We start from the raw sequence: 72,089 nt of genomic DNA on the forward strand, positions 1-72,089 counted from the left end.
ACTTGAATTATCTCTAGTCTCTAAGAAGGTCGTTCCTCTATACAAATACACTTGCGTCCCCTATAGTCAAAATAAACTAGGGCTCCCTGAGAGTTTGTTCCCTCTAAGAAGATTATAGTGAACTTGGCATTTTTCAAAGGGTTTTGGGAGGTACTTCCTCCTACCATTATTCCTCCGCCGGAGAAACCTCCTGGCTGTTGACTACCCATCATGAAGAAGGACTTATCTGATGAAGTGTCAGTATCACTACCTTCCTCAATGATTGGTGCTAATGGATCTAGCCTTGCCTGAGTTACACTCTCCTCAGTGGACACTAAGCTACCCTGATCACCTGTCACTTTTTGGTCTCTAGGAATGTGTCTTCTTGATCTTAAATTCATCAACTTAACAATGCAATTTATCACAAATCCAACCACTCACCTAGCAAGGAATCAGTTTCCACACAACTTCTTTCCTTGCCGGTATAACTGGAGGGTTAACCTCAACCACTACTACACTCTATACACTTTGTACGTTCTTGATTAGGTATGCTAATCTGGAACTGTACTTTACCCGAGAGTTTTTCAGTCTAGAGGTAAAGTCTTAATTCCGTCTTTGCTTCGTCAAAAGGTCAAACAAGGTCCAATTTCACTTTTGAAAGAAGTTTTGGAACTCTTAATTCAATTGGAACATCACTCTATGTCCGCAGTCAGATTTTGACTTCAATAAGACCCTGTAGACATCCTACGTGTAGCATGTCTACCTGCTCTATTTTGGCTAAAATATGCACTATAGATTCCCCTTGATGTGCTGAGTCCACAGCTGTTCTCAATTTTTGATTTGGACACCTATAAGCTGGTCTACTGATCAAAAATCTGTTTCAGCAGCCTGATGTTGATCTGATATCTCGCCAGTCAAATCAACTCCAATTTGGACCAAAATTGACTAGGAGGCTTGCCTAAGGCTATACAACACCCTGCTATGTCCACAGTCAGATTTTGACTTCAATATCATGCCTTAGACATAATACGCATAGGATGTCTAACTGCTCAAAATTGCTCCAAATTCAAACCACAGACTCCTCTTAAGGTGCTGATCACTCTGGTATGCTAACAGTTGGATTTGGAGTGCTAAATCATTGTGAACACATCCTACGCGTAGGATGTCTAAGTGCTCTATTTGACTCCAAACTTGAGCCATAGCTTCCCCTTGATGTCAACAACCCAATGCTATGCTTAGATTTTAGTTTGGATTTCAAAATTTATGCCTTGGGCCCAATTTGGGTAAGATGTCTGGCAATTTCCGTCTTTTGACCTTATCCTGTCAAGATATGGTCAAGTTCCCTCTTCCAAGTGAATAGAGGGTAATTGCTACCTTCTAAACACATTGGTCAACTCAGATTTTCAAAATTCTCACCAGAACACCCTGTAGACATCCTACGCGTAGGATGTCTACAGCACCTTTTCTCATACTAAACTGCTACTTTGCCTTCCCTATGCTCTCAGCAAGTGCCAATATGCCTTACAAGTGCAAAAATATGCAAATTTCTCTCAATTTAAACCTTTTCTGAACTTTCACGTTTTCTGAGTCCGCCTTTTAGCTTTTGGGAAATCCAATAAGGGAAAAACACTCAAGTCTATATGTTACTAGGGTGAAACCCACCCTCTGAACACACAAGTGACCTCAGTTTTCCACCCTGGAGACATGCTACGCATAGGATGTCTATTGTCTTAAAATTTAATATTTTTCTGACAGAAGTACTCCCTATGCTCTGTATACCTCTCTGCAATACTCATAGAAAAATTTGGACTCCAAAAAAGCTTACAAACACAAGTTTTCGTTCTTTCCTACTTACCGTTTTCTACTTTCTGATGATCCTATCAATAAATAAGACATTCATAAGATGCTCTAGATCATCAATCATGATATCCTACTTACCCTACCCCTACTCATCATGTGAGATGGTGATTTTTAGTACTTCGGTTGCTTTGTGGCCTCGCACGAACTCTCAAGCTCACCTAACACCGCATCTACCACCCTAACTCCTACTCTCTACACCACAACTTAACTAATACATAAAACTACCTATGTCAGAAGATCTAGGCTAGGCACACGCTCCCTAGACTCCTCCTAAGACCTAGAGAGTCCACCACCCTCTGATCCTATCTAAATCTAAAATAAGACTCTGGCAAGCCAGAGAATCCCTATCCTCAAGGACTAGTCTCGATCACCTACCTAGGGTTTTCGTCCCCGGCAACAGCGCCAATGTTGGCGGATACGCCGCGACGGACGTCAGCACAGCGAGAATTCACCTAGCAAGATTTGTCAGCTAAGGACGAAGCTCGACCCGCAGGCGCGTGGAAGCAAGCACAGGGTGTCAACCTACACTCGATCGACTATTGACTACTTCCTATAGAGGTCTCTACCCAATGTCTAAGTTACAGCATTCAAGAGTACACAAGAGGAGATTTCCTACAACGCTTTCAAGAGCCAAATACCCATCAAACTTTCTCGAACAACTATGAAACTTGAGGGAAATCTTATTAAAACCAATAGGTCGCTCTCCCTAAGGTCCGTGACCCAAAACCCCAACCCTAAACACCCGGTGCAGAATCGTGTAGGATGTCTGGTCAAAATTTATAGGTCGGCGTTTTCTGAAACTAACATGCCTAATGCGTAGCTTATCTCGATTCGGACGCGTGGATATGCTGCAATAAGAAAACAGACACCAGAAACTCACCGAAAATCCTAGATAAGGCTCGTGGGTCTATCTCGCAGAAACGGGTCGTACGCGCACAGTGATGAGCTTGGCGCGTAGCTCTCTTTGGCGGTAAGGAGCTACACTTCTCAGTTCTTCAAACAGATCACCAGGGTGCGTGTAGCGAAGCTCTGAACTCTCGCTCTCTCTCTTACACAGAGTACGCTCAACTCACACAGACAAACTTATGAAAATGACAAAAGGTTTTTTGCATTAAGGTCAAAAGTGGTATAAATACCTTACATCTCAAACCCTAATGTTCCAATTTAACCATTTACTAAGTCTAAATGTCAAAAATGGGATACAATTTGGAAGCTTCTGCAAGCCCCGCTATTTACAAAGGTGAAATGCCGGCTTCTTCTCAATCAAGGAATGATCACAAAGGAAATTAGTATCCCGCCAGGCAATCATCCTCCTTTGAGTGTGTCCAACTGCTAACACTAGTTAAGGAATTAATGTTCTTTTAGATAACCATCAATGGCATACATTATTGATCAGCTTTCTCCCTAAGTACTTTGTGGCCGCATACCTATTGAGCATATCCTTGACTCATTGCTTTCAAAGAGACCTTATTCCATACAAACTCCCATCGATTTTTTTAATGCTTTCAAAAGTAGACATTTAATATGCATGATGACCAAAGTAATTCTCAATCCGATTCAAATTCACCATTACTTTGTATGGTCAATGCATTCTAAGAGACTTGATCCAAAATATCAAAACCCGGTCCAAAAACTTTTCTGCTTTCAAGAGTATTCCCCATTTAATGAAAAAACATTGTCCTTTCAAAGTATGACCTTAATATATAGCACATCCTAGCTATTCTAGACACTATGTATATCCATCATATCCTACAATTTGACAATCAAATTACTCCAAGCAATCTTATATCACATAGCAAGCCTATCAAATACTAGAGGGTTTCAAAATTACACCACATTTACTATGCTTGTTTACCAAAGCATTTGATAAAATTACCCCAATGCTTTCTACTTCTATATCTATTGGTCATATTTAACAATTACATCTTGGATAGGAATCATAATTAGACACATTCAAGAAAACATATATATATACCGAGAGAGAGAGAGAGAGAGAGAGAGAGAGAGATTCTCACCCATGCCATTTTTTCTATATGTTGGGCATCCCTTCAAGATGCAAGAGTTACAATAGGCAATTACATCTAGAGAGAAACTCTCACTCTACATCGACTAAAAATGCTGAGTGCTTGCCTACCTTGCCCCATCAAGCATGTCCTGCAATCAATACAATCTAGAGAGACCTTATCCTAGACATGAAGTCCATATCAGTTTTTAATTCTTTGAAAATTGCAACATATAACTTGCATGACAACCAAAGCTTCTGACATAGACACCCTAGTGCTCTCTAGCTCTACCCCTAATGACATTTAACATGCTTGATAACCAAAGAATTTGCTAAAAAATAACCTAGTTCTTCTTGGCCCTACCTCTGTTTCTATTGGGCACCTTCGGTAATCGTTGCATTCCAAGATACCACATCCCTAATACAAAGCTCATGAGCTCATGTTAATTTGAGCAAACATGGAGAGAGAGAGAGAGAGAGAGAGAGAGAGAGAGAGAGAGAGAGAGAGAGAGAGAGAGAGAGAGAGAGAGAGAGAGAGAGAGATGTTGACAAATATCATTAGTGCATGTGACAGGACTTCAAGATGCAAGCACGTGTACTACATTTGGAGAAAAACCCTTACCACATAGTCTCATTGGCCTTGCTAGGCCCAAAAAAATATCATCATCAAGAAGTAAATTCTTGAGCCCTTCGTATGGGTCCTCTTCTTCTTCCCGAATCGGAGAGAGACCCCTTTTGGAAGTCTCACAAGGAGGCTTCCTAGGTGTTCTCTTGTCATGGTGGGGAGCTTCGAGAATCCCATGAGCACGAAGCTGCCATTGCACTTCACTTTGGAGGGATGGATTGCCCATGGCTTGTTGAAGCCTAGAAATAAGATAGTTAACAAGCATCGGGGCATCATTAGTAGCCTGCTCATTAGCAAAATCAAAGTTATCAACATTAATTTCACTCTCTTTACTATTGTCAGCCATTCTAACAACTTTGAGGTGTAAACTTTTTAGATGTACTTTGGCACTTCAATCCCTAGTTGCTACTCCTCTTTACCCCTTTAGAAAAAGCACTCAAGCTACTATACATGTGGCTCGAATATCATTAATTGCAAGGAATAGAAGAGAGGGTCGTTCAACACCAAAATAGCACCGGCTCCTGTCAAGCTTCTAATAGCTCAATAGTGGCTAAGCCATAGGCAAGCCCCGTAGGACTCCACTATTAAGACCATAGCTCTCGACGGTGATGCCTCGTTAACTACACGACTGCAAGCGAACTACAAGGCTGAAAAATCCCTATTCTACTTACTCACATGCAATTAATAATACCAACCATTTATAGCTAGCTTGAGGACCTCCCTTCTTAAGCAAGAAAAGAGAAACCTTGTGCTCTAATACCAATGTAACATTTAATGACCTAGTAGCTTGTGTGTAGTGGAAAATAGCATGAACATAGTGAGCATTTCATTACAATAGCTTCCTAATGAGAATAACAAGAGCGCTTGGGTGGAGAGAGAAACAAAAAGCATAACACCTAGTTAGATAGCATGAACAATACTTCAAAAGAGAGAGAAATTAAGCTATTGACAACAATTGAGGACTGGATTTTCATGGAGCCGGTCCCCCCTCCAAAAGGCTTTGTATTATGGTTTCTCCCATCAAGAGAGACATTGTACAATACAATTCTTTGTGTTCCTTCAAGACTATCTAGTGCAATGAAGATGGAAACTTCATGCACTAAGAAAAACACTTATCAAACACAACATCAATTCCCTCACGGTCTCATACCCAAGATCTCACACACCTTCGAAGATGATGAGAGCTAGCGGGGTATGAGAGTAGATTGAGAGGAAGAAGGAGTATTCTTACGAGAAATATGTACATCTCCTCACATAATCACTCATATTAGCATAGCTTAGCTTAGTAATTAGCATGTTAGAGGAGATGAGCATGCATTGAATCTTGGCTCCTAGTTGGATTTGCATCACAAAGCCAAGAGTTGTTGGTGTAGGCCTCCCTTCTCACAAGCTTGGAGTAGGTGATAAGCTTTCCATTAAAGCTTGAGAAGAGAGAGAGAGAGAGAGAGTCTTCTTACTCCACACATGAGTTGTGTGTGTGTGTGTGTGTGAGTCAATAATGCCTTTGAAAAATTAGCCCCCTCTCTCTCTTGGTCGACCCCTCTTGCTATTTGCTCATGCTGCAGCCTCATTGGACCTCCCCAGAGCTAGCAAATGGTAATTAAGCAATATAGGTGATAGCCTTCTGACATGTGTCCCCCTTTCCCCTTTTGTGGGAGCTTTAGATAATTAATAAATGCAACTAAACTCTCATTGGACCCCTTTGCCTCCTGGCCAATAGGAATCAGGCAAGCCATTGGGCTACTGAATGCTCATTGGTCCCCTTGGGAGACTGTCAAATAGTCTTCTAGAGAGCTTAATTCTTATTGGTTCTTTTATTAAGTGTTTTTAAATTAATTAAACTAGATTTACTCTAGCCTAATTCTCATTGGTCCACCTCCAAGGCCATCCAATAGGATTAGAGTACACCTTGTGGGCATTTGGGCTAGGGAGTTGACATGTGTCCCTCTTTCCCCTTGTGTACAAAGGGAGCTTGTGTGTGAGAGAGAGAGTTTCTCTCTCATCCCCTACTTCTTGGGCTCGCCCTCTCCTATGTAGGGCTTGACAAAGACTTTGGGACACACAAAGCATCCAATTTTCCCTAATGTTGACCTTTGGACACAACCTTTGAATTTTGGAACCTTAGCATTTTGGAAGTCTTAATGGGCTAAACCTTAGGGTCTTTTAAGCCCATTGTTGCACATAGCTCTTTTGCAGATGGCCCCCCCTTTGGATCCCTATTTTCTCTCCTTTGGATCCCTATTGTGGCCGGTCTGCTAACTTAACCAATATTCTAGATTTTTCTCCCCTAACACTTCCCCATATTAAATGATCAATTTAACATGAGAAAATCATTTAGGAGAATTAGATATTGATTATTATGACAGGTTACATTTCAAGAAAATTCCTAATAGGAGATTTTCTGCCTCTACCCCTAGTGAAGCTATGAGCCTTTCCTTGGTTGGAGGAAGAGCTAGGTCATCTAATACAATTAAGGTCAAGAGACTACATCTTAGATAGGAATCTTAATTAGAAACATTCAAGAAAACATATATATGTATATATATATATATATATATTGAGAGAGAGAGAGAGAGAGAGATTCTCACCCATGCCATTTTGTCTATTATGTCGGGCATCCCTTCAAGATGCAAGAGTTACAATAGGTAATTACATCTAGAGAGAAACTCTCACTCTACATCGACTAAAAAGGCTGATGCTTGCCTACCTTTGCCCCATCAAGCATGTCTTGCAATCAATACATTCTAGAGAGACCTTATCCTAGACATGAAGTCCATATCAGTTTTTAATTCTTTCAAAATTGCAACATATAACTTGCATTACAACCAAAGCTTCTGACATAGACCCCCTAGTGCTCTCTAGCTCTACCCCTAATGACATTTAACATGCTTGATAACCAAAGAATTTGCTAAAGAATAACCTAGTTCTTCTTGGCCCTACCTCTATTTCTATTGGGCTGTAATCATTGCATTCCAAGATACCACATCCCTAATACAAAGCTCATGTTAATTTGAGCAAACATGGAGAGAGAGAGAGAGAGAGAGAGAGAGAGAGAGAGAGAGAGAGAGAGAGAGAGAGAGAGATGTTGACAAATATCATTAGTGCATGTGACAGGACTTCAAGATGCAAACACTTGTACTACATTTGGAGAAAAACCCTTACCACATAGTGCACATTGGCCTTGCTAGGCCCATTGGGTATATCCAACAATCAATGCATCCAAGGAAACAAAATTTTTTGGACTAGCAATTTATACAGAAGTTTTCTTGTTTTCAAGAGTGCACCAACTTAACATGCATCGTGGTGGCCAAAGCGTTTGTTGCAAACAACCCACTGGAAAAAAGAAATGGGAAGCAATGAAGCACATCTTGAGATATCTAAAAGGTATAGCAGACAAGTGCTTATGCTTTGGGAATAGTGATGCATCCATTATGGTTTACATGGATGAGGATTATGCAGGTTGTGTGGACATCCACATATGGCTATGTTTTCCTATTTATTGGATCAGTCGTGTCATGGAGATCATGTCCCCAAAACTATACGTCATCTTGCACCACAAAGGTAGAGTACGTGGCAGTTTTTGATGCTAGCAAGGAAGTTGTGTGGTCAGCTCACCTAGTGGGAGATCTTGGCATTACCCAGACTCTAGTGTTGCATTGTGACAGTCAAAGTGTAATTGCGTTAGCAAAGAACTCCATGTTTCACTCCAAGTCAAAACACATAGAAGTCTTCTATCATGTGATACAAGAAATACTGGCTAGCAAGTGCATTGAGCTAGTCGAGGTTCATACAGATGACAACCCTGCAGATGCTCTCATGAAGAGTCTTAATCTCAGAGCGATTCTCACATTGCATGGAGATGATGGGTGTAGGGTGAAGCCACAGGATTGCTTCACGGTTGTACAAATTTACATACATAGGCCACTTGGGCCATGTTGCTCTTCAAGTGGGAGATTGTTAGGGTCTATGCCAACTAGCCAAACACCCATCATATAGAGCAATAAGGAGTAGTGAGGTATTTCAATCCTCATTGATAACTTCACCAACACTGTTTGTTTGCTATTCTTCTCTCTCACTCACTCTACATGCACCATGCACTCTTCACCAACTCTCAACATCTCAGTTGAATGCTCAAGATGCACATTGTGGACCTACTCCAAATGCCATTTGAGAGGAAGCTGCTAAATGACATCCGCATCTGGCCAATGTGGTGACGCTGCATAGTAGCCTAGTATGGAATTAGTTATTGATCTTGTCTCTCATGCACCACCAATGATAGCAGAAAACAAGGCCCTCAACGACCTTGGCAGGGGAGAGAGTTAATGTGATCTTATTGGCCAAACAGGCCCCAAAATAAGAAGATCAATGGCCTTTTGTGATCAAGGCATCACGCAATGTGCCTTGTGCTCATGCTCTCCTTGAACTTTCTACCATGGACTCTCTTTCTTTAGAGCTAGTTGCCACTAAGAAGAAGCACCTAGTCCCTCTATGCCAATAGCAAACTAATAGAGCATAGCAAGATGAATGAGATTAAGCACACCAAGATGAATGATGAGGCATTGGGCAACCCAAGGAGGAAAACATGAGACACCTAGAATCCTCACATTATGAGACCTAAATCCCCAAGGATTAGGGCAGGTTCATACTGCATTTGTGCAACCATGAGGTGAGCTCCCTATTGAGTCTCTCAAATTTACATTGCACTGTTTTTGTTTCCGCTAGAACAACAAGCAGTAGGGCCCAAGGGCTAGATCAGATGGTTAGAATCTCTCAAGATCAAATGTTGGACTCCTCCCCGTGATGCATGCATGAAAAGTGCATGGGAGCTTGAAGCATCCAAGGGGTAGAGGTTGCCCGTATGAATGGTGGGTTCAAAAACATCTACTACTTTCTCCAGCAGTAGCCAAGCAGTCCGTCTCTCCCATCTCCAATAAATGGTAGTAGCTCAGTGACATTACGGAAAGGCGATGATGCATTGGTCATTGGATCGCCAAGGTAAATATGGCCATCAACCCATAAGTTGATTGCCTTGCATCCATGGTTCCGTAGCTGGTCTCCAGCATTGGGATTAGATGTGCCAAGTCGCACAATTGCATACTCCTACTCTAAATCCGCGTTTAATCGATATCATTTTGATTTGTTAGTAATGTCTTGCAGTGGTGGGGGATTGAATGACATTGTGTTAGTTAATCAAGCAAATTAGTGAGAATGTGTAATGGTGACTGCTACAAGCAGGTGAAGGTGGCTATGGAGGAAAGAAGTGGAGAGTACTCATAGTTAAGAGAAAAAGATTATGTTGTGGAGGGAAGAAAGAGAGAGAGTGAAACTCAATCTCCTTTGAATTCAAATTGTTGATCATGACTGTAGAGAGACAAATGCTGCAGCACACAGAGGTAATTGAGTTTTTCATTGCACTCAGTTGGAGCTGGAGTGGGAGAAGCATGAGGGGGGAGAGAGAGAGAGAGAGAGAGAGAGAGAGAGAGAGAGAGAGAGAGGGAGAGAGGACAGATCTGCAACTTTGGAGGATCTGCACTTTATCAAAAAGAGACAGCCAAGAATGTTCCTTAATGATTGGAAGAGGAAGTGACATGAGAGAGAGAGAGAGAGAGAGAGAGAGAGAGAGAGATTTGCCTCACATTTTAGAGAGAGAATACAGTGAGAGTGTGAAAAATCTGCTTTTCTAGCAGGGGGAGCTAAAAAGTGCCTCCTTTAATGAGTTCTAAGTGAGAGAGAGTGTTTTATATGTTAGAGAGAGAAGAGGGGTGGGAAAAGGACATTTGAAAATTCATTTACCTCCCTCTATTTTGGGTTACTAAATAAACTATTTTCAAATTCAAAATATGGAAATGGCTTTTTTTTTAATCTTAGCATGCGCTTTTTTGCCCTCTCTTTTAGGCTTGGTCAAACTTGGCTTAAGCTTTAAGCATTCCCTTAAACTACCAAATAAAAAGGCCCTCCTATACCCCATTCACTCACTAATGGACTACGTATCGAAATAGCGAGCGATAGGGGCACACACTTTTTAAACAACGTCATTGAGAATCTCCTTGATGAATTCATGGTAGTCCATCGCAAATCGGCACCTTATCATCCGCAAGCTAATGGGCAAGCAGAGAGTACCAACAAAATCTTATGCATCTTACTCATCAAAATAGTCAGTGACTCAAGAAATGATTGGGATCAACAGCTACACACAGCCATATGGGCTTATAGAGTAGCTTTTAAAACTTCCATCGGCAACAACACCCTTTAAACTAGTATTCAAGATTAACACGATCCTACCATTGGGATTCCTAATCAAAACCCTAAGAGTGGCAACACAATTAAGATGGACGGGCCATGAGCTATCGGAGAGACTAGACACCCCAGAACAATTAGATGAAACACGACTTAGAGCGATAGCTAGAATATATGCTCAGAAAAAACAAATGAAGGCTTTCCATGATCAACACGTGATCGGCAAGGAGTTCCAAAAAGAGGATTAAGTTTTAATGTATACCCTCAAACAACACTCCAAGAAGATCAAAAAGCGAGGGATGGGGCCTTTTGTAATACATGACATATCACAAAGTGGCACCATCAAGCTTGTAACATTAGCAGGAGAAGAGATTCCTAATTGGACGAGTGGCTGCAGATTAAAGAAATATCTTCTTCCGTTGACAGCCGAAGAACTTGCAACACTACATGCAGCAACTCAGCACAGAAGTCAAGCACAAGACATTCGGGAACAAGCACAACTGGAAGCCAAAATTAGAATATTAAAGCGCAAGGAGCAAGCAAACTTTTAGAGGAAAGCACAACAAAACAATGCTCTAGATACTGCTCCGATAGCATCCATAGAAACATCAGCTACATGGTTAGGAGAAATGGATCTACGCATTAATTTACAACTTGGACACTGGGGCAGAGCTAATGTGGTAAACTACTCCACTTTCAGAAAAATCACCCGAGAGCCTTTAATGCCAAACACTATAGAATTCAAGGTAGAAAACAAAGGCACTATGGATAGTCTGGGCCACATAAATTTACCAATCACCATTGACGGAACATCATCTTAACAAAGCAGTTATTCTGGGAGTGTTGTAGATGCGCACTTATCAAGCCACGCCAAACTGGCAGGACAATACCTTACTGCTCAAACAAGAGGGCCAATCATTCGCCACGCCATTCGTACAAACATACCATGTATGGGAACCTCTACCATCGCCACATGAACCAGCTCAGCGATATTCCACAACAGTGGTCAAGAAAATATGGGTTTAAAAATCCATCATATGCAAACCAATCCTAAGAAATTGTGGATACCAAAATGAAAAAACAATACAAGTCCGCCTACATTGCCTACACAGAAATCAAATCTCAACCAATCGTCTTCGGCTCTTGTCAGACAAACTAGGCAAATGCAACACCACCCTCGGACACCCAAAAATGTCAAGTGGGTATGAAAACCAAAACAAACTCGCTCTCACAAGATGCCTCTTCTAGAGTTCCACAAGCAAGCAATTTCAGTGGCAACCAAAGCAAACCCAACCAGCAGAATCAATATTTCTGCAGGTCCCCGTCAAACAAAGAGCGCATACTACTGTTTAGACCACATAGATTCAATGCGACCTCGCCACCAGCAACCACTGAACTTGTTGTTCAACACCTCTCTCTCGCACATCATTTTGTTTCCCATGCATATCCACCATCAGCATCATAGAGCCACACTATACGGCTATGCATAGACACGTGCTTTGTTCCCATGCACTCTAACACATGTTCGTCGGAGGCGACTCACTCTAGGAAGGGGAGAAAATGCCACGAGATTATCATTTGTATATATTATTATTATCAAATTATTTCTTTTCTTTTTTGCTTTCCTTTCTTCTTCTTTAAAAACAAGTTTTTCAGAGCCTTATAAACTCTTAGTTGGCATAATCATGAGCCATACTGTCACCATCCAATACCAGAATAAGAGTATGTATGTAGGAGAGGTTACACTAATTTTGGCTAATTTTTGGCTAATAATCATTGTAAATAATTTCCTTTTACAAAAAATCAAAAACCGACAGATAATCAACAGAAATTGATAAGTCGAGCCAGGAAAGTCGGAATTGACTTTTGAAAGAAAACGTCGAAACTTCAAATCAAGGACTTCGAACATGGCAAACATGGAAAGATTCGAGACAGAATGGATTTTGAGCCAACTTCTAAAGGATCAAAACTGTAGATTGAACGCCAATTGTCAACCGAGATTCAGAATGATGAACGGTTCGAACCGCAGGTGATATGAACAACAAGATATGATCAATGGAGGTAAGTATAAATGGGGATTTCCGGGTAGACTAGGAACATATAGTCAAATGGGGCAACATAAACTCATTTGCATTCTGAGAGAGAGAGAGAGAGAGAGAGAGAGAGAGAGAGAGAGAGAGTCACACGAGCATATAGAGTTTTCAGATTTGTTTCTGCCCGCTGCGACCACCTCAATGGATCTTACTACACCAGATTTGACAGGTATGATCATTAACCTTGCAAGAGCACGTGTGTATGCCCCATACTGCATCAACAGTGCCAAAACAACAGATCAGAGCAGTACAAAGTCACAAAATTGGCAAACTATCAGGGCCAATGGGGAAGCCCAAAACCCATCAAAAACCAAAAATATTTCACCAATAGACCCCAAATAGCTGGGAAAATCAAGCAAGACAAAAACAACAGCAAAAGGTGGTGGAACATGGATCGCGATCCATGTTCCTCAAACCCTAAAACCAGAGAAAATTGTACAGTAGCATCTCCATATGGCCAGGAACAAACTTCTATAACTGGAATTCCAAAATGCATCCCAACATGAATCGCGATCCATGTTTCTTTTTGTCAAAATCAGGGCAGGGGTAGCTTCATGTTTTTGAATCGCGATCCATGTTTCTTTTTGTCAAAATCAGGGCAGGGGTAGCTCACTAGCTGGGGAATGCAAAAATAGTATTGGTGCTGCAATAATAATCACAAAAATTGCTCTTAAGATCATCAAATCCTCTTGGTTTTCTACCTTCAGTCTACATATGGTCTTTTGGTCAATTTCAAAAGGGAAAAGGGTGGGATCCCAGAAAAGAAACTTAGAGAGAGATCAAATGCTGAGATGCCAACAAAACTTATGAAGAGGGGCTTAAGGCAGAGTTCTTGACAAGTTTGCAAATTCCTGCTAAAGTCAATTGGAAAACTTCACACTCTCCTCGGAGCCTATCAACAAGTAAATGTAACTTAAAGATAGCGGTAGGATCAAAACAAAGCAAAGGATTACTTGCAAAATGGTGAAAATTGCAGGATTCAATTTGTCTTCTCAAATGGGTTCAATGTCTGGAGGAATTTGATAGGGAGCCAGGCAAAGCTATGAACTATAGACCTAAATCATCAGGAATCAAGACAATGATAGATCTCAGGCAAAACATGTGTCCAAAAATGGTTGCCACAAACAGATATGGTCAAAACAAAAAAAACATCGTCATAAACTGGAAAATGGGGCAAACTAAGGAAAAACATGTCCAAAGTTGAAAATAGTTCACCAGTGCACTAGGAAAACCTATAGGAACATATGTGCAAAAGAACTGTATCAAAATTCTTCCCAACATGGATCGTGATCCATGTACCTTTTTGCCTAATCAAAGTAAAAACCATGCCATCTGATTCAGTATGTTCAAGAAAGCCAAGCCACGGAGTTTCAAGCCATTTGAATCCCAGAATCCAATTCAAAATGCCAAAAATCTCTAAGTCTGCAAAAGATTTCCAAAATTTAGCGCCAAGTGTCAAGCCATTGATCCAAATCCCAAAATTCTTGGACCAAGACATCATCTAGATGAACCCTACTAGATGGTATCATCAGATTTTCAAAATTTTGCCCAACATGGATCACGAGATCCATGTACCTCAAACCCTAAATCCGGAGAAAAATGTACAGTAGCATCTCTATATGCCCAGGAACAATTTCCCCTAGTTAGAATTTCAAAATTTTTCCCAACATGGATCGCGATCCATGTTCCTTTTTGCCCAATTTCATCTGTTACATTACCTCCTTGTGTCTATAGTAACCCTAGATGCACTTGTGAAATTTAGTCAAATTTAGGGTAGTTTTGACAAAGTTATGCTCATTTTTCATTTTATGGTCAAGTTTACACTTTTCGACAGTTCTGATCGCTGGCTAAAACCTATTTTCAATGCTAAAATTGACCGCAAAATGCCTCGAAGGAAAGCACAAAGGGAGTGGAATGTGGCGCCCTATGAGATAACCGATATCTCATCAAATGAGAAAGCTCGCATCACCGAACAGGTCCTTGAAGCAATTCCGTCGAATATCTTCATCGAAGGTTCAAGCAGCAGATGGGGAATTAGTAAATTCCACAATCTTTCTACGAGAAATGTGGACATTGCACCAAAAGCTAGAAGTGCAAGCAGGGGGCAGGTGCCTACAGCTAGACAGCTTCTTACGACTACCTCTTGGTTCAATTCAGTACAATGGAGAAGCCACTCTGACCGACAAGGATGGGGCAGTTGTCAAGGTAAAGATCATAGCATAGATTATCAATGAAGCCCTCCACCTGCCGCAAGGAACGCACAATCTCTTGCAAAAGACAAAGGCAATAGATAATGATAAATCCTTCTTGAAGCAACGAGGCCACAAGCTGACATATCAAGATTTGATATACTCAAAAATTGAACTGCCATTGCGCCTTATATCTCAACACTTCAAAGTACAGAAGTTGCCTTGATATACAGAACCTTTATGCACATGGCAGTGGTGATGGCAATAGGCTTGGCAGAGGGAAGAGTGGTCAGTTGCGACTTCGACAATTATCTCCTTGAAAATATTGTCCAAGCAAACCTAAAGGGGAGCCAAAAAAGCAAAGCTTACATGAACGGGGGACCAATGCTGACGCGTATTGCCTATCAGGCACTGGGAATGATCGATGATCTACCACCAGCCGAAGCACAGATAGATATGATCCATAGATCCACAAGAGCAGTAAGACCAATGGAAGGACCTTCCACGAGGCCAAAACCAGAAGTTAAGCAAATGAGGCAAAGTGCACCTTTAAAGGATTCTGACAATGAAAAGACCGAGTCAGAAGCTCGAAGTAGCCAAGAAGTGGGGTCCCAGCACAGAGACACTCCTTCGGAGTACCAGTCTTCGGAGGAAGAACATGACAGCCAATACACACTTGGATATACACGATTGCGAAAGAAAGTTGTGCATGTGGCAGAGGCATTCCCATTACTCATGCCAGGAGGACAATGGAAGAAGCTCAGGCATTGAGGGAAAGGCTCCGCCAACAAAAGCATGATGAGAAACAAACCCAAGGAACGGAAGCCAACGATGAGAAAGAGGAAGAAGAAGCCGAAAAAATTCCATTGTACGCCGGCAAACAGCTACTTTAGAAAGGATCAACTAGCAGAAGAGGCAGGAAGCTGAAGTAAAATGCAAGATTTCCAGCAGAATGCGGTAGCGAATCCATGATGAACTCGAGCGAAAAATGGAGCACAGGGAAAAAGAAGAATCAAAGAAGCCACGCGTCAATGATCTCAAATCATCTGACGAATCTACTCGAAACAAAAAAGAGGAAAGTGACTCACAAGGGGAGGAACAACAAGATACACAGGACCAGCAAGGTCAAGAATTTGGTTCTCCCAAGGACACTGAGGTGCCTCCAGAGACTGAAGTAAAAGCGAAAGATAAAATTGAAGGTTTACCAGAGCAAGGAGGGGAGGAAAGGCAGTCAGAACAAAAATCAAATCAAGAAAAGGAGGCAACACAAACAAAGCCCACCACAACCTGTGCTACTCTAGAAGATCAGAGACGGAGAGAAAAGCAAACGGATGAGGCTGAACAATCGGATCAGGGCCAAAAAAGCTAGCAGAGGCCAAGATCGCCACGATCACAAGCAGAAGTGGAGGAAGGAGCAAAAATAGTCAAGTCCTTTGACATTGATGCTCACTTAGAGCAGATCAAGTTACAGTTTCAATGTCAAAGGGCTCTTTACAATCTGCGAGAGCTGGAGTTAGAAGATACAAAGAAAGAAGCATCTAAGACAACACCAGAGTCCTTGCAGCTAAAGCAAAAAATAGAGGCACTAGAGAAGGCACAACTCCAGGTACAATCGGAGTTGCAAAGAGAACAAGAGAATGTAGCTTACTATTACAAGGAAGTGCAACAATTTAATGAGGCAAACACCGCACTGCAAGTCGAGCAGCAACGTCTCAAGGAGGAGCTAACCAAAGAAAGAGAACAAAATGAGAAGCTACAAAGCTCATATGTTGTGGTTACTAGATCTCTAACTCAGCTTCTGGCCATACAGGAGACCCCCTCCTCCTCAACGACGACTGCAGGTTCTGCTTCCTTAAATCAAGAGATTAAAGATTTGAGAGAAGCCCTAGCTCAAGAAAAATATGACAGATAGATCATGACAGCAAGACATAGGGCCCTACAACAAGCCAAGGACTAGGAAATCAAAGAATTAAAAAAGCCATTGGCTGAGGCAAGAGGGGACTTAGCGACTCTGCGCGCCAATCAGACAAAGCATCAACAAGTCCCAATGGAATTTGAGCAAGAAGACGGATCCGAATAGTCCACATTTGAAGCTCATCAAACAGAGGTGCCCACTACCAGCACGGGAAAAACAACGCAAGAATCTGCAGATCCAGCCACGACATCCATTTCGGAGTCGGCCAAGGACAAAATTCAGTGTTGGATCTCAGAAGTCAAGGATCCCTCGCACAAAGCTTATATGCAGTATGAACTAAAAGTGTTGGAATTGGCTGCCCTCCTCATGATTACTCCAGATGAGGTGATGAAGAATCTTGGACATGAGATGATTTCACTGCCACCACTGCTACGGCAAGAGGTTAAATTATGGCAACACAAAATGCTCCCCAAACTTGAACCAAATAGCAGAGGGGACTACAGGGAGGTTCCTGTCATGGCACTTCAGATTCAGACAATCATTGATAATCAACCCCTCTTTGCGAAAGAAATGGTTTGATCAAAGGCCAACAGATGAAACCTATTACAAGAACGCTCCCCAGTATCTCAAGATCGACCCAACTTAGTGTCCCATCAATAGACGGCGATTCTGGGATAGCTTTTACACTTGACAAAGCAAAAGACCAGCAGTGCTAAACTACCCGGTAATCAAAAAGCCACTCAACAATAACCCACCGTCAGAGCAATATATGGTCCAAACTCTCAAGGGGGTGATCAACATGATGAAGGAGATCTCGGATATTGTATGTCAAATGCTTGTAAAGATTGCCAAGATGCTCATCACCTACATTACAGCTTTCAAGGATATAGAAGCAGCAGAGCATCCATGGCAAATCTTTGTCGAAGGCACGCAAGGCATTTGCTGGAATATGGAGACTGAAATCCCAAGCAAGAATAAGACCATGGGATTATATGCAAGAGTCATGTTTCTGCCCTCTCATTACATGCAGACCTTTGAAGAGGCGTTCATGACAGGCTTCTTCGAAGTGGACTCTTCCATATTCAATCCCATGACAAAAGATCTGCCAGCCCATCACATTGCCTATCAGAGTGACCTCAGCAACAATCCTTTCAGAGAGCTGGCCACCAAAGTAGAGATTGAAGCAAGAGCTCGGAAGTTCCGAAACCTCACTACAATGCTTGAAAGAAGACAGTAGCATACACTCAAAGACGGCTTGCATGAGGAGGTGCAATGAATCGGAAGGGGGAATGTTTGGTGGATACAAGCGTATGCACACTAAACCCTATAAACACTCACTCAATTTTTTGAAGAAAGCCGTGTAATTCGGCCTATGATGATTTGTAATTATGATGTAATCTAACAATACCCTCTCAACCCCTCTGAGTCTACACCCTTGTAAGTGGCCGGAAGGCCGTGGGAAAGCTCCCTTAACTTTTAAGTCAAAACCCTTAATTTGGACTAAAGAGATGTCATTAGCTTGGAAGGTTCAAAAACGTGCATTGTGGGAGCCTCTTACTACTACAAATTGTAATCTTCTTTTCTCTTAAACTGGTAATCAGAATTCATTTCCAAATAGCACACGTTACAATCTAAGTGTAATCATTTTCAATTGTGATGTGGTTTGCAACGCTTTGCTTGTGAGTTCAATGCATTGATTTGAAGGTTAAAGTGGATGTTTTTTGATGTTTTGACCATGGATAAGTGTTTCTATGCTTAAGGAGGACCTTTTCGAATACTTCTGTTTCAATTTTCTGCACATTTTTTGTGATAGATTGTGATTTATGTACCATCCCAGATGATGACATAACTTGATTGTCTGACTAGGAAGTAGTTGATTTGCTTTTGTCGTAGAATGAGTATCCCTCTGAGTTCACTTTGGTGAGATTGAAACTCTCATTAAGTCTCCGTGCTCCATCCCGAGTCGCTTCCTTGTATATTGACATTATGTTAGTACAAAAGAGCTATGCTGCAGGCGTCCGTCGCGGCGACCCGCTAACAAAAACACCTACACCTACATCAACATCGATCCAATAGCATCCACTGCAATGCTACTCCCAGTCCAAGTAGATGAGTCAAGATTCTCTTGCTATACCTGCAATGTGATAGAGGGCAATTATAGGAAATTGAAAGCCCGTGGCTTTACACTCCCACCTTGTTCCATTTCTAATGAGCCCGCACCTCTCTCTCTCTCTCTCTCTCCCCCCCCCCCCCCCCCCCCCCCCCCCCCCCCCAAAATGAAGCCACTTTTGTAACTTATGACGGTATCCCTCCCAAAAGGTATTTCCATTCAATCAAGTATTCAATCTTGGGCACCTCTAGATTTCCATGCCATGTATCTTGATAGTCACTACTTGCATCGACATACCTAGGAATGATCTATAAGATCCTATAATGGAGAGCCTTTTCAGGCTTACCTCATAAGCACAAGTTGCACAAAGGGAGGAGCAAGAGCTTGAGGGGGTCAATAGGCAGGAGTAGCAGCTCTCATTACTTCAATAGCCTTTTTGCCCGCTGAAGGTGGCCACTCCACAAGAGGCGGAGGGAGGTTTTGTTGGGTGTGGGAACCCTATATTTGGTAATTTCTTGTTTGAAATGGTAGCTATTTGGCATCCTAATAATTGAAATCTTCCTCTTGTAATTTTGAATATATGACATGCATTAACCTTTCTTGAACAAAACACTGCGAGCAATGAGACAAATGATACCATTGGAATTCATGTATTTTTTTGTTAACTTTCAATTTCAAGCATAAAAACTTACTTGATCACATTATCAAAAATATGAACCCTCTAGGGGCCCTTTGGGATTAAGGTTAATTAGAGGCCAGCCAATAGGAAGAGGGTGGTGGACACACTCTATACCCTCAAAAAAGTAGGGGGACAAGGTAGCCTTACACCTCTTTATGGCCTCTTACATAGTGAGAAGGTAAGGGAGGTGGCTAGGGGAAAGGGGGAGGAGGGGGGGGGGGGGGACCACTTTGACCTTTTTTTCCCCCACTTTTTGGTCCAAATTTAAAAATACACTAAAAAATTCAATTTTCAAATTTTCCCTCTCTAAAAGGTCCCCAAACTTATTTCATGGTCAAAAAAGTATTTTTTACCTCCAAAAGTCACTAAAAAATACAAAAATTTGAATTTTTTCAAAAAAGTTCAAAGCATCATTTTTCACCCTCCAAAGTCTTTCCAAACCTATTCTATAGCTAAAAAATGATTTTCTCTCTCTACAAACTCTTTTCTAAGCTCTCCATTGCTGCAACAACCACATACACCCCCTATAGTAACACTATCTCTCTATTAGCTTTCTCCCACCTCCATTGTAGCACCAAGCAAGCTCCTCCCCCATCTCTTCCCCTTGGCCACCACATAGTTTCACACCAAGCTAGCTCCTCTTCCTTCTCTCACCTCCATTACACCATGAAACAAGATTCTACTCCTTCTAATTCTATTCACTCACACTACATGGAAACCTCTACTCCCGAAGATGGAAAAAATATGAGCTCACATGACTTGAATACCACAACAATAGGAGGTGTGAATAGTGTGTGGGCTTTGCAAGGGTTGATCTCCAACATAAAGATAAAATGGTAAGAAAACTACCCTTGTAGCTTACATTCAGAGCTTAACATCATCTCCATCTTTAAGTTTATCATGCTGGAGAGAATAAACCTCTTTATGGCTTTCAATGTTTAGGCTTCATACCTCATAACACTGGGTGGTGCTATTTTGTTAATGGCTTTGGCACGCCATCTATAGTTGTGTAGCATGTAATTGAGTCTCACAATGCAAGTAAGTTGTGTTATCTATAGAGAGTCATCAAAGATTTTTCTTATAATTTATTCTTTGTATAGTTGTCATTAGATTATCATTTTCTACTTTATAACTTTGTGCTCATATAATCTGTTGTTTACTTACAGAGTCAACTTCTTTTCAGAGGACATGAGCAAGCAAACATGTGTAGAGATGAAAATCACTCTATTTTTGTTCCATGAGGAACCTTTCACTACGATGTTAAAGGATTTTGATAAGAATAGTAGATTTTTTGTAGAATCTTGAACCAATAGATACTCTCTAGGAGCTCTTAGAAAAGCCATCCATATAGTACTACTATCTTCCCTAGTGTCATAGACACACAAATACTCAAGTGTATATGAATCTCTAGATGAGGAAGACAAATACTTGTAAGAGAAGCCTAATAACAACAACATTGTCTCCGTTTGTAATTATTTTCATGAGGCTGGATTCTTCTATAAATGCAATATAAATGTGTTTTTTTGTTAAATGGCGTCGCATTGAGTGAGAGTATTTAATTTAGATTACTGGAGTTTCATACATATTTGAGAATTATTGTTGAACTTTATGGATATTTTTATTTGCATGTAAGATGTTTCAAGTCTCAAGTCTTAATCAGAAATTCAAGCAATATTTTGATTTCAGTTTAATCATTAATGGTTATTCTTATTAAAGTGGATCATAACCTTTGTCAAGGTGTCCTCATTTGGGGATGTTGAATATATATCATTAACAACGTTTCACAAGTTGAGAAAGCTAAATTCTTGCTTTCCAACATGTTATTGTTTACATACTATGCCTATGCCAAGCTTGACTTAGAGAAATGACAACTTGAGATGAAGGTGTCGATGTATAAGGGTGACTTATTATTGATTCATGTTTCATCATACATATATTGTAAAGCCTTTGAGTTTCCACCTTTTTGAGTAGTGGTGACAAGTTTTTGGTATCAAATCTTCTTAAATATCCCTATTCATGAGCTACTGGTAGTATTTCTTTGGTATTGCTAAAGATGATACCAATAGCTATTACCTTGTGAACTTAACTATTAAATTGTGGATTTGATTTTTATTATGTAGCTCATTTGGATAGAGAAAGTGTAACATCAATTATAGATACATGCATTATTAACATAGAAGATATGTACCAATCGAGCCTATGTAAACTGTTAATCAAAAAACCTTTGGTTGGATACTATAACAATAGGGGTCACATGTGGTTTCAAATACCAAAGAAATGGCTTAACCAAAACATTCCCAAGAACACAAGATGGACACAAGGAAGTAAAAATTGGCTCCTTGTTTGGTCAATTTCTAGTGTGAATGTTTAGTGCACAGGATTTGTGAGGCCTTTGACCTGGAGAGTTCACTAAAGTATATGTAACATAGCACACGTGTTCAACATAAGGGATTTTGTATTCTTGTAAAGTTACAGAAACATGTGTAGATAAGGTCTATAAAGGGTACTTTTAATCCATTCTGGTGAACACACATGATATAGGAAAATTTTACATAGTGAATGTTCCAGACCTTTGAACACATAGAAAAAGGGACCGGGAGGGGGGTGCTCTGATTACATCCAACGCTACACCTCTATCTCATGGCCATGCATTAAAAAAGCTCCTATTTGTCAGTATAAGACCCCAAGGGGGGAGCTCTTGCTCTCTGTACATCTATCTTACATCCTTTTTTCATACTTATAACAATAGTGTTACAAAATTTTCTCATGTAAAGACTCCTAGGGCTCTCAACAAGAGTGGCCACAAGGGCGCGCAAAATGGCCATCGAAAAGTCCCATATGGCCATTTCGCGCGTCCTTGTGGCCACTTTTTTTTTTTTTTTTTTTTAGTGTTGAACTTGTAGATTTTGATGCAAAAAAAAACATACCTTGTTTGGATTCTCTAAAAAACAACGTGCAAGTTGACAATCTCTTAAAAACTAATGTAAAGCATTACTTTTTCCTTAATCTGCAGGCTCCAACGAACATTAAAACCATGGAATCTGAAAATACTCAAAAAACTAATGTTTTTTATTGTGTTAAGGACTGTATTTCCTACATACAATACTTTCTCAAAATCTTGCTCTAACACCTTCAAAGGCCCTAGGGGGTGAGCTCTTGCTCTCTGTACATCTAATTTACAGCCTTATCTCATACTTATACACAATAATTTTGTAAATTTTTGCCATGTAAAAGCTTCCAGGGCCCTCAACAAGAGTGGCCACAAGGGCGCGCAAAATGGCCATCCAAAAGTCCCGGATGGCCATTTCGCGCGTCCTTGTGGCCACTTTTTTTTTTTTTTTTTTTTGAACTTGTAGACTTTGATGCAAAAAAAAAAACATACCTTGCTCGGATTCTCTAAACAACAACGTGCAAATTGGCAATCTCTTAAAAACTAATATAAAACAGACATTTCTTACTTTTTCCTTAATCTGCGGGCTCCAACGAGCATTAAAACCATGGAATCTAAAAATACTCAAAGAACCAATGTTTTTTATTGTGTTAAGGATTGCATTTCCTACATACAAAACTTTCCCAAAATCCCACCCTAACACCTTCAAAAGTGGCTTCTAAGGAGTGCCCTCGGTCAAAATTTGAAACTGAAGGAAAATAATCAGAATGAACTCCTAAACTCTGTACAAACTTTAAAATAACCAAAATTTCATTCAAAAAAAGTTATTACTAAAAATTTGAAAATAGACTTCCCTTGAACTTCCCACAACGATAGAAATCAAAGGGTTTAAGGAGAGATGTGGTATCGAGGTTTATTCCGTCAAGATCTCTTCTACTTTATAATGTCTTCTCATGTACAATCTTACCAAACACAAACAAATTACACTTTAAATGACTACAAATCTTATTTAACTTATCAAACAATCTAAAATATGGTAGACCTAGAGTGCTCTTTCACATTAACAAACAAAAAAGTCCAAATTTTTTCTCATTAACTTTGATAAACATACATTTGTGAACAACTTCCAAGGAGTAGTGCGGTCATAGTTCTTACATCCATTCCATGATATGGCATGGTATGGGGTTACCTATCACATAAAAATATCTTTGGTAGGAGTGCCCTCATGTTAGAAAAGGGTGTGTTGTTGCTGATGAAAAGATGTTGCATTGTCCTACTAGGGATCTCTCCATGTTAGCATAATGATTTTTGGTGTAGTGGGAGCCACATTGCCGTCGAGGAGAGCTTTGTGCCACCGTAAAAGCTTCATATTATGCCAGTTCCTTGAGCCATTCTTGCAAACAACACCACTCAACTAGCATATTAAGAGGTCACCTTGTAACAAAAACATGTATGAATTCAACATTTGCAAGCTATATAATAAAGACACTTGTTAAGTATAAGTTGTACAAATGTGCAAGTATTTTCATCCAACTGGGAATAAACAATCCTAAAATATACATTATGATGAGATTACCCACCTCTAATAATCATGGATTTGAAGCACCTACCTGCAAGATGTAATAAAGAAGACTGTTTTAGAGGAAAAGTGGTGACACTTGGCCTCTCTAACCTGCAGCTTTTCACTATTTGTGAACAAAAGCAACCTTTGTGCCAAGCACTACAAAACAAGTAGAGGCAACACATTATACTTCAAAGTTTATGATAAGAAGAACACAACCAAAAGAAAGAAGTATATTGTTACCTTGCACAAAGGGGTGTTTTATTCAAATATGTGATGGTATTGGAAAGATATTGAAGAACCATCAACATTCATCTCACCGACGGTACGACGTTCTTGGGATGACCTCTGCTCACCCTTAGGTGTGGCCTTCGGTGCAAACACCACGGACAAGCAAACATGTATGCATACGATTTCTAATGTCCGTGAGCACCATGGAAGCTGTTGCGTAAGGAAGGAAAAGATGAAAAGAGAGAGGGGAGAGGGAGAGGAAGGAACATGGGAGGAGAGAAGGGGGCAGTGGGAGAGAGGGAGAGAGAGGGGAGGAGAAGGAGAGAAGGGGACAGGGAGGGAGAGGGGGAGAGAGAGGGGAAGAGGAGGAGAGAAGGGAGCAGGGAGGGAGAGGAGAGGGAGAAAGGAAGGAGGAGAAAGAGAGAACAAAGGTTTTTTTTTTTTGGGGGGGGATATTTTTAAAAAAAATTGGACTTTTAGTGCTTGTAGGTTTTAAAAAATGTCAAAAAATGATTTTTTGATATGCATATATGTTGGGGAGAAGTTTTAAGTAAAAAAGAAGTAAAAATCTTTTTTTTGAAAAAACAATATAGTCCCAACTTCTTCCCAGATTTTCTAATGTATACTAGTATGGCAGGCCGCCTCTCTCTCTCTCTCTCTCTCTCTCTCTCTCTTCGCGTGAGAGAAAACAAACTTGGTGGATCTTAACCGTCTTCAAAAGGCCAAAATGGTCGATAAGAGCAAACTGATACAATCTTAGTGGATCTAATACTATGTCTGGGTACAAAATAAATTGAACATCAGTGAGATTGAGAATGCTCACATAAGGCGGAGAGAGAGAGAGAGATGAAATGAAATGTTATATTAACGTGTTCAAAAGGCCAAAATGACTAATGAGAGCAAATTGATACAAACTTGGTGGATCTTAATTACCGTCTTCAAAAGGCCAAAATTATGGCCGATGAGAATACAATCTTAGTGGATCTAATACAATGCCTCATTACAAAATAAATTGAAGTAAATTAAAAGCTAAAATTTGATGTCAAGACGCTGGCCCTGGGCAGAGCAGGTGTTGGAGGTGACCTTGGGAATGTAAAAGGTGGTGTAGGCGGGAAGGAGGTTGAGGAGGGCGGAGAAAGCTGCGGCGCAGGCGGAGGGGCTGAGACCTAGACGACAGTAGGGCTGTGTTGCGCTCATCATCATCGCAGCTACAACCCATTACCAACTCGCACACGTTTGTAGCTCAATTGTAGATAGCGTGATAGTGGCTAGCTTTGAGATAGAGAGGCCAGGGTGCTGCTCGCGACCTGAGAGAGAGAGATCGAGAGCTCTTTCAACGTTGTTGCACAGCTTATATAGGGAATAAAAGGAAGGAGAGAGAGAGAGAGAGAGTGCGCTCTTCAATAGTCTGCCAACAGCTCGAGGGTGAGTGCGCTCTTCAATGGTTTTCCCGCTAATCGAGGATGCCTCTCTCTCTCTCTCTCTCTCTCTCTCTCTCTCTCTCTCTCAGTTGGTCCTTGAGAGTTGAGTCTTGAGACTACCGTCCGGCGTCGGGGCGGGGCGTAGCAACTATTCAGAAGCAGGGAAGTCGGGGGGTTTTGCCCGCTCTCGAGGAGCTGCTCAGTGGCACACTCAGAGCCCGCTACTTGAGGGCACAGTCAAGACTCAAAAGCTTGAGGGTTCACCGTTCGCTGCTCGAGAGTTTGCCTGCTGGCGCTCGATGTGGCCTAGTTGCACGCTTGATTCTGAAGCCGAACTGGCACATGATTCAGAAGCCAAAGCAGTGGAAGCAGGCCTTAGATCCAACCACGTGGATCTGAGGCCTGGCTTTTTAATATAGAGATATAGATTTTGGGATGTATCTAAAACTAAGTACTTTATTTTCTAGCATTTAAATTGTTGTATTTGATCTGTTTTTTTTTTTGCTTGATTTTTCCAATTGCTTGAATAATTATGGTTGCTTTTGGAACTCCAAGAAATCGTGTACAAAGAAAAATTATTGGTAACCCTTTTCTCTATATCATGGCAGAACACGAGATGGTACGCAAGTTAACATGCAAGAAGCTCATGTTTGAATAAAAGTTTACTCAAAATAATGAGAAATTTTCAAAGACAAATGCAAGTTGAGTTCTGAAAAACAACATGCACACAAGCATTTTATGCAGTATTTGTTTCAAGGCTTTTCTCTTACGTAAGGCCTTTAACAAAGTTGATTTGTGGAATATTTTCATCCACATGCAAGAATGAAAGTACCCAACTTGTTCAATAGGATAGATCTCCTTTGGATTTCCTAGGCAAAATAAGAACTGTACATTGTGTGCTCTTACAACTTCAAATTGTTTGTTCATTAACACTATGGAATAATCATCGATATACATGTCTGCGTTAATTGTACTTCCAAGACTTGGATCAATGTGCATTGGGAATACAAAGCGCATACTTTCATCAAATAAAATAAGCTACTTGCTAGTAACTTCGAAATGCATTTTACTGTGTGCATGATACTTCATTCCAACCTACTTCTGAGGCAAACTATCACATCATCAAATGGATGATGATTGCAAATTTCAAATACTGAAGTGATCGCAACTTACCACTGTTTAATTGCAAATTGCAGCAGGTGTCAAATCCAGACTTTTTTTTTTTGTAAGAGTAGACTGATACAATCGTAGAAACAATGAGAGTAAAGTTACCAAGTTAGAAGAACTCAAGAGCCACTATTAACTTTCAAAACATCCTAGGCCCATACCTAATTTGACATGAGGCACAAGCCTTACCATTAAAATAACCTGTTCATCTTCTTCATCATAACTGATGTCAAGTAGAATGACATGCCGACAACAATCACTTTTGTCAAACCTCTAGACACACGATGAATATGTGCGCACTACACGCATAGGAGTTGAGTGTTGACAATTTATTAGAATAACAACTTGCCGGCAGCAAGTGGAAGAAGTAGGTCAGATGAGTCATTCACAGCATCCCGCTGCAAAAAGGGATCTTGATAGAAAATAGAACTTCATGTCAAACCTTTCTAAGTAGAACTTACTAGCCTTGAAACCTTAAGTTCAGAGCCTCTACATTCAAATAAAGAAGAGGTATTAATATTGAAGTCAACATTTAAACTCTCAACCACCCTCATAAACCATTTAAAACTTTCACTGTATATTTGAACTGACAAGACAGGCTTGTTGGAAAAAATTATCCGCATATTTAGAGTGAGTTAAATGGATCCCAAGTGTAAGAACAATTGCTTCAAATGCAATCTGGCTAAAGAAACCCTAGAGTTGATTCCAAGGCCACTTTTGCCTCTTTCAAATTTACAAGGATGATTGATGAAAGAAATTTAGTCAATCTGACTTGCCTTTATGCTCCTGCAAAAAATGTTCTGCCTCCAATGCAGCCATACAACCTGGCAAACAAGACCGGAATTCGAATTAGACATCATCAAGCCTGGTATATAATTGAAGTTATAAAATAAAATCAGCCTCAAGCCCCATCACACAAGGCATTCCATCCACATCCTGTACTTGAAGCAATAGTAGAAGCAAACAACCAACAAATTTTGAGAAAGATGTTTTCAGCATGGCAATTTAGGCCAAAATTTATGCTTCCAGCTGTGTTTTATGTAGTATCTCTCAATAGTCAGGGAAATAAGTCAGATGCTAACATGTTTGGGCTGAAGGTCAGTAGTTTCATATCAAGTCAACCTGTAGTCCTTGCTCGGTACACCATCACCATAAACAGATGGTCCATGTGGCTACACGTCTGTATCTATGTCCCTCGATGTTTCCGAGATGGGCAGATAAAGTATCTGCCAACATTACATGAGGCAATCAGCAACTCACCTGTAGGCTGTAGCCATGAGAAGAGGTTTAAGAGAAGGCAGCCCCAAATGGACATATTATGGCAATTTGAAGTAAAACATCCACCTAAAATTCCCTCCTTGTTAACAAACACCATTCGCATTTTTTGCATTAACTGGTGCTACCTACTAAGTTATCAAGAAAGTAAGCTTCAGAACACAAAACCAAAAGGTATGCCATCTGATTGCAACCCTGGATTACAGCTCATGCTGGGTGTGCATTGCCACACTGGCCTCTTCCCTCTTGGACTCCCTAGTGGGATACGTGAGCCCAATCAATATCCCAGGAAACAATAATGGCATGCAGAGAAGCAATAGTGATTTGTTAGACTTACACCACTCTGCTGCTTCACAAGTCTAGGGCATGCATGTATTGACAATGTGCCTCTTGGCTGGCTGTCACGAGGACGTGGCAGTTATTAACCATGTCACAGAGATGTGGCAACTGCTAACCTTGGTTGTTGGTTTCTTTCCAATGGGGTTTATTTTATTTGTTTTGAGACCCTCTTTTTGAAGTAGCAAACGGTCGGACATTGTATGGCCAATGTGAACGATAGATTCACCCGCAGACGGGAAGTGGTCGGCACTGGAATTCGTACGGTAAGAGGATGTCTAGGCTCAGAGCAAGATCATATAGGTCCCCCTGTCGCACTTAGCAAGTTGGTGGATACTAGGAAGTGAACTCAATTAAGGCGTAAAGTCAAGGTGGGACTACCAACAAAAAGTATCCGGCAGTTGGGCCACATTGCACTTTTGGATGTGGTTCCAATGAGGATAGATGGTTAGAAGACCAGTGGGAGCCCAACGGAAGCATCTCCTAAAATTTAGGAAACTGCTATTTTGGGCCGTGAAATGTGTTCGCGTCATTATCTCCGATATGACTAGGGGAACATTTTACAACTCTGCCGCGAAGTCAACTAGGCAACCGGTCAGGATATTTTTAAGCGACAAACCCGACACGGGAAAATGCTTGAAAATGCGCCAGGTGGCAAATTCTCATGCACTTGCCTCTTGCATAAAAATGGGCGCTGATTCTCAGCCTCACAACTCGAAGTGGCCACAGTAGGTTGCTTCTTGCTCAACCATGATATACATGAACTACCAAGCATGAAACAAAAACCACTTATAGACACTCGCGTGTCAAAACAACTAGCCAATCTGAGTCCGGGGGCACCAATTTATGACGAAGGAAATTTGGAATGGCGGCCTCTACACCAAAACAAACTCCATTGCGCCACAAGGGAAATGAGATGAGGGCACCACCTAGTCTTGGAAGCGTGGACTAGGACCGCTACACAAAGAGAGAGAGAGAGAGAGAGAGAGAGAGAGAGAGAGAGGTTCGATGGCTACCCTCTCAACCACCTTGAGCCTTCTTGCTAGTAGTAGTTGGAGTGCATCACCATATGTAGCCTCTTGCCAATACCGCACCCCATTGATGTGTAGCTCCCCCTCCAAAAACTTGTTAATACCCGAGTTTGAGAGTGCTTTCACCACCTGAAGTCGAGGCTTCAAAGGAAGTGTCTTCACACTAGCCACAAAGCATTCAACACAATTTTTTGACCTAGGGACTTGATGACTACAAGATTTTCTTTGAAGCAAAGAAGGGTGTGTGTAGTTAACTCTCTTTACCCGCATATGTGCCGTTTGTCGATACAGACGCTTCTTTTCTCGAGCTTCTTGGGGAGACCATAGTGGAAGTCTCGGAGAATTTGATGGATCTTCCTTCATAGGATTGATAGAGCGCTGCTTGAGAACTCCTGATGCTAGGAGTGATGCCCTGCACACTACACACTGCTCTCTCTCTCCCCTACGTGCAGTTATGTGATGCCCCACAAGAGGGCTCCTCATTTGACTGATGTACAGCTGTGTGGGTTCATGCTTTCGTGCTGAGGCAAGAGCCTCCTTGAGCAGGAACAGGGGTAGCTAGCTGCTACTCCAAAGCAAGCACTGGTGAAGGTCATAACCTCACCATACAGGTGCAAAATCAGCGCTGTGTATGCGCTGTAATTTGATTGTTTTTCAGCCATACGGACGCCAGGACACTTGGGAATCGTGCCCCACAGGCAGAGGACGATAAGGGGACTGTTTGGGGCTGAAAACAGGGCAAAAACCAGTAAATACAGCATGCTGAATTTACTGTTTTTGGGCAGGAATCAAAGGGTACACGCCAGTGCAGGTGAGTTCTAGCAAGGGAATTGGTTTCGCGCAAGTTTTGGGGCTGTTATGCTGCCGAAATTTGGCCAAATCAAATAGTGTCTAGGTGGATACACGTGAAGGATTCTCAGAACCTTACCTTGTAATTACCCTCCTAAAGAATAAAGAAATACCAAAAGGGGCGCCAATTTTGGGGCCTACAGGTTGTCAGCGTCTGCTCGGAGCATTCTAGCTTCCGAGCCGTGTGTGTGAATAAGTGTTAATTCCCGTTACAGGTCTCCTTTGCAAAGTGCTCTGTGTGTGTGTGTTTAAAGTAAAGAATTTCGGGCGAAAGCCAACACCTACCGCCCTACGGGCTGGTTACACTGGCCACCTTTTGCATATGGATTTAGACTGCACTTTCCGGCCGCCCACCTTGTTTGGGAGCCCTCATATTTCATATATTTCTTGTTGGGTCGTGGGAGATTTTTCCAAGGTTTGCCCTACCTCCCCTTGGGCACCTATTTATGGGTGCCAAGGGGGTACCCACTTCCATCATTTGGTCATTGCGTATTGGGTCTTCTGCTCGTGGTAGCCATGGTGTAACAAACTTGGGAAAACCCAAGTCAAGATTCTGTCGCGACAAAGCAGAGATTCACTTCAAAACGCTTCACAAATTTAAGCGTCGATACGGCCCGGCGTAGTTCCGTGCCAAGAGATATTGGCCCCAAAGACTGGCGCCCCTTTCGCTAGTTCTTTTATATTAATCTTTGAGCAAAAGTATACTTCCTGCGGGTGCTCGCTCTCAGACTTTACGTCCAGATGCTCTGATGAGTGAGTCCCCCTTGGGTCACTTATAAAGATTTACAAGGTTACTAAAAGCAGAGCCCCAAAAGCATTAAACTCAAAAGGAATGAGCTCCAAAAACAACTTATCAAAAATCTACCGGTAAAAAGCACCAGCGCTGAGTGCGGAAATCCGTACAAACAGGCTACATCAACAGCAATTAAAACGCGAAAAAATCCGTACACTGCCACGTCAACGAATCAACACATGCCACATCAACTGCCACGTCAACAATCCGTATTGCATGTCCACGTCAACAAGGCTTATTTGTAACAAACGGCTGACGTGTCAGCCTAAAGAATGGAGCCAACTTACAAATGTGGCCGAGGGGCCTAAACCCTAATTTCTGCTAGAAACCCTAACTGCTGAAACCCTAATTCTGGAAACTCTAACCCTAAAACTTGCAAACCTTGATTCTAGAAACCCTAACCCTAAAACTACAAAAACCCTAGCCTAGCCCTAAGGGCAACAGGCGGATTTCCGTGATTTACGTTGGCTGATGACGTGGCAAGCTGTACGGATTTCCATGATTTACATTGGTAGCTTTTGGCATTGCTTTTCGGACCAGATGCTTTTAAGTTTGAAGGCTTTTCACTGTAATTGCTTTTGAGGCCAAGGACCTTTAAACATGAGGTTAGGGCTCATTCTCTGGCATGCTTCCTGGCGAAGGTGCAGAGTCTGGAGTACCGGCTTGTACTTTGATGATGCAATATAAGGAAATACCGAAAGGGGCGCCAAGGTTTGGGGCCAATACTCTCTGGGGTGGAATTCTGCCACTCTCTCTCTCTCTCTCTCTCTCTCTCTCTCTCTCTCTCTCTCTCTCTCTCTCTTCAGTTGTTATTGAAGTGCTAAAAGTCTGTTAAGTCTGTTCTTTTCTATTGGCACGTGGTGCTCGCCTTGTGACAGTGGTATCAAAGCATCAGGCGTGCGCTTTTCTGAAAGCATATCGGTCCTACAAAAGAGAAGATAGAGGTATTGATGGAATTTTATTGGAGAGATCTTGGCCCTTCAACCCGGACTTATCAATATTGCACTTCCACCCTTACTTCATCGCGCATCGGGCGCACTCCCGTCTTCACCGCAATGTCTTACAGGGCATAAGCCAATTAAGATCACTTGCAAGAGAAGGATCCAAATTTGTTTCAAGTCACTGTTTTTTTTTCTCAGACGTAGTGCCATGCAGATGTTGATGTCTACAGCTACCAAGCAGCATACTCCAAGTATTTGGCAAGCTTTCAAGAAAATTTTTGCCCGAAGTTATATGGTTTTTTATATCTTCCTTCGGAGTGCAACTTCTAGCAGAGTGGGGTATCCTGAAATGCTTGCCATGGAAACCCTAGCAAATTATAACTTGAAATTTTCTCAACATCTCTCAGTAGATGTCTCTTCACAAGAAGAAGACCTTGGAGGTCAGGTACGATTGTTATGTCTTGCGACTAACATCACCGCCAGACGAACACTGTCTGTCCAAGAGCTAATGGACCATGTTGTGGTTGTCTACGACCTTATGGAAGGAACCTAAGCATGCTGTGGTTGTCTACAACCTTATGGAAGGAACCTAACCCTAATTTTTGGCGCAGGTTTCAGGATGGAAAAGTCAGTCGACTTTTTGAGCTCGATTGATGTCGAGATTGCTTTTTTAATTTGAAATCTGTTTGAGAACTTGTTTGGTGATCCTGTTTGGAATTTGTTTGAAACGGATGGTTTCTGTTTTGAATCTGTTTTGGTGCCGATCTGAATTGTTTGACTCTCGTTTTAATACTGGTTTCAACGATTGGTGATTTTACTCTCGGGTGGAGTAGTGAGAAAAGATGTTTGAGAATGCTTGTTCATAGTCATGGCCCGGACCCTTGTGGTTATTTGCGGGGGGAGTATTGAATGATTGAAAAGTGTTGTTTTTACTCATGGCCCGGACCCTCGTGGTTATTTAAGGGGGGAGTATTGTTGTTGTTACTCATGGCCCGGACCCTTGTGGTTATTTACGGGGGGAGTATTGTTGTTACTCATGGCCCGGACCTGGATGGTTATGCGAGGGGAGTATTAAGAAGTCTGAGCAGTGGTTACTCTCAGCACCTCCAAACGACGAAGGCTGCGGTCTGGGGAGCGTTTGGTTGTAAAAGGCCTCTATATCTCATGGCCCGAACCTTTTTAGGTTATTTGCGGGAGGAGTGATGAGGGAGTCGTTGAACAGCTCATGGTCCAGACCTGGATGGTTATTTGCGAGGGGAGTGTTCATCAGCGGCTTTATGTTTCTATGTCTTGTAATATGCATATGTAAGCAATTGTGTTGCATTGTGATGTGCCAACTACTTTATATTCCTAATTGGATGAGATTGCCTGGGTATGTAATTTTAGTGCATCAAGACACACGTGGAAGATCAGTATGGTCTGGGTGTGATGGCTAATTTTACTACGCCGGAATATCAAGAGTTCTGATCTAGACGAAAGGAGAAGCTGTCACAAAGTGATGACGTGGCTACCAACAACAGAAACCCTAATTTTTGCCAAAAACCCTAAAAATCTTGCAAACCCTAATTTCTACCAAAAACCCTAATTTTTGGAAACCCTAACCGGCGGCCATGCCACGTGGCAACAATGTACGGATTTTACGGAGGTGAAAAAAAGCTCGGCTAGCGACGCAATCATGCTGCTTTTTCTCCACACGAATGGCCAAGGAGAGGGAACAAAGATGATCTGCTTTATTTTTAATGAACATTGAAAACCCTAAAGAGGGTTTGAGAGAGATAGATTCTGCTTTATTTTTTATGCTTTTGGGGCTCTGCTTTTGGGCATCCCTTGTTGTAACCGGCCTGTTCAATCCAAAAAGGGCGGTAGACTTTACTTTAAACCTTGATTTTGCTTTCACCCATTATTAGTCGTCTATTTTACCTGTACTTTCAAGACACAACAAAGGGGAGAGGAATACAGGCTGCTAGATTGCACCTGTATGAGTAGACGGACACCAGATTGGCCCCTAACTTAGGCGCCCCTTTCGGTATTTCTTTATTGTTCAAAAGAGGGAATAAACGCTGTGGTTCCCTACAAGCTGCCCCGCACAAACTCGGCTGAATTTCCACTGTTCCAGCCCGATTTCAGTAGCATAGCTGTACTAGGACACTTCACAGTCAGTATTCCCACGCATTGAATGACTTTCCCAACGCATACGGGCACTTTGCAAAACCTGGCGAGAATCTACAGCACGCTGAATTCTCTGTTTTCAGCCTTGAAAATGCGCCAGATCACCTGTACAGCGGTCCCCTTGCGTCCCCGAACCTCCTGGGGGTATTAGGGTCTGTTTAGGGCCAAAACCCTAAACCTGCAAAAATACACAGCAGGCTGTAATTCACTGTTTCGGGCTCCGTTTCGCGTGCCGGTCGCATCCGTAGCAAGTCCTCGAGCTCCCGCACCTGTAGGGCTACTTGCCCTTTGAATCGGACGAGATTTTTGGCGTGAAACCTCTCCGAATTCATTTGTACCTGCGGGGGGATTAGCCGCTAGCTAATCCAGTACCTGTGCAAGAGGCTCTTGCCTCGGCAATCGCGCATGAACCCACACAACTGTACATTGGTCAAATGAAGAGCCCACTAGAGGGGCATAACATACTGCCAAAGGGGAGAGAGAGGGCAGTGCGTAGCGTGCAGGGCATCACTCCTGGCACCGCACTGTGCATAAGAGGGAAAGCAAGCACTCCATAGCTCTTAACCTGTGACAAATCTGAAAATGAGGCTCTCCCCCTCCTAAATTCAGCGCCACTTCTTGTTGCATGAGGCAAGTGCACCAGAAGGTGCCACTTGGCACATTTATAAGCATTTTCCCGTTTCGGGGTTGCCGTCTAAAAATATCCCAACCGGTTGCCCAGTTGACTTCACGGCAGAGTAAGAAAATGTTCCCCTTGTCATTCCGGAGGTAATGACGCCAACACATTTTCAAGTCCCAAAATAGCAGTTCCTTAAATTTTAGGAGATGCTGCCATTGTATCTTTCTAGGTCATCCGACCCTCTTTGTACACTGCGGCCACATCCAGAACTGAAATGTAGCCTCTGTAGCAAAGGATTCCACTTTGGCTAGTCAATGACCCCACTTGGCTAACCATAGTCCTTGTCCAACCTTGGTGCTCTCTTGCCCTCAGGCCTAGACTCCCTCTGAACAGTTCCACACTAGCTATGCAATGCAGGGCAGTTAGATTTCCCGAGGGGTGTTTCCAAAAAGTGAAAGTAAATAGATAATAAGAAAGAAATCAACAAAAAGGATAGATAGTAGTCACACGCTGGTGACATACCCCCCTCTTGAAATCTCAAACGTCCTCGTTTGCATCTATGTCATACATGCTTACTGTCAACATTGATGTATTCAACACCTGTCGACACATATACAACACATACATGCTCATTGTCAACCCTGGTGTATTCAACACCTCGTCGACTCATGTATTGCCTGCGTGTGAACCCTGTCCCAATGACATAGTGGTAGCTGCGCATTGTGCCATTGCTTTGAGTCACTAACTTTCCAATGACAAAATGGTAGCTGCACATTTTGCCACTGTCTTATAGTACACGTTGGATCCCGTAACACTTTCGAGCATACCCAAACCGACAGTTTAAGAATGCAATTACACATGTACTCTTCAATAGAAGCAATCACTGTATCCTTGACAAACTGACAAGAAATAATCACTTCTATAGCACTAACCAAACTTTTGGACATTCCATAAGAGCAATTGCCAAACTGACAATCTGTACAGCTCTAACATTCATGTAACAGGTATTTCATTTGAGCTCACTTTAAATACCTTTTCAAAGCGTAAAAGCACCCAATCACCAAGTGAATATACCACTTCACGACGGTGACGATCAGCTGCTTTCTTTTGCTTTGCTTGAGTCCTTTCTAAGGCCACTTTGACCTTCTTGTACATTTCATCCATGTCCTGAACATACTTATCTGCTTCAAATATCTTGTCCTTTGTATGCAGTATGGGAGGAACTTTCTTGCCACCTTCAACTATTTCAAAGGGTGCCTTGCCAGTTGATGAATGCACTGTATTATTGTATGCATACTCCACCAATGGCAAATACTGCTCCCACTTTCCTTTATGCTCTGACACATAGCACTTCAGCAAATCTAGGACAGTAGAATTTGCCTCTTCTGACTGCCCATCTGTTTGAGGATGAAATGAGAAGAGAATTTGAGCGTGGTGCCCATATTCTCAAACAAGCCTCTCCAGAACAAACTTGTCATGCGTGGATCACGATCGCTAACAATCGATTGTGGCATGCCATGATACTTGAAAATATTGCTCATAAACAAACGTGCCATCTGATCTGGTTTTATCTTCTTCCTGACAGGAATAAAATGAGCCTGTTTGCTGAATCTGCAAATAATGGTCCAAATACCATCGTTTCCTGTCTGCGTTCTCGGAAGATCAAAGATAAAATCCATAGCAATACTTTCCCATGGTTTATCTGGAATAGGTAGTGGTTGCAATAACCCTGGTGCCTTTTGCCTGTCAAACTTGACCTTTTGGCAAATTAGGCATTCTCTCACAAAGGCATCCACATCCCTTCTCAATGTAGGCCAATAGAAGAATGTCTCAACCGCTTTAACTGTAGCATCGATACCAAGATGCCCTGCATACGGTGGGACATGACTCTCTTCCATAACTTTGCGTCGCAATGGCTTTGTGACACACAATCTGCCATGCATCATCATGAACCCGTCCTTAAGAAGATAGTGTTCATGACGTTGTCCATCCATTAGTTGCTCGAAGACCCTTGCAAAATCTTCATCATTTGCATACTGTTCTCTCATATCATCAAGTTCATGATGATAAGGAATCGACACAGCTGAAATTTGTGGCTTCCTTGACAAGGCATCAGCCACAACGTTCTTCTTGCCTTCCACATGCACAATCTGAAAATGGAACATGGACAAGATATTTGCCCATCGCATATGCTTCTCAGATAACTTTGTCTGTGTCAAGAAGTATCGCAAGGTCTGATGATCCGTTTGGACAACGAAATCTGCACCTAGCAGGTAGTGTTTCCAACTTAAGAGTGCATGAATCACAGCCAGTAACTCTTTCTCATAGACCTGCATGGTCATCTCTGGCCCTTGCAAAATTCTGCTCTCATAGGCTACTACCCTGCCATCTTGCATTAGCACTGCACCAATGCTACTACCACAGGCATCACACTGGACCACAAATGACTTCCTAAGATCTGGCAACACAATGACTGGATCTGAAGTCATCTTTTCCTTTAAGAGATTAAAAGCTGAAATCTCTTTTTGTGTCCATCTAAAGGTGACTGTCTTCTTTTGAAGAGCATGTAAAGGTGAAGCAATCTCAGCGAAATTTCGGATAAACCTTCTGTAATAGGAGCATAGTCCCAAAAAGCTTCGGACATCATGCACCGTCTTCAAATTTGGCCATAACTTGATCGCTTCAACTTTTGCAGGATCCATTCTGACACCATCCTTTGAGACAATGTGTCCCAGAAAGTAAATCTCTTCCAGAAAAAACTCACTTTTCTTTGCATTGATGACCAACCTATGACTGCGTAGCTCTTCGAACACAATGGCCAAGTGATGCCTACGCTCCTCTTCATTCTTTGAGTAGACTATCATGTCATCAAAGAATGTACCAACAAACTGCTGGTGTGGACGGAAAATTCTGTCCATCATCCTATTGAACGTAGCAGGAGCATTTGTGAGACCAAAGGGCATCACTAAAAATTCGTAAAGGCCAAACGTTGTTCTAAAAGCAGTCTTGTGCACATCCTCTGATCTAATGCGGATCTGATGGTACCCACTCTTTAGATCTATCCTGCAAAACATAGCTGCTCCTAATTTGTCCATAATATCATCAATTCTAGGTATAGGGAACCTATTCTTGATGGTATTCTTGTTCAGTGCACGGTAGTCGATGCACATACGCCATGAGCCATCCTTTTTCTGCACCAACACTGGAGAACAGAATGGAGATGAACTGGGCTGAATCAGCCCCTTTTCTAACAACTCCTGTACTTGGCCCATTATTTCTTTCTGTTGAGCCGCACTAACCCTGTACGGAGGCTTATTTGGTGGGCTACTGCCTGGCACCAAATCTATCGCATGGTCCTCGGGTCTCTCTGGCGGTAATTGAGACGGTAATGAATCGGAAAAACGGTCACTATACTGTTGTAAAAACATTGACCTTTCTTTATCTAGCATAAATAAATTTGATTCATCACAATCTGACACTTCATGTGCAAAAACCAAGTACGCAGAAAGATGCTTTTTCATTACAGAAGTAATAGCAGAAGCTGATACAGTGGGAATAGACTCCCCTTTAAGCTTTACATCCAGAATGTGAGTCTTTCCCCTGCTCTGTACAGTGATCTTTTTGTTGTAGGCATCCATGATTCCCTGTACACGAAATAACCAAGGAATACCTAACAACACATCACATCCGTCCAATGGCATGATGTAAAATTCTTCAGCATCTACATAGGACTGGATATGTAGACGCAACTTTCCAATGATGGGTGTCACAGCCTCTGTATGGCCAGGACATGCCAAACCTGCCTCTGCTATATACCCCATCTCTTCAGGTCTGATTCCCAACTTTGAAGCCAATTCTGGGGAAATGAAGTTGGCTTTGGCGCCAAGGTGTTGCCACGTCATCAATTTGTGACATACCCCCTCTTGAAAGAATTGTAATCGCCCTCGATTACGTCTGCAAAACAAACAGAGGCCATAAACTATCTCAATAGACACTGACTCTAAGTACTGACACACTAGACACAACGCATCTAGCACTTGTACAAAGACGACAATCACATCATAGGGCGTCACAGGAAACCACTCGCCATCTCAAGACATCACATGACAAATCACAAAAAAATTTATTCCAAATCTCAGACCATGACTGCCAGCAATGTATTTAGTAACCGCATTTAGATTCATTCCCGACCTCATTGATGCCCGATTAACTAATCCTTATTGCGATCATGTCTACAGAGATTTATGAGACCGAAATGCTACGGTCATTTTGTCTTTCAGTTCTTGCACTCAAACAAGTCAAATGAGAGAGTACAAATCAATCATATTCAATTTCGGGAATTCCGTTTCATAAAGTCATACAACAGAATACTATCAACTCATCAGTATCCCTGAAACCCAAAGGGGACATCGGTGACCTTATTCAATCGAGGTAATCTGTTGACAAAAGAGCGGAGTGACTCCCCTCTTGTGCAAACTCGTTGCACCAGATTCAACCTTGCTGAGTTCGAAGTTCTATCGGAGTAGACTATGCTAAACCGAATGCTTCAAGGTAAAGTTCCAAAATCTGAGGAGGTTCTCCCAAATAGCTCTCCAAAACAAACTCGTGAACCGGGGATCTCTGTCGAAGACTATTGTCTCATGCATGCCATGTAATCGAAATATCTATGTAATGAACAATCTCGCTAAATGGTCGGGCTTGATTGTTTTCTTCACTGGAATGAAGTGAGCTTGCTTGCTAAATCTGTCAATGACAGTCCAAATGCCATCGTGCCCACTCTGTCTTCGAGAGATCAAAGATAAAATCCGTTACTTTCCGAGAGGCGAGTGGGAATGGGTAAAGGTTGTAGTAATCCATGTGCCTTATGCCTGTCAAACTTGACCTTTTGGAATACTAAACAACTGCGAACAAAGTCGTCCACATCCTTCTTGAGTCTCAACCAAAAGAAATAACGCTCCACACCTTTCAAGGTGGTGTCAATGTCGCGGTGACCCGTAAAAGGTGGACAATGGCACTCAATCAAAACCTTTTTGCTCAACGGTTGTGTAACACACAACATCGTTTTCTTCATCAAGTAGCCATCCCGTATGGAATATTCTGCCAATATCTCCCCATTTTGTATGCGAGTGAAAACAACGAAAAAATCTGGGTCGGTGGCATACTGATCAACCAAATCCTCGAAGCTTCTATAATTGATAAGTATCTTCGACAAGAAAAACTCGCTCTTTTTGGCATTGATAACTAATCTATGATCACGTAATGCCTGAAAGACTGTAGCAGATGGTGTTGATGTTCTGTTTCATCCTTGGAGAAAGCAAAAAGTGCCCACAAAAGATCGATGCTCTTGGAAAATCCTATCCATCATTCGGTTGAAAGCCGCTGGAGCATTGATAAGTCCAAAAGGCATCACCAAAAATTCGTATAAGCCAAAGCTTGTCCGAAAGGCTGTCTTGTAGACATCACTCTCTTCTGTAATCAATCAAGGTCATGCATCTTTCATTTTCTAGGGATTCTTTTTCTTTCTATTTTCATTGGTCTTCTAAGTCAAAACTTCATCGATGGTGTAGGTCAAATTCGGAAATTCTCCGAATGTATCGAGAATATCCCCGTTTCGCATGTCCCATTAGTTGTTGTATAGACTCAGACTTTTGTTCAAGGCAATAATCTTGGATCTTTGTAGAGAGTCCGCAGCAGAACCACTCAATCTGTTCTTTAAAAGTGACCTTTTTAAACAAAGAGGTCGGTAGAAAAGAATCCCAAAACCTCTCACAATATGCGTCCAAAGTGTCATCCTTGGTCATCCGAAGATCATTTCAAGCGGTTCTCACATCTCGTTCGTACTCCTGGGTCAACCAAGAAGAAATAAAGAGCCGTTTGAACTTCAACCACTTGGTCGGAGCTTCTTTCCTCAAAAGAAGAGTGGACCACCATGTTCGAGCATTTCCCTTTAAAAATGATGTTGCCCTCCTCATCTTGGAGTGCTCTAAGTAATGCCCTCCAAAGAAGGCTATGTCAAATTGCTGAATGAAAGCCAAAGCCCTTGAGCATCTCGGAACCCAGAAAAGGACTCAAATTTTATTGCTCTGTCTTCTTGCTCTTATCTTGGAGGAAATCATACCGGTTGGCTCTATAAAAGTGTTTCTTCTTTGCATAAAACATGTGGTCGTCGGAGTTCAAATTGTTAGAAGATGACTCCTCCATAGAACTATCAGAAACTGGTTGGAATCTGATCTTCTTTGTCTTTTTCTTGTTCTTTGCAAAGCTTTGTTTCTTGCTTCGCTTCTTGCCCTTTCTGTCCTCCTCGCTCGAGTTGGAAGAGGAAGAGCTAGGAGAACTATCAGAAGAAGAGAGAACTGGATAGTTCTTCAAAACGCACACGCTTCTTTCATTTTCGTCCAGATGCAAAAGAAGATTGACGGCCCAAGTAACCGAGGTAGTCAATCCCCTTCTTGCGCTTCTTCCATTGCTTCTTCAATTGCTTCTTCATGGCTCCTTCGTGTCCAGAAGCTTACTAATTTGCGTCTAGACCACATCATGGAGTTCTTCTTTAGTAAACATCCTCAAAGGAGGCTTCTTGATTGCCGGTTTGATTGATGGCTCGGTGGCTTTCTGCCACTGGGTATGCACTTCAGCCATCGAGTGTTGGGTCAAAAAATTTGTATATTGGGGATCCTTAGCAAACTGAAGCATCTATTTTGTGCACTCGTAAACCTGATGTCGTCATTGCATCTCCATGAGTTCATACTGTGAGGGCCGGGGTGGCCCATACACAGCCTCTGCTAAATCGTTTGAATTTTCCGTATTGCCTCCTCCCGTCTCAGCAGTAGCAGAAGAGGTCGACTGATTCTTTTCGGAATCCATAGGTGCCGCAAGAAGAAGAATCGGATTTCTCAGTTTAAGAGAAATCGGACGTGCTCTGATACCACTGTAACAAACTTGGACACCCCAAGTCTAGATTCAATTGCGACACAAAAGAGATTCACTTCACAATTCAAGAGTCGACAAGGCTTGGCGTAGTTTCGTGCCAAGAGAGATTGGCCCCAAAGACTGGCGCCCCTTTCCGTATTTCTTTTTATACTAATCTTAGAGCAAAGTACAACTCCCGCACGTGCTAGCTCTCACACTCTACGTCCAGATGCTCTGAGAAGTGAGACCCCTGGGGATTTATTTATTTATTGTTACATGGGATACCAAAAGCAGAACCTCAAAAGCATGTAAACTCAAAAGCAACTTGACTCAAAGCTGCTAGTAAAAGCAATCAGCACCAAAAACGAAATTTCCGTACTCTGCCATGTTAGTAAGGTCAACACAAATTTTCCTCGTCTAGTTGCCCAGTCATATACCCTCGATCTTGTGGAGCATTCAAATCAACAAAAGGCACAGACAAGGGTGGCCATGAACTCTCGCCATGCTCGAACACTGGAGGAGGAATAGCATGTTTGTCCTGTGAAGAGGAACCCTCTCCTTGATGTCGTTTGTCTTGTCAGCCATAGTGTAATTCAAGTTTTTGTGCTTCATGTCTTCGTCGCAAACCAATCAAGGCTCACTCTTTTAATAAAAAAGTGATTCTGTCCCGACGACAGAACCATGAAACCGGCCCATAGGCCGGTAGACTTTAAGCTTTCACCCAAATCTTTACTTGAAGAACTTTTCGACACAGACACTTTGCAAATAAACCTGTGATTGGAATTTAGCACTTCAAACGAAAACACGGCTTGGAAGCTAGAGTGCTTCCAAGCAAACAACGACACTCTGTAGGCCCCCAAAGAATGGCGCCCTTTTCGGTATTTCTTTATTCCTATTGCACTTGAGAAAAAAGCTGTAAACTTCTACAAGCTATTCCACTTTTATCGGACTGAAATTCCCCTACTCTCCCCCAATTTCGGCAACATAACCACACTAGAAGTCTCCATTGACAAAAATCCCAAGTAAACCGTGACTTTCCACGCACTTTAGAGCACTTTACAAAACCTGGCGAGAAATTACAGCACGCTGAAATCTCTGTTTTTGGCCTCCAATTTGCACCAAAGCACATGTTCGGTGATTCCCTAGCTTCCCCGAAGCTCGTCGGACCTATAAGCATCAAAACTGGCCAAAACCTAAACCTGCAAAAAATTACAGCTAGCTGCAATTCCTTGTTTTGCGATCCGATTCGCCTCCCGATCACTTTTGTGGGTAGCCCTCGAGCTCTCGCACCTGTAGGGTCACTTGCCCTTTGGATAAGACGAGATTCCTCGCGGGAAATCTCTCTTACCTGTCCTATACAAGCCCGAGGCTCCCCTTGCGTTACCTTGCAGTTTAGGCACGGAACCCTAAACCTGCAAAAAAACACAACAGGCTGTAATTTTCTGTTTCGCATCATTTTTAGCGGAGCATACATGTCTACGCGTGTCTCAGAAGCTCCCCCACGCAATGGGACAGTTCTCCTATAAATTGGACGAGTTTTGACATGAGAAAACTCTCCGTTTTTGCATTCCTTCGCGATGGGATTGTGGATACCTGAACGGGATTAGCAATTAGCTAAACCGGTTCCTGTACAAAAGGCTCTTGCCTTGGCAAACGCGCATAAAATCCCCACAACTGTACATGGTCGTCTGAGAAGCCCAACCAGTGGGGCATTACCATGTGCAAAAGGGAGAGAGAGATACGCGAGAGCAAATAGTCGCGCTACACAAGACAAGGGAGAAGGCAAGCTTTCCATTAAAGTTGTGATCACCTACACCCACTACTCACACACACGCTATGAAGCACACTGTGAGTACCCACCAATTTATAAGTGTTGCATGGGGCCTAAATGACTTTCAACAGAGCCTAGACATCCTTTTACTGCTCGGATTTCAATGCCGAATGGCCCAACCAACTCATGGAGACTTGGCCTTTATTGTTGCGGATGAAACTCTCGGGCCGTCAGCTGTTTCATACTGGCCATACAGTGTCCAACCGTTTGTGACTTCAAAAAGAGGGTCCCAAAAATCAAGGAAAAGAAACCAACAACGAAGTTAGTGGTTGTCAAAGCCTCGTGACAATGGGCCAAGACTGGGTAAGGTTTTCCTTAAAGAGAGCAGCAGAGACTAGATTGACGAGTGCGTATGCAGCCTTGGGAAGATTGGGGAGGATGTTTTCGCAAGTCCAGTTTCAGGAACCCAGAGCTTTGTTTCAGGAACCCGGAACAAAGCTCTGGCTCTTTCATACCTCAGTAGCTTCAGCTATGCTCTATGGGGTTCAGGTTTGGGGACCCTCTGTGGGTCAGGATGGGTGGAGAGGCATGGAGAGGTCCTTGATATCTATGATCTCTCGGCTCATTAGAGCCGAGGCCTCCGTGAAGCACGAGATCGTCAGAGTGGAGTTAGTAGCCCCCCTATGGAGACAGAGACGCTTACTAGATCCGTCTCCTATAAGCACAGCTTATGGGATACTACATGTAACAAACTTGGACACAACAGAGATTCACTTTAATACGATTCACAAAAGACGACACGGCCCGGCATAGTTCCGTGCCAAGAGGTGTTAGCCCCAAAGACTGGTGCCCCTTTCAATATTTCTTTTTATAATAATCTTTGAGCAAAGTACAACTCCCACGAGTGCTCGCTCTCAGACTCTGCATCCAGATGCTCTGCAGAGTTAGCCCCCTTGGGTTCATTATAAAGGTTACAAGGGATGCTAAAAGCAGAGCCCCAAAAGCTTCAAACTCAAAAGCAATTGTTCCCATAAGCAACTGTCTCCAAAAACTGTCAATAAGCAACCAGCATAATTTCTGGAAATCTGTGCATTGCCGCGTCAACATGTCGGCACGTTTTGCGAAGAATGCCACGTCATCAGTCATCCGAATATGTGGGCATCCGTAGTTTGCCACGTCAACCTGTCGACGCATTTATCGGACTTGTGCCACATCAACAGGGTGTGTCCGAGCTACCACATCACTAGTTTGTGACATACCCCTCTTGAAAACAATTGTAATCGCCCCTGATTACGCCTACAAAAACAAACAGAGGCCATAAACTGTCTTAGTAGACACTGATTGTTAGTACCGACGCACTAGACACAACACATCTAGCACATGTACCAATCGACAGTCACATCACCAGACATCACACGACAAATCACATTCAAATTCATTCCAAATCTCAACCATGATTAATTGGCAACGTATTTAGTAATCGCATCTATATCCAATCGGGACCTCACAGATGCCCGATTAACTAATCCTTATTGCAATCATGTCTATAGAGATTTATGAGACCGGTTGTTGCAGTTATTTCGTCTTTCAATTCATGCACTCAAATAACAAGTACAAATCAATCAATATCATGTTCGGGAATTCCAGTTCATAAAGTCATACAGTAGAATACTGTCAGCCCAACAGTATCCCTGAAACCCAAAGGGACATCAATGACTCTACATCAAAATCAAGGTAATCCGTTGACAAAGGAGCGGAGTGACTCCCCTCTTGTGCAAGCCCACTGCACTAGATTCACCCATGTTGAAATCAAGGTTCTATCCGAGTAGACTATGCTAAACTGAATGCTTTAAGGTAAAGTTCCAAAATCTGAGGAGTATGTGCTAGGTCCTCCTCCTTCGTCCACTTCGCATCCAATGCAGGATAGTTCTTGAATTTAACCAAGAACCGCATAATCACTTTACCTTTAATCTTTCTATCTTTATGCGCCAATATCTGTTCTGGAACGAGTATCTCCTCGCTTTCCTCCACTTCGGGTTGTTCATCTGGCTTTTTTGCCACATCAGCAGGGTGTGTCCGGGCTGCCAGGTCACTAGTTTGTGACACCACCAGAGACAAATATGCCACATTGGTCCTCGAGTTGATTTCCACATCATGAAGTTGGGCAATTGCGACGTTCTCTTGGGCATGCCTTGCCACGACAAGAATGATGCGACTCTCCAGGTTCGGAACCGAACCATCACCATGATGCAGAAGGACCAGCCAGTCGTCCTCAAAGTTCGATTGTTCGAACAAAACCTCGAATGAACTCTACTTGTTTTTCTTTATAGCTAGAAAGTATTGTTTGAAAATTTGTTTGAAATGGATAGTATTTGTTTTGAACTTGTCTTGGTGCCGATTTGAATTGTTTGACTCTAGTTTTGATACTGATTTCAATGATTGGTGATTTTACTCCCAGGTGGAGTAGTGAGAAATGATGTTTGAGAATGCTTGTTCATACTCATGGCCCGGGCCCTTGTGGTTATTCGCTGAGGGGAGTATTGAATGATTGAAAAGTGTTGTTGCAACTCCTGGCCCGGACCTGGATGGTTATGCGGGAGGAGTATTAAGAAGTCTGAGCAGTGGTTACTCTCAGCACCTCCAAATGATGCAGGCTGCGGTCTGGGGGCGTTTGGTTGTAAAGGTCTCTATATCTCTCAGCTCGGACCTTTTTAGGTTATGCGGGAGGAGTGATGAGGGAGTCGTTGAATATCTCCCAGCCCGGACCTTGTTAGGTTATGCGGGAGGAGTGTTCATCGCGGTTTTATGTTTCTATGTCTTGTAACATGCATATGTGAGTATTTGTGTTGCATTGTGATGTGCCAACCACTGAATATTCTTAATTGGATGAGATTGCATGGGTATGTAATTTTAATGCATCAAGACACTCGTGGAAGATCAATGCGGTCTGGGTGTGATGGCTAATTTTACTACGCCGGAATATCAAGTGTTTCGATCTGGATGAAAGGAGAAGCCCACTCCTTGATCAAAAGAGCCGAAGGAGAAGCTAACTCCTTAACAAAAAGAGCAAACTCAGAAAAAAAAATTGCTAGCTCGAGTTGTTTTGCAGATATGATGTAATCGCGGACGAATACTCTCTTTCAAGGAAGGGAGATGTCACAAACTGCTGATGTGTCATAGCCCTGAAGAATGGAGCCAACTTGCAGATGTCAACCGAGGGGCCTAAACCCTAAGAAGAACAAGTCCTACCAACTTATGGGGACCCCGTCCGATGGGGCCCCAAGTGACATAAAGAATTAAAATAAAGCAGGATCCACACACACAAATCCGGAAATTGCGTTGACATGATGACGTGGCAGAACTATACAGATTTCCACGTTTCACGCTGACAATGCTAATGTAGCATATTTTCGCAAAACGCACTAACAGTGTTGACCTGGCCAACTTTTTGGCATTGCTTTTGGAGCAGAAGCTTTTGAGTTAAAAGGCTTTTCATGTAAACTGCTTTTCATAGGCCAAGGGTCTTTAAATATGTGCTAAGGGCTCATTCTCTGGCATGCTTCTTGGAGAAGGTGCAGAGTCTGGAGAACCGGCTTGTACAGTATTGATGCAATATAAAGAAATAACGAAAGGGGCGCCAAGGTTTGGGCCAATACTCTCTGGGGTGGAATTCCGGCACTTCGTGACATCTCTCTCTCTCTCTCTCTCTCTCTCTCTCTCTCTCTCTCTCTCTCTCCAGTTGTTATTGAATTGTTAAAAGTCTGTTCAATCTTTTCTTTTCTATTGGCACGTGGTGGCCGTCTTGTGACATTTGATGCGTCATAGGATGGGTGACATAGAGCATCGCAGAGGAGATTGTACCGTAAGTTCGGTAGGAAAGAACTAGGTGTCACAAACTGTTGACGTGTCAAAGCCCTGAAGAAGGGAGCCAACTTGCAGATGTCGTCGAGGGGCCTAAACCCTAAGAAGAACAAGTAACAAAAGAAGAAGTCCTATCAACATATGGGGACCCCGTTCGATGGGGCCCCAAGAGACATCAAGGAATTAAAATAAAGCAAGACCCACAAAGGCTTGCGACAAAACCTGATAACATGATAGCTATACGGAGGTTCCGAAAATTCTATTGATTACTGACGTGGCAGAACTGTACCGATTTCCACTTTTTACGCTGGCAATGTTGACGTGGCAGGACTGTACGGATTTCCGCTTTTTACGCTGGCAGCTTTTTGGCATTGCTTTTGGACCAAAAGCTTTTGAGTTTGAAGGCTTTTCATGTAAACTGCTTTTGGGGCCTAGGGCCTTTAAATATGTGCTAAGGGCTCATTCTCTGGCATGCTTCATGGAGAAGGTGCAAAGTCTGGAGTACCGGTTTGTACAAGAGAAGGATCCAAGATTTGTTTCGAGCTGCTATTTTTCTCAAAGCCAGTGCCATGCAGATGTTGTAGCTAATTTTAGTGCATCAAGACACCAATAGAAGATCGGTATGGTCTGGGTGTGATGGCTAATTTTACTACGCAAGAATATCAAGAGTTCCGATTTGGACGAAAGGAGAAGCTAACTCCTTGATCAAAAGAGCCGAAAGAAGAAGCTAACTCCTTAACAAAAAGAGCAAACTGATTGTCCCTCGGAATGACCCTCGGAAATTTTTGCGCTAGCTTGAGTTGTTTTGCAAATATGTTGTAATCGCGGACGATGGCTCTCTTTCAACAAGGGGAGATGTCACAAATTGTTGACGTGTCAAAGCCCTGAAGAAGGGAGCCAACTTGCAGATGTCGGCCGAGGGGCCTAAACACTAAGAAGAACAAGTAACAGAAGAAGAAGTCCTACCAACTTATGGGGACTCCATCCGATGGGGCCCCAAGAGACATCAAGGAATTAAAATAAAGAATGATCCACAAAGGCTTGCGACAAAACCTGATGACGTGGCAACTGTACGGAGGTTCCGGAAATTCCGTTGATTGCTGACGTGACATAATTGTACGGATTTCCGCTTTTTACGCTAGGAATGTTGACGTGGCAGAACTGTACGAATTTCAGCTTTTTATGCTAGCAGCTTTTTGGCATTGCTTTTGGACCAGAAGCTTTTGAGTTTGAAGGCTTTTCATGTAAACTGCTTTTGGGGCCTCGGGCCTTTAAATATGTGTTAAGGGCTCATTCTCTGGCATGCTTCCTGGAGAAGGTGCAGAGTCTAGAGTATCGGCTTGTACAGTGTTATTGCAATATAAAGAAATACTGAAAGGGGCACCAAGGTTTGGGGGCCAAAACTCTCTGGGGTGGAATTCCGCCACTCCGTGTCGCGTGTCGTCTCTCTCTCTCTCTCTCTCTCTCTCTCTCTCTCTCTCTCTCTCTCTCTCTCTCTCTCTCTCTCTCTCTCTCTCTCTCTCTCTCTCTCAGTTCAATTGTTATTGAAGTGCTAAAAGTCTGTTCAGTCTGTTCTTTTCTATTGGCACATGGTGCCCGCCTTGTGACACTAGGTGATGGGTATTCCTGATGCGTCACAAGGTGGGTGAATCGGAAAGGGAATATCCATAGTCAGAAGGAAATTCCGAACTATGTCAGAATTGTGCACAAGGAAGAGCAAGCACTTGAATGAAGATGGGTTCAGAGGAAACTTTGAGGAAATACAATTGCTTTATGAGAAAGCAGGTTGCTTTTCGGAAAAGCAGATGCTTTCCCGGGAGGAAGTCTATGTCTGCATTGCAATTGTGCATGCGATTGCATCCAAGGACGCCTGGGAAGTGCTGTATAAGCATTGTTTTAACTTATAAGGTTTTATTGAGTTTTTGGGCAGGTTCATACCATTTTTAAGATAGACCATTCGACCACTTAATACGTGGCCAGCCACCCTTAAAATAAATCACACAAAAAAACCAGCGCTGCCTTTTAGCAGCAACGTACTCTCTCTCTCTCTAGCGCAGCCCAAGCGATCTCTCTTTCCCTCTCTTTGGTGCCCCGCTCCCTCCCCTATTCGTGCCAGGCGAGGTCACCCCTATTCTTGCCGGTTGCTAGGAGCATAAAAGCAGCCTCTCTCTCTCACATTGGGGAGGAAGAAAACAGTCCATGCTGGCAAAAAGGGGATGCTGCTGCAGAATTTCAGCGGTGTAGATGATGCCGCCGGTGAGTCCCATGGCTGCCCCGAGTGTACCAAATGTCGCCAAGACCATGTAGTCAGGTACCATCGTGAAGAAGCACCTACGAAGATCGAACCCATCGCGACAAGCTGCTGTGTTTTTCTCTGTTTTCAGACCATAAACGATGAGGACAGGGCTGATTTAAGACAGGGAACCCAAGAGCACACCTCTTCTGTGTGTAGGATTGGAAGAGACGCTTCTCTGTGACAAGAACTCTCTCGGGGAATTGTTTTTCAAGAACCGAATTGCATTTCAAGCGCCCAAGCTTTGAAGGTAATGTTTTTGATGTTGTGATCACTGAGTATTTGTTTGCACCTGTACTTCCTCTTCGTGAGGGAGTAGGAGCAGAGGAAGGCATAAGCCTCTGCAAGAGAAAAGCGCTCTGAGGAACTAGAGCCAGATTAGCCCAAGGGTTTTGTGCCTGAGATTTGTTTGCACGTGTACTTCCTCTTCGTGAGGGAGTAGGAGCAGAGGAAGGCAAAAGCCTCTGCAAAATAAAAGCGCTCAAAGGAACTAGAGCCAGATTAGCCCAAGGGTTTTGTGCTTGAGATTGGGAAGTAGATTCACAAATCTGAGAGTGATAAAGTCTCGAGTTGGGATCAGGAACTTGAGATTCCCAAGGAGGACTTCGTGTCCAAGAAAGCAGAGTTGTTCTACAAGAAGAAAACTTTGGGATTAGAGTCGAAAAAAGGGTTGCAGGGATGCCATTCCCGGAGTCTGAAAGGTGAGATCCGGAGGCGAGAACTTAGATTCTTGAGGATTCAGAATAAGGAACGGAAGTTCTTAGGAATAGGGCTTTGCCCTAAGGATGGAAGTTGAGGCTTCCAGGAACCATCAAGTCTTATTCTAGAACGAACGTGGTAGTGCGTTCGGTTCAAGTGCTTGTATAGACTTCTCCTCAATAATAAAGATACTATTACGAGGAGGGGGGACGAGCCCATCTTCTAGTCCCCAATACTGTGTGGATCTTCTCACTCTTTTTCTCTCTATCTCTCTATTTCTCTCTATACCCTCTGGCTTCAATATTAAGTGATAAATTATATTTATCCGAGTACATTCTATATTGCTATGCGCTCCTGTTTGTGATAGCTAACATGCTGATGTGGCAACCTGTACAGATTTCCGCGATTTGTGCTGCTCACGTGGCAATTGTACAGATTTCCATAAATCACGTTGGCATCTGTCACGAGGACGTGGCAATTGCTAACTTGAGTTGTTGGTCTCTTTCTGATGATTTTTGTTTAATTTTTGGGACCCTGCAAATGGTCGAACATTGCATCGCCAATGTGAAACGGCCAACGGCCAAGAGTTTCACCCGCAATCAGGAATGGCAAGTCGCCATGAGATGGTTGGGCCTGTCAGCATTGGAATCCGAGCAGTAAGAGGGTGTCTAGGCTGAGTTCAAAGTCATTTAGGCCCCTCGCAACACTTATAAGTTGGTGGGTACTAGAAAATTAACTCAAAAGAGGCATAAGGGACACATGGCGACTCCAGATCATTCTGTCAAAATCTGCATGAAGAGGGGCCGCCCAAATTGAGAGAGGAGGCTGATTTTGTTCATTAAATGCTACTATGTGTGTGAGTAGTGGGTACAGGTGACCACAGCTTTGATGGAAACCTTGCCTTCTCTCTTGCTCTATGTAGCGCGACGATTTGCTCTCGCGCATCTCTCTCTCCCCTTTGCACATATGGTAATGCCCCACTAGTTGGGCTTCTCAAATGACAATGTACAGTTCGGGGGGTTTGTGCGCATTTGCCAAGGCAAGAGCCTTCTATACAGATCCGAAGGCGAGAACAGTTAATCCCCTTAAGGTACGCACAGTTCCATCGCAAAGGAATGCGAAAACAAAGAGTTTTCTCGCATGAAAACTCGTCCGATTTGAAAGGGAACTGTCCCATTGCGTGCAGGAGCACCTGAGACACGCGTAGGCATGCTCACTCCGCTCGAAACGGTCCAAAACAGAGAATTACAGCCTACTTGTGTTTTTCTGCAGGTTTAGGGTTTTGCACCTAAACTACAGGGAATCGCCAAGGGAGCCTCGGAAAGGCCTTGGGATGCGTGTACAGGGCAATAGGCACCTAACAATGGCAAAACAGAAAATTACAACATGCTGAAATTGACTTGCACCTCACTAGAAATCTTCCATACCGCAAGGGAAAGTGTCCTTGACGTGTTTTTTTGACCTACAGGGATATTTGCGTCGTTATGCTGGCAAAATTGGGTCAAAAACCTGCAATTACAGCCATGGACAGGTTTGGACAGCTTGGTGAGGGTTAGCTGGAAGCGTTCCGATCGTTCATTTGTCAGGGGAGCCTCGGGAAAGCATTAGGTGCTTGTACAAGACAATTTAGAGAGATTTCCCGCGAGGAATCTCGTTAAATTCAAGGGGCAAGTGACCCTACAAGTGCGAGAGCTCGAGGGCTACCCAGAAAAGTGATAGGCACGCGGATCGGAGCACAAAACACGGAATTCAACGAGCTGCAGTTTCTCGCCAAGATTTGCAAAGAGCTCTAAAGTGCGTGGAACGTCTATGTTTATTTGGGATTTTGTCCCTGGAGACTTCTCTCTCTCTCTCTCTCTCTCTCTCTCTCTCTCTCTCTCTCTCTCTCTCTCTCTCTCAAGGTTAAAGGATACATGAGAGTGACTCTTGTGACTTCTACACACTTATTGTGGCTTGTGAGCATTTTGGGTGGCTCTACATAAGTTTCAGTCATGTAATAGTTTGTACACTAAGTTAATTTTCTAATTTTAAAAAAAAATCTCTTTCTTGACCGTTTCGACCTAAATCGAAACTCCAAAACTTCAGTTTTTCTATGTTTAATTCTGCCATTTCCGTTTCTTGTGGTGAGTATGTGAAGGTACCACAATCCTCAAGGCTCAAAATCATCTCTGGCACAATTAAAGGTTTGTTGAGGAAGGACCTGAGACAACATTCCCTAAAATTCGGTGGTAATCCGGTGTATATTTAAGAACACGAAAAGAGTAGCATGTGCCATGCCCACCTCAACCTTCTACATGACCCTCATATAAGGCAATATCATCAAAACGAGTCTCAAATAACCAAGAGTCTATTCCTTGCTTCCACGAGTCCTTTCTCGTTCTAGGACAGGAGCCTCATTTCTGACATAGGTCCTATTAAGTGATTGTTCTCGTTTACCTAGGGTTGCAACACCATTGAATAATTCTATTAATTGTAATTGTGAAAGTCCATCTGAACATTATCCAAAATAGTAAAATACTTGAATCCTTTTCCTTGTCCAAGTTATAATGATTGTTCATATTGGTCACGATCTCTTTGTCGATTTCATTTACCCTATCCTTGGGAAGTGACCATGTTTATGGTGAAAAGGTTTCAACACTAGAATTCTCAATCTCCAAGACTTTCCAATGCTTGGCATAGGCAAGAAAGAGAATCAATTTTAAAATTCCTACGGACTTTGGTATTCTCTCCTTTAAGGAGGATCTCTTGAAAAAATGTATATCCTTGCATGAAAGGGGGGGGAAGGAGCAACAGCATTAAAAATGCATGGAGCAATTTCATTTAAGCTATTCAGCGCAATGCTGAGCAGGATATATTCAATGTGTAAAACCCTCTCTTTTTACACCTGGACTGCAGGACCTGAATTTATAAACTGCAAATCGTAAGCCCTAGCACTCTCTTGTTAAACTTAGGACTCCAGGATCTAAGGTGACGGGCTGCTTTTAGAAGTCTTAGTCAGAAATCGATTGAACAAACTTCAGACAGGAGATATGCACCTTACATTAAGGTGCCTTGGCTGCTCTAAAGGGGTAAACCAAAATTTTAGCATCACGGTCATAAATTCATGGCCATAAACTTTCATCTCCTAGCCAATGCAAACACACTGTTAAAAAAATGCAATCAAGGCAAAGACATGGCATACCTGTGCCAGCTGAAGTGATTGCCTGCCTCCATTTCTTGTCCTGCACATCACCAGCAGCAAAAACTCCTGACACACTTGTCTGTGTGGTACCTGGTTTTGTGATAATGTAGCCCTCTGCATCAGTCTCTAATTGCCCATCTAAGAACTTGGTAGCTGGCTCATGCCCAATGGCAAAGAAGAGTCCAGACACATCCACAAGAGAGCTCTCGCCAGTCAGGACATTCTTCACTCGAATGCCCCCTACAAGACCTTTGGTGTTGCCAACTGCCTCTGTGACAACAGAATTCCAAAGCACTTTGATTTTTGGATTCTCGGCAACCCTCTTCTGCATTATCTTGCTTGCACGAAAAGCATCTCGTCGATGTATGATATAAACTACAGAGCCAAATTTTGTTAAGAAAATGGCCTCTTCCATGGCAGAATCACCGCCTCCTATCACAGCCAATGGTCTACTGCGAAAAATGGGAGCTGCACCATCACATACAGCACATGCAGAGATGCCCTTGTTCCAAAACCCTTCTTCACTTTCATCTGCACCTTTGAAGTTCAGCCGCTTGGCAACAGCACCTGTGGCAATAAGCAGTGTGTCTGCCTCTACTTCTCTCTCCTCAGTGTGGACTTTGAAGGGACGCTTAGAGAGATCAACACGTTCAACTGTTTCAGAGAAAATCTTGGTTCCAAATCGCAAGCTTTGCTGTCTGAACTTCTCTGTAAGGTCAAGCCCAGTTATGCCTTCAGGAAATCCGGGAAAATTCTCAACATCTGTGGTTGTGGTGAGCTGCCCACCTGCCGCTATGCCATTGGCCATCCACCCTTCAAAGAGAATGGGACTAAGCTCAGCACGGGCAGCATAGATCGCAGCTGTGTGTGCAGCAGGACCGGAGCCAATGATACAGAAAGCAGTCTGCAACTTTTGATTGCTCTCCACCATGGTGGCTATGGCGCCAAGAGAATCGCAACGCGAACCACCCCTTCTCCTGCCGGAGAGAGAAACCCTCGCCCTCGAAAACAACGAGCGCCCGGCGATGATGCACATAAAGAGAGAGAGAGAGAGAGAGAGAGAGAACCCTAGCTAAGCCAATAACGCGGGAAAACCGTGTGATCGATTTAAATCAATCTTTTGAAGCACCCAAATTTGGTGTCCAAAGTGGGTCTCGAATGGGCATCATTCGATGCCCACTTCGGACACCATATTTAATGCCCTGGGAATTTAGAAGGCATCATAGATGGGCAATGGCCGTGTGATCGATTCGATGCTTCCAAGCATCTCACTCCTCGCATGTAACCAAGTGCTTCAAGGTGGTCTCAACCCTCACCAATCTATGAAGCATCATGAAATGTGAAGCAAAACAGGTATCTCTTGGCCTAATTAGCTGGAGACTGAAGTGCTTACCAAACATTGCTCTTGTTGCATCGTGATTTGTGATGAATTATTGTACTTCCTGGCCCTTTGTTACAGCTTGCTCCAACCACTCGATTTCCATCAAATCCTTCAAAAGCAAGTTCAGGCAATGCGTTGCACAAGGAGTCCAAATGATGTGCTTGAACTCTCCCTCCACAATTTTTCCTACAAGCTTGCAATTTGTTGCATTATCAGTGATAACTTGCACAACGTGATCAACACCAATCTCCATGATGACATTCTTAAGTTCACTTGCTATAAACTTCCATGTCTTTTGACTACCACTAGTATCAATAGCACTCTTGAAAACTATTCCTCTTATGTTTGACACCACAAAATTAATCAATGGTCTTTTGGATGGATTCATCCACCCATCAGAAAAAAGAGAGCAACCATAATGTTGCCAAGAAGACTCTACCAACGAGAGACTTCTCTCTATTCTTCCCTTCTCTTTCTTGAGCAACATTGTACACAACTTTTCGTAGTTGGGAGGCAATTGTGGAGACCATATCAAAGCGAGAAAGACAATCCACATGCATAAAAACATCTAGCCATTGCTTCGTCCACATTTTCCCTGCATGAGGCATTGAACATACCTTCGAAGTATGGTTTGAACTGGAGCATTTCTCTAATTTGTTTTGAACTTGAACATCTAGCCACTGCTTCGTCCACATTTTCCCTACATGAGGCATTGAACATACCTTCGAAAGATGGTTTGAACTTGAGCCTTTCTCTTTGTTTTCATAGGATTGGTGCCAACGTGTCTTGTTGGCACTTTCGTGATCCTCGTGTGTCATGAAAGCATTTTGTGATGCGGTAGTCTTCTTATATATACCAATACCTTGCTTCTTGATACCAAACAAGTGGGCATACACTCAAGATTATGCCTCTCAACAAAAAGAGCAAGTCCATTTCTTGTTACCACATGCTTTGAAACAACCTGTTTCAATTATATATTTCCAAAGAGGCTCGAGTTCGGGTGGTGCTTTCTATGTGAATGGCATAACCGAGAATGGTTCCTTGGAGCTTGATGTGGGTGGTTCAACCGGAGAAGGCTTGGAGCTAGTTTCAGCTGACACAAATATGTTGGCTTTTATATGTGAAAGATTGGTGTCCTCTGCTTCCATTTTTGTTGAATGAAATATGAATTTGGCTCTATGTATTTCGGAAAAACCCGCTCCAGCGACAAGACAACTTTGATACACTTGCACTACAAAGCCCTTGTTCTGATTACATAATCTAAACCAAAGGAAAATTTGAGTTTGAGAGGACCCTTACATGGCTCGAAAACGACTGCTCGTGGGATGTAATTGCAGCAAAAACAAGAGCTCATGGCGGTCATAGAGTTTTCTTCTTGCATCAACATGTACACATGGAAGCTTCCCTCGCTTCCAATCGCACCGAGAGGAGAATTTCCCATAGTCTTGAGAGTTCTGGTGTTCTTTGTGTGTTGTACAGAGAAACTATTCCAGTCTCTGTAAACACCTCTCTGGTTCTCAACATTCAATTTGAGATAAGAGGGTTGCTTTCTTTTGAAAGAAAATCACCAAAATACCCTTCTAATTTATGGAATTCCCAAAATGCCCCTTCAAATTTCAAAAATTCCCAAAATACCCTTGTATCTATTTTAGTTGGGTTACTCAAGATTTTCTAATCTTTATTCCTTGTGGACAATTGAGATCAATTTTGAGTGCTTAGCATGTAATTTGTCACAAATTACCTCACAAAAAAGAGCAATTATGTCTAAAAATAATGAAGTAATTAATCTCCAAAGCCTACATAACCAACTCAAATTCTAGTTTTAGCATCATATTGATAGACAATCAGTCTTCTTATGAAAATCTACAAATTTTTTTATCCTTGGAGAAATTTAATCTCACAACCTAGGGTATTTTGGTACTTTTGGAAAATTTGTTGTATTTTGTGAATATCTATATTACCATACTACAAAGAAGGCCTTTTCAGGCGTTCCACGTGGCAATACTTGGGGAGAGATTTGGTGAGAAGCCAGGATGTCTAGAGGGTGCAGGTGCAGATTTTGAAGAAGGCGAACAGGCGCTCAGAGCAGTCAGCCGAGTAGGCAGTGGGGATAGTAGCACGCGAGAGAGAGAGAGAGAGAGAGAGAGAGAGAGAGAGAGAGAGAGAGAGAGAGAGAGAGAGAGAGAGAGAGAGAGAGAGAGAGAGAGTACTATGGCTTGCAAGGCGTGCTCATGTTTTAAAGCACCATGATTTGCAGCAGACAATTGTGCATCGCCGAGAGCACCCAACTGTGCACAGAGAGAGAGAGAGAGAGAGAGAGAGAGAGAGAGACACTGAGAGAAGGGAGAGGGGGGGCGGGGGGCAGGGGAGAAGACAGTGATGGTGATGGCAAGAACAACGACACACCGACAATGCTGGCACCGGCAATTATGGCTGCCTTGGGCAAGGAGCTATAACTGGACGTAGCGATAGTAGGAAAAGGGGAGGGCGGATTAGAGATGCATGAATGTGAGAATTATCTTGGATATCTTGATGAATATATGCATGCCAAGTCTGGGATTCTCTTGAAGACTTCAATGACACATGTCAATGTCTTTTACACGTATTTTTTTAGTAGCCTTTTCTTTTGGTGGAGAGAGCCTAGGGTAATTTAGCCAGATTGGATGTTTCTTCAAAATGATTTGATGGTTGTCCCAACTCCTTACTCATGACACTGGGCAGATAATGGGAGATTACTTGTGGATTTTGTGTGTATAGAATCATACACCTGGGATGCCTCTTTAACCAATAATTTCTCCAGGTTGGATGTGGCTTTGCTTGGTCCTGGATAAATTTTTCTTTAACTTTGAGAATTTCATACTTTACCAACAAATAATGAAGATATTGTCGATGCCATGTATCAATGATCTATTGGGAAGTAAGTTGAGAAACATCCATTGAGTGTAGGACACGCTCCTCCCAGGCCGTGGATTCTTTCCACTTGTCCTCTGTTCCTTGCTCAATATTCACCTTTAAAGCTTTCTCGACCTCTACGGTAAAATTGTCTATTGGTCTTGTATTGAAAGTGCGCTCATCTGCATATGTGTGTGCATAATACGGGGAATGAGAGAAGCAAGAACACGATGATGTGTGAGTGACCACAGAAACCTTCAAGAAGTGAGAGGAGTTCCTTATTCTTTTAGGTATAATAAGAATAAGGAAAAGGTTAGTGGGTGGCCAGACATCGGACGTGCAGCCCCGGGCAAAGGCACAGTGCCTTTACGCCAACAATCTCCCAATTAAAGGTGATGCACCATAAAGTGAGTGCTACTAGCTTAAACCACTAGTATGTACAAGAAGGCAAAAGAGAGACTCTCTCAACCTATGCCCATTGGCTCACTCAACCGATCTACATGCAGCCACATCGGCTCTAGTGACAGGCAAGCATGTGTATTTACACTAGAGCTTGCATGTAAATCCCACAGACAACTATGTATGGTTTGCAAAGCTCCATGATGCATCATGTTAGTGTCAGTCATCGTACGACTGACAATCCCTAGTGCAAATGTTCCCACTGCAGCTACTAAGTCAATCCTTGACATTAGTAGGTCGTACATGAGATGTCCACGTGCTAATAAAATCTGTGCAAACCTAGCTATCCTAGCCTCTCGTGTGCTATCTGTATGCACTACATCATTTGGACTACTCATCACATATGGATGTGTCAACTCTGACACAGGGATATCTACGTCTCTCTCACCCATAGGCAAAATTGTGTGTCATGCATCAATTCATCAATCTCTACCATGAGCATATCAAAGGACTCCATGTATGTCATCTCTACGTGTGTCTCTAAGGAGGAGACATGGTCTATCTCTACTTGCACATACTCTAACAACACTCGATGTGTCTTACTAGAGCACTGCCACTCTACTCGTGTCTCTACAGAGTCTACTGGCATGTCCTGCAGGGCTAAATGCTCTGTCTCCTGAGCATACTGGAGCTCACTCACAAAGGAGATGCATCTCATTTATCGCTCAATGCTTCCCAATAACAATGTTGAGGGTACATCGTCTCAATCCATCGATGCATACATATGATATACCAAGTCACTGCCGGCTTCCCTGGCAACGAGCACTAGTGATACGCAATGCATCTAGGAAGAGTGCTCTCTAATTAGTACTTGACACCCAAAATCTTCTAATTGTTTCAATGAGATCAAACTCTATCTCAGTTGAGGAACATGGTGCACAAACCTAGTGTAGGATGCACCATTGGGCAACGACAAGCAAACCTCTCATGCACTTGCAATGTCAAACATGGTACACAAACCTAGTGTAGGATACACCACTAGGCTATAGAGTGCATGTGCGGTGCGTGAAGTGTGCTTGCAAGAGAGGTGAGTGCAAGCGAGAGAGGGTGAGGTACAAGGGAGACAATACGTGGTGGAGCTCACGGAGGCAATACCCTCTAGCCCCTTATTCTCTATATGTACATAAGAATAAGATGAGGGTTAGTGTGAGTGGTCAGTGTCAGTTGGCGGCCGGGTACTGGGCGCCCAGCAACCCGGGGTGAGGCACATCGCCTTTACCCCAACATACTCCCACTTAAAGGTGATTGTGCCGATAAGTGGACCCTACTAGCTATCTACTAGTATATACAAGATGATAGGTGAGAAACTCTCTCAACCCACGCCCACTGGCTCACTCGCTCGATCTACATGCAGTCCAATAGACTCTAGGCGAGCATGAAAATCAACGCTAGAGCCTGCATGCAAATCCTGTAGACATCTCTATATGGTTTGCAATGCTCCACGAAGCGTCATGATAGCATCAGTCATCGCTAGACTGGCAATCCCTATTGCAGATGCTCCCACTACAGCTGCTAAGTCGGGTCTCGATACTAATAAGTCGTACATGAGACGCCCGAACGCTGATGACATCTGCGCAATCTTGGCTCAGTCGGCTTCCTCAATGCTATATGTATACACTGCATCATCAAGAACACTCATCACGTATGGGTGTGTCTCGTCTGACACATGAACATGCAAGTCCATGTCCTCCATAGGCGATACCCTGTGTCCTGGCAAATCATCATCAACATCTAGCATAAGCATATCAAAAAACTCCATATCCGTCATCTTTGCATATGCCTCTAGGGAGCAGACCGGCTCTACCTCTCTCTGCATAAAATGAGATAACTCATGTTGTGACTCACAAGAGCAATCCCGCTCCACCTCTACTGCTGTTGCAGAGTCTACTAACATGTCTTGCACAACTAAATGCTCTGTCTCTGGAGCATACTGGAGCTCGCTCGCGAATGAGACTCGCCTAGTCTCTCGCTCATCACACGTCAGTGTAGTAACGAAGACTCTACCGTCTCGTACATCAGAAACATGCAGTGGGTAAACCACAGAAGACCTAGCTCCTCGAGCAATGACTAGGCGACCCAACTGCAATTGGAATGATTGCTCTCAAAGCAATACCTGACAGCCATGCTGTCTCACCGAGATCAAACTCTATGCAATCCCAATAACATAGCGCACATGTGTAAGTGTATAAGATGCACCACTAGGTAGTGATAGGCATATATCTCTTGCACCCTCTATGTCATACACTGAACCATCAGCCAAATGAACACAACCATAACTCCCACTAGCAAATGCGTTGAACCAGGCACGGCATGGTGTGACATGAAATGTTGCAGACTCATCTATCAGCTCATCTATCAGCAATTGGGAGCAAGTGTCATCTCTGTCAGACATGTATCGTGGGTGGAGACTAGATGTAAGTGTGACATCACTGTCACTGGCATATGTAGCCATCTCTCTAGTCTGTGTCGTAATTGTCTATGCATCACGCCTCTGTTTTCGCTGCTCTCTCATGCGTCTAAAACAACAGTGCCTAATGTGCCCTGTATGACCACAATACCAACATCACATATGTCGGGAAGATTGAGACCTCCGTCTCTCATGAGTCGTCACTATAGACTCAATTGTGTCACACATCATGTCAATGCATAAGCGTCAAAAGTGGGAGATCACTCGACCACCATGCTAATCAAGCATAAACAAACCAATAGCTCGATAGTGAATACCTGTAACCTGCATGCTGTAGTCTCATGCTCGGAATATGCATCAATTGTGAGAACATGAGGCAAAATCAAAGAAAACATGTAACCAATACGAGCATACCATAAACCTCACTCCTACGAGAGTGGATATGAGAACACGGAAGTGTGTCCAAAACTGACAAGAACCTTTCAAAGTGAGGATAGAACTTGATCACTATCAAAATAATGGCGAGAACTTAGAGAAAATGCAGCAGAGTCAAATCTCAAGTCAAATCTCAGCCATAAACGGCAACACAAAAGTAAACCAACTCGAGTGAAGCCAAGCAAGGCCATATGCATAATCAGACTGCAAGTCTGTCACTGTATAGCTGTCAATTGACCAAAACGCTCTCTATACACGATAGAGGCAAGACAACATATTTGTGATAACAAAGCGTATAAACCTGTCAACAACTGATCCACATAAGGCATACATAGACCAAAACCATGGCAAAGTGCTCACTCCTGGACGAGTGGCTTCTGGACAATTTGTACCTATCCGTGTAACCTGTACACCTGCGAATCTGTGATGTCTGAGCTATCTAAGGTAGCTCACCTGCACAAAACATGTGCCCAAGTGAGAGTAAACACTCAATCACTGTTTGAGTGGGAATAAATTGACCATTGTGTGGGAGTCACACTCGACCACTAAAGCATCAGAGAATAACACTGCAGATACACCTGTATTCCATGGCAAGAACCTGGGAAAAATCTGCCAGAGTTTCCCCACAAAGTGATCAAAACCACATCAAAACTCAACTATAAAATACAATCCACATCATGCACACGTACCAAACATATGGCAATTGAGCTCACTCCTGCATAAGTAGCTCTCTTGACAAAGTGCCCAACACCTGTATGCACGTGAATATGTCACCTGTGAGCTCTAACTAGCTCTAACTGTATTTACACATGCCATACATAGCAAAGCCTCTCTGAATCTTTGACCACACAATCATTCATGTGCACAATAGTTGTGCGAGATAATCCGCATGATGGGGCAAAACTTGTGAGCAAAATAGATCCACAAGCTGCTCAAAACGTAGAGCACCTGGCTGCCAGGGAATCACCTGAAGAGTAAACCAAATGCACTCTACCTTGGTGACACGGCTTGAGTCTCACCAAATCAGTCCCACACTTTCACATATGCATTCATTCACTCTAAATGGGTTGAAGATTCAGCTCTTCAAACCTTTCCATCACCCTAATCTAAAGCCCCGATTTAAACTTCGAAACACGTACCTGTGAAAAATAAAAAAACACACAGCTGTTGAGAAAATTTTGTGGTCAAAATCAGGTCTTACGGACATCTGAAACGTGCCAAAACCCCAGAAAAGAGTCCTGGGTTGCGCAAATTTGAGTTCGTATGAGGGATTTATGCCCAAAAAAGTGATTTTCGGGCCCAAAAATGCACCTACATGAATTTGTTTCTGCAAACCTGTCTATTGTGTGGTGTGTATGGGCTGATCTAAGGACACAAGGAGCTCAAAATACACTCCTCCTACAAGCCTCTACAAACTGGGCCACAAGCTCTTCGATCTGTGCTCCGATTTATGACCTCCCCACCATGGTCAAGCTCCTGCAAAGCTTCTGCTACTACTGCATATGTGTGCTCCCTCTCTCCGTGCCTGTGCTCTGATACTAGCTATAGAATGTGCGTACAATGTGACGAAGCATGCATGCGAGAGAGATGAGTGCAAGGGAGAAAATATGTGGTGGAGCTCACAGAGGCAATACCCTCTAGCCCCTTATTCTCTATATGTACATAAGAATAAGACGAGGGCTAGTGTGAGTGGTCAGTGTCAGTGGGTGGCCAGGCACTGGGTGCCCAGCCCGGGGTGAGGCACATCGCCTTTACCCCAACATGGAAAACAACAAGCAAACATCTCATGCACCTGCAATGTCAAACATCAAACCATCGACCAAGTGTACACAACCAAAGCTCCCACTAGAGAAGGTGCTAAACCTACGATGTGGTGTGACATGAAAAACAACATCCTCATCTAACAACCAACGGGGAGAAGTGTAACCTCTCAAAGAAATGTAAGCAGGAGGAACACTAAAGGAAAATGTGACATCGATTGAGTTTCCCAAGGTTCCATTGAGGCAAACGACGGGCCAAAATCCTACAGGCCATCAAAAGTATTATGCTAAACTAGTAAAAGATATTATGGTCCTTTTCAAATCTCGAAGCCAATCAATGACATGGTTTTATCGACTCTAGTTGCCCAACCATTGGCTCATACACAATGCTTTTCACGTGAGCCTACTTAAGCCCTACAAAGGAGAGCCACCAAGAGAACCAATTATTGAAGACCCTCCAGAAATCAAAGACCAAGAAGAGGTGCTACAACCCGAAGCTATCCTTCGGCATGAAGAAAAGCTACCACGACATGGAAAGATTATCCGAAAGTATCTTATTAAGTTCAAAATTTATCCTTTTGAAGATGCTAGATGGATGCAAGGAATACAACTTAAGGATAGTATGAACCTTGTCAATGCTTACAATGCTACATTAGAGTAAGCAAATATACATGTTTCTATTAATGACCAATGTTTTTGTCTTATAAGACTAATTATCTTTTTCTCATGCACAAATTAAGTAGTATGCATGCTTAGAATCATGCTTGTGTGGACGACGTCTCTCAAACACCAAGTAGAAATTGTCACTCTACTTTGGAACTATGATATGGACTAAAGAGTAGACATGCTTGCGGCAGCTTAGTCTCCCAAGCCCCAAATGGATTAGTCATCCATCTTGAATTGATGTCGTAGGGTAAAAAGGGATCCTCTCCCCAATAAGAAACATCGACTAATGACTAAGGCTTTATCTCTTCCACCTCATAATCGAGGACGACTATGATTTCAAGAGAGAGGTAATGTCATAAAATTTCCAACCCAAATGATTTTCTCATATTAAACTGATCATTTAATGTGGGAGAATAAACGGGAACAAGGGTTAGAATATAGACATGTGCTTATGGATCTATCTCAACACGGGGCCAAGGTTGAAGGGATCCAAATGAGATATGATTTGTCAAAGAACAAGGCTAGCTAATGGAGCTAAAATAACTTGGGGTAAGCTTCATTAAAGACCTCCAAAGGTTAGTGTTAAAACTCCTTTGAGCTTAGGCAAGCTAGGACTGTGCTTGAGGTGGGAACTCGGCCCAAGTTTGAGGTGCTTGTCATGCTTGCTGACTGAGGTGCTTGTTGTGCTTGAGGTGCTAGGGCTGAGCTTGTGGTGGGAACCTTCCCTAAGGGTGAGTGGCTTAAGGTGTTCCAAAGGTCAACAAGGATCCCTACATGAGAGGGGGCAAGCCCTACAAGTAGGGACGAGAGAGAGAACACACACAATCTCACACAAGGCAAGCCTAGTCCAAAGAGGCAACGAGGACACATGTCAATTTCCTCTCTCTGTTGCCCTCATAAGGTGCCTAAAGCCTATTGGTTGGCCTCTCAAGGGGTCCAATGATAATTTAGCTAGTTAAATTAAATGTTTATACATTTATCAAGTCCTCTCTCTCAAAGGGGAAACTTGTCCCAAGGCTAGCATGGTTGCTTCATATGCACTTTGCATGTGATTGGCTAGGCTTGAAGGGGTCCAATCAACTTCCGGCTTTAGCTACAATGAGGGGTCGACCAAGGAAGCTAGGGGATTGCTTGCAGGGTATACTCTCCAACACGCACACACACGCACGCATTGTGTGAGGTGCAAAGTGCAAGAGATCCATCTCCTTCTCCAAGCTTGTTAAGAAGTTGAGAGCTACACTCACTCTTGGCTATCGAATCCAAATCCAACCAAGAGCCATGCTTCAATGCTTAAGCTTGCCATCTCCTCCATCTTCATTACTATGCTATTCTGTTATGCTAAGCAAGAAGAGCGATGATAAGTGAGGAGCTATTTCTTTATCATATGAATGTTTCTTATTTCTCTTCCCTACCTCATTCCCCACTAGCTCTCTCCACCTTTGAAGGTGTTTGAGGCCTTGGGACTAAGCTCGCGGATGTTAATGCTTTTACAAAATTTATGTTATGCGCGTGATGCATGAAGCTTTCCATCTTCATTGCATCAGCTAGGTCACAAGGAACACAAAGATTGTATTGTACCGAGTCTCTCTCGATGGGAGAATCTATAATAACAAAAGCCTATTGGAGGAGGAATCGGCTCCACATAAATCCGGCCCTCAACTATTGTCATGTTCTCAGATTCTCTTTTCTTGCAAAAGTATTGTTTATGCTAAGTTAATTAAGTATAATGGTTATGTTGCTACCGCTAAATAAGTTCACCCTCTATGTTCACAAAGTAGTCTCATGAAAATGCTCACTCTAGTTCTTTAGATTCTGCTATTCTCAAAGTTCATACGCCATTTCCATTACAAAAATCAAAAGGGTTGTGATCGCTCAAGGCGGAGCAAGTCACACACAAAGTCAATTCTCAAATGTAGGAATTGCGGCAAGATGCGTCACATCAAGAAGAATTGCCGGTCTTAGAAGAAGAAGGAGTGAGAGTATCAATACAACAAGCCAACGTCGGAGGCCAATGTGGAAGGTAAAGTAGAGAAAGATGCTATCATTAGACAATGTTTCTAATTCTTGGATAGTAGATTCTGGGGCTTTATTCCACGCGACACCCTATAAGTAGCATTTTCAAGAGTACACGAAAAGTAATTTTGGGTATGTGTACTTGGGAGATGACGAAGCTTTTGAAATTATCAGCAAAGGTACAATTTGTGTAAAAACTAGAAATGGAAATAAATGGAAGCTTAAAGATGTTAGGCATGTTCCTTCTCTTTGCAAACAATTGATCTCTACAGGTCAATTGGACATTGAAGTTTACAACATTGCATTCAGAAAGAAACGTTGGAAGATTTGAAACGGATCTTTGGTGGTTGCAAAAGGAGAAAATGTTGATACACTTTACTTGTGTACTGTCAACACGCAATCTTCAACTTGTGCAACAACTACAGAGGTCAACAGTGCAATATGGCACTATGGGCTTGGGCATATGAGTGCCAAAAGAATGAAGATCCTTCAATCAAAGAAGCTTCTACCAGGATTGAAAGAAGTGGACTTAAGGTTCAATGAAAATTGTGTTTACGATAAAATTTCAAAAATCAAGAAATGAAAGAAAAATTAAAAACTTGAATTGGTTGATTGTGATGTTTGGGGTCCTATAAGTACACCATTCCTTGGTGGCTCATTGTACTATGTAACATTCATAGATGATGCAACTAGGAAAACATAGGTTTATTTGATGAAGAATAAATACGATGCGTTTTCTATATTTCAAAGGTGAAAAGCCTTTGCAGAGAATGAAGCAGGTACCAAGCTTAAATGCCCTCAGATCTAACAATGGAGGAGAATATTGTAGCCAAGCTTTTGAAAGCTTTTGTGCTAGCAATGGCATTCGAAGGCAGACACCTCAACGAAATGGCATTTGGAAAGGATGAACATAACAATCATGGAAAAAGCACAAAGGATGCAGCTACATGCAAAGCTATCGCTTGCGATTTGGGCGGAAGCAATAAGTACATATGTGTACTTAATCAATTGGCCACCCTCAACGGCATTGGATGGGGGAGTTCCAAAAGAGGCATGGGTAGGTAAACTGGTGAATTATGCATTTTTCAAATTGTTTGGGTGCGAGGCTTTTATTCACATACATGGAAGCCTAAAGTCAAAGCTAGATGAATAGTCCAAAAAGTGTTTCTTCATTGGCTATGGTGAAGGTGACTTTGGGTATTGCCTATGGAATCCTAAAGATGGTAAAATCTTTAGAAGTAGGGATGTAATTTTCAACGAAAGGAAGATGTACAAAGATTACTCGGAAAGAAAACAAACAAAAGATACAGGTGATGAGTATATGGAGCTTGAGGACGTTGAAGACTCAAGGAGTGCAAGTGGTGACAATGTGCGACAACGTCAACCAAATGATGAGCCTCAACCTATGCCCCAAAGATCTACAAGAGCAAGTAGACCTCTAGATAGGTTCGTTCCTTCTTTCAACCGTCTCTTGGTCTCAGATTTTGGAGCGACATAATGAAGAAGCTATGCATTACAAATCCAAAGAAGAATGGATAAAGAGCATGCAAGTGGAGATGGACTCATTACATTGCAACCAAACTTGGGAGTTGGTTGAGTTGCCTAGAGATAAGTGGGCACTATAGAAAAAATGGGTGTACAAGCTGAAGGAAGAAGAAGGTTGGAAGAAAAGGTACAAGTCGAGGCTTGTGGTAAAAGAGTTTTCTCAAAAGAAAGGTATCGATTTCAATGAAAGGTTTTCTCATGTTGTAAAAATAAACTCAATTACGCTTGTCTTAGGCCTTGTGGCGGCTGCTCATGACTTAAACCTTTTGCAAATGGATATATATATGACATCCCCTCATGGTGACTTAATGGAGAAAATTTACATGCTTCAACCAAAGGCTATGAAGTAAAGGGTAAGGAGAAAATGGTTTGCAGATTAAAGAAGAGCTTGTAGGGACTAAAGCAAGCACCAAGAAAGAGGTACTTGAAGTTCGATTGATGGATGTTCGATCATGGATTTAGAAGATGCAACTTAGATCATTGTGTCAATACTAATAATTTGGGAGATAGGAAGTTTATCATCCTAATGTTGTATGTTGATGACATGCTAATTGCAAGTGCTAACATGCAGGATATGAAAGACCTAAACGAGGAATTGTCTAAATATTTAGGTGCTGCAAAGCGGACACTCGCCATGAAGATATCAAGGAATGACGTAGAAGATAGTAAAGCTATCTCGAGAGGATTACATCAAGAAGGCACTCGAAAGGTTGCAAGATGCAAAATCAATTTCTACACCTTTGGCTAGTCACTTTAAACTAACCAAGGATATGTGTCCAAAGACATAAGAGGAGATAGCCTATACGTCTAAAGTTCCATATGTGGCAGTGGTAGGTTCTCTAATGTATGTTATGGTCTAGATAAGGCTAAAAATTGAACATGCAGTGGGAGTTGTGAGTTGGTTCATGGATAATCGAGGTAAGGAGCATTGGCAAGCTATGACGTGGAGGATACTTAGGTATCTAAAGGGGACAACCATGAATGCTTTGTATTTTAGATGCACTAACATTTTCTTACAAGGGTATGCTGATGCAGATATGGTAGGTGACAAAGACACTCAAAGGAGCTTTACTGGCTACGTCTTCACAATTGGAGGCACAATAGTAAGTTGGACTTCAAAGCCATAGAAGGGGTCTCACTTTCTATCACAGAAGAAGAGTATGGAGCAATGAAGGAGGCAAGCAAAGAAATTATGTGGTTTCACACATTCTTAGAGGAGCTTGGATACAAGCAAGACAATTGTGTCTTGTACAGTGACAGAAAAATCGCCATTCATCTTGCAAATAAATCAGCCTTTCACTTAAGGACAAAGCACATCCAGGTAAGATATCACTTTATATGCACTCTTTTGGAAGAGGGTAAACTAAAGCTAGGAAAGGTGCACACAAGTGAGAATCTTGTAGACATGTTTACAAAGGTTGTCAACAAGGAGGAGTTGAGATTTTTATCTTCTTCAATCGGCATTCAAGGATAAGAATCCAAGATGGAAAGTAGTCACGGGTTTGGGGTGGAGATCAGTCTCCAAGTGGGAGATTGTTAAGTATGGAGCCCGATTTATCCCTTGTAATTTTTAGACTCAAAATGCACATTTGTAAGGATCCCATTACGAGGAGAAGCCATATGGCGTAAGAAAAATTAATGGTCGGAAAAAAAAAATTCACGCCCAGTTGGAATCGTCGAAATATTCTCTTTTTGCCGGAATATTATAGCCAAAGAGTGGTAAAAAAAATGGCCGATTGGTTGGCTGGTTGGCCGGTATTCAAGTCTTTGGCCAGTGGCCAAATTCAATGGCCAATGGTCAATTTCTAGGAGGACTTGTCTTCTCATGAGAGAATTCAACTCGAACTTGTCTACATAAGAGGCGGCTACACACAATTGCCTCTCATGAGAGAGGGCAGTCCTTTTGGCCTATAAAAGAAGGCCTCTTCTACACACAAAATGCATTGTGAAGTTGATGAATCAAGGTGTATGTGAGGGGTGAGAGTGAAGCAAGGCAGGAGCTCCATTAAGGGTATAATCCCTTTGTAACCTACTTCTAGTTTGTACGAAAGCCATTGAGTGACTGCTTTTCCATGGATGAAGCCCACATTGGGTGAACCACCTATACCATGTGATCTCTCTCTCTCTCTCTCTCTCTCTCTCTCTCTCTCTCTCTCTCTCTCTCTCTCTCTCTTCTCTACTCTATAATCTCTTGTGTGTGAAAATTATCTCTCTCCATACTCTAATATCTACTTAGTTGTACGTCCTATTTCCTAACAATTGGTATGAGAGCAAGGTTTGCGTAGCTAGAGTATCTCAAGGAAAGGATTCCTTGAATTGAGTAGGAGCAATGGAAGAGGAAGGTGAGCTCAAGATTAAGAAGTTAAATGGCAAAAACTATCAACATTGGAAGATGCAGATTGAAGACTATCTCTACCAGAAGGACCTTTATTTTCCACTAAGCGGTCTTGCAAACAAGCTCGGAACAATGGCAGATGAAACATGGATTTTCCTTGATTGAAAGGCCTTAGGGAGAATCCAACTAAGTTTGGAATCAACGGTGGCCTTCAACGTTTCAAAGATGAAGACCACGGAGGACTTGATGAAGTCACTTGATAGCCTCTTTGAGAAACCATCGGCATCCAACAAGGTATTTCTCATGAAGCGCTTGTTCAATCTAAAAGTGGCAGAGAGCATTCAGTTGCAGAACACCTAAACAAATTTAACACCAAAATAAGTCAACTTCGATCGATGAAGGTCAATTTTGATGATGAAGCACGAGCACTCCCTATACTATTGTGAGAGGTTCAAAAATCAAAAGGGTCATGATCGCTCGCGATGTAGCAAATCATACACAAAGTCAGTTCTTGAATGTTGGAACTGTAGCAAGAAGGGCCACATCAAGAAGGATTTTTGGTCCAATAATGAGAAGGAGTTAGAGTCTCGAGAAAACATGCCAACATTGAAGGCCAATGTGGCAGATAAAGTAGAGCAAGATGCTCTAATTCTCTCATAGACAATGTGTCTAATGCAACCTGATTTACTCCGGCCCTTGCCAATCCCTAATTCATGATGGGAGAGTATATACATGGATTTTATCTTTGGATTACCCGAGTCTATCCATGGGAATACGGGAATATGGACAATAGTTGACAGGCTTAGCAAGAAAGCACAATTGTTTCCTGTCACAAAGACTATTAAGGCGCACCAAATGGAAACCCTCTTCATATCTCAGATTTTCAAACACCATGGATTTCCAACATCCATTGTGTCAAAAAGAGATCCTAGAACGACACGTAAATTTTGGAAAGGTCTCTTTGAAAATCTAGGTACAAGATTGAATTTCTCTTCGGCCTATCACCCACAAACAGATGGCCAAAGTGAGATAGCCAATCTTACGATTCTAAATCTACTAAAGACTTATGTTACAAAAGTAGATCAACACTCACAATGGGAAAAGTACTTACCCCTTGTTGTGTATGCATACAATAATCTGTCCTATTACTACAAGAAAGGCACCTTTTGAGTTACATGGGAAGATCTTTTCTGTCGATGAGTATAGTTGTGATCTACAAGAATCTTTCCATAAGATTATGGAGGCTATATCCATCTCTCAACAAAGGCAAAAAGCTGCTTTGCTGACAAGCAAAGAAGGTCCTTAACATTCAAAGAAAATGATTGAGTCTTACTTAAGTTTCCCAAGGCTCAATTGAGGCAAACGACGGGCAAAAAATCCTACAGGCCATCAAAAGTATTATGCTAAATTAGAAAAAAGATATTATGGTCCTTTTTAAATCTTGAAGCCAATAATTGACATGGCTTATCGACTCGAGTTTCCCAACCATTGGCTCATACACAATGCTTTTCATGCAAGCCTACTAAAGCCCTACAAAAGAGAGCCAGCAAGACAACCAATTATTGAAGACCCTCCACAAATCAAAGACCAAGAAGAGCTACTACAACCCAAAGCTATCCTTCGGCATGAAGACAAGCTACTACGACTTGGAAAGATTCTTTGACAGTATCTTATTAACTTCAAAAATTATCCTTTTCATGTTGCTAGATTTGGATGCAAGGAATACAACTTAAGGATAGTATGAACCTTGTCAATGCTTACAATGCTACATTAGAGTAAGCAAATGTACATGTTTCTATGAACGACCAATGTTTTTGTCGTATAAGACTAATTATCTTTTTCTCGTGCACAAATTAAGTAGTATGCATGCTTAGAATCATGTTTGTGTGGACGACGTCTCTCAAACACCAAGTAGAAATTGTCACTCTACTTTGGAACTATCATATGGACTAAACAGTAGACATGCTTGCGGCAGCTTAGTCTCCCAAGCCCCAAATGGATTAGTCATCCATATTGAATTGATGTCGTAGGGTAAAAAGGGATCCTCTCCCCACTAAGAAACATCGACTAATGATTAAGGCTTTATCTCTTCCACCTCATAATGGAGGACGATATGATTTCAAGAGAGAGGTAATGTCATAAAATCTCCAACCCAAATAATTTTCTCATATTAAACTGATCATTTAATGTGCGAGAATAATGGGAACAAGGGTTAGAATATAGACATGTGCTTATGGATCTATCTCAACACGGGGCCAAGGTTAAAGGGATCCAAATGAGATATGATTTGTCAAAGAACAAGGCTAGCTAATGGAGCTTAAAGACCTTGGGATAAGCTTCATTAAAGACCTCCAAAGGTTAGTGTTAAAAGTCCTTTGAGCTTAGGCAAGCTAGGACTATGCTCGAGGTGGGAACCCGGCCCAAGTTTGAGGTGCTTGTCATGCTTGCTGACTAAGGTGCTTGTTGTGCTTGAGGTGCTAGGGATGAGCTTGCAGTGGGAACCTTCCCCAAGG

The 72,089-nt window shown here is 42.5% G+C and overlaps 1 protein-coding gene across 1 annotated transcript; it reads right to left on the reverse strand.

Annotated features, from left to right (window-relative positions):
* Nucleotides 1–27,559: 27,559 nt before the first annotated feature.
* On the reverse strand, nucleotides 27,560–54,743 carry LOC147440233 (thioredoxin reductase NTRB-like). The gene is made up of 2 exons (XM_086530007.1): nucleotides 53,684–54,743; nucleotides 27,560–27,783 (listed from the first exon to the last, which is right to left on the reverse strand). Exons 1-2 carry the CDS (start codon nucleotides 54,717–54,719, stop codon nucleotides 27,722–27,724), a joined length of 1,098 nt encoding a protein of 365 aa, XP_086386133.1. The 5' UTR covers nucleotides 54,720–54,743; the 3' UTR covers nucleotides 27,560–27,721.
* Nucleotides 54,744–72,089: the final 17,346 nt, after the last annotated feature.

This window comes from Adiantum capillus-veneris, chromosome 15 (genome assembly GCF_014529385.1).
Source record: "Adiantum capillus-veneris isolate H3 chromosome 15, ASM1452938v2, whole genome shotgun sequence".
NCBI lineage: Eukaryota > Viridiplantae > Streptophyta > Polypodiopsida > Polypodiales > Pteridaceae > Adiantum > Adiantum capillus-veneris.

What these genes read in the sequence shown, in the direction of transcription:
- LOC147440233 (XM_086530007.1), bottom strand. Translation starts at nt 54,719, where the DNA reads ATGTGCATCATCGCCGGGCGCTCGTTGTTTTCGAGGGCGAGGGTTTCT. An exon ending in AATCACTTCAGCTGGCACAG is followed by an intron (nt 27,784 to 53,683) that starts GTATGCCATGTC and finishes CTTGTTTGCCAG; the next exon opens with GTTGTATGGCTGCATTGGAG.